Source organism: Garra rufa, unplaced genomic scaffold, assembly GCF_049309525.1.
Source record: "Garra rufa unplaced genomic scaffold, GarRuf1.0 hap1_unplaced_073, whole genome shotgun sequence".
Classification (NCBI taxonomy): domain Eukaryota; kingdom Metazoa; phylum Chordata; class Actinopteri; order Cypriniformes; family Cyprinidae; genus Garra; species Garra rufa.
In genome coordinates this window covers 1-64,062 of record NW_027394348.1, presented here as the reverse complement: position 1 = coordinate 64,062, position 64,062 = coordinate 1, and the positions used below count along the sequence as shown (strand labels likewise).

Genomic DNA, 64,062 nt, shown 5'->3' with positions numbered 1-64,062 from the left:
GTACAGCATGTTTTAATATTTTTTATCACATTTAACAAATTCTAAATATAAAAACTTCACAAATGAATGTTGTAATGTTAAAAAATCTGTGAGTGAAACTTTACTCTTAAAATTTCTAATTAAAGCCTGCAATAATTATAGTCTTTACTTGAAAACATGTTCAATTTACTAGCATTTACTAGCAAAAATTTATTTAAAATAAAAATTAATTTATTTACACTACTTTTTTAATTGTTTATATTCAACATAAAAACTTCCACCACTTGCAAAAATGTATTTTTTTTATCATAAAATCTTATTTGATCTAATTATTAATGTTTAATTAATTATAGTCACTTAAAATCACAATTTTAAAACTTTAATTTTAAAAAGATTCATGGCCATGGGAGCCCTGAACTGAACTACTGTACATCCACCCAGAGAGATGATGTTTTGCTCAAGAGGATCACAGTTTGTCCCAGTACGACAGAACACATTTCCCTGAAGGGCATGGGTCTTTGAGAGCCCCAAAACACATACACACATCAATGTCAACACACGCAGACACACATTCACAGAATTATATTGAGAGACTGTGGCATTCTGTGAACAGCAGGGCTCTTTAAACATGACAACATCAGTGAATGCACCTACTCACTGTAACCACTGACACAACGTGTCACAGCTGTCAGTATGTCTCACATCGAGAAACACAGCACCATTAATCTCATCTCTAGCTCAAACATGAGTCAACGGTGTAAACGAGGACAAAAGCAGAAACCGTCTAACATGCACATAAATGAGACATTTCCTTGCATAACCTTTCCCTTTGTGTGCACGTCAGTTACAATAATGATGTCCAAGACAGTAAAAAAGAGAAGTCATTTAAAAATCTAGATTAAAAGCCAAGCTTCTAGATATACATCATAAACCATTTTGTTTGAAAGTGGTATAACCATCAAATATAATACATTTCTGGGTGAATAATATCAGTACGTTTTCCTAGGATTACTCATTTGATGTGAACAATATGTGTCTTTTCATAAATAGTCTGGGGACTAACAAGAGCACTAATAAGGGACTAACAAGTTCTTCTCTGGTTTCTAGTTTTCTTGTCACACAAAAAACAAAATGGCTATATTGGTTGGCATCACTGCATATTACTGATATCTCCCTCCTAGTTTGTTTCCTGTCTCCTCTACACCAGCGGTTCCCAATTCCAGTCCTCGCGACCCACCGCTCTGCACATTTTGTGTGTTTCACGCATCGCTTCCGACGTTTGTTCTATTCCAACGTTACTGCCCTTCGAAGTGGACATCACAGGATATTCCGCCATTATTCATTAGTTCGAAGCGAGCGTATGTGTTCCATTTGAAGGTCATTAAAGCGTGCGAGACGTAAATTTAAAATGCATTTATTTACAGACGCACTTATGTCACACTTCTCTAGTAAGTTTCATCTGTGTGTGAAGACGCTACATGCGGTGACGTAGCGCAAATACGTGAATGAATGTTTCGAAGTATAGTAAACAGATTTCCCCCGCTTAGGGAGCAGGGAGCAATGAACACTTTGCAGGGACCATGTCAATCGGATCGCAGTTCCTGCACGGACCTCACTTCTAATGAGCTGGTTATCCGAATCAGGTGTGTTAACTAAGAGAGACATGCAAAATGTGCAGAGCGGTGGGGCGCGAGGACTGGAATTGGGAACCGCTGCTCTACACTGTCCTATAATAACAAAGACAAAAACGCCAAAATATATATTTAAAAAAAAAATTATTAATAAAAAAATTAAGTAAATTCACTGAGCAAGAGTCAAACTCAAAACCTCTTGAAACCTACAGCCCTCCATAAATACAGCAAAAAAAAAAATTATCACTATGGAAAAATAACTAACAGTCCATTTCTGCTAAGAGAACTGTTTTCAAAGTGAACGTGCAAAGAAGATCAAATGCCCTTTACAAAAAAAAGGTAAAACAGTGATGTAGGACAATTTTGAATTTCGGGAAGAAAATGAGATGGGAGTTTTTCGGCAAACCCTAACTGTCTAGAACCGGGATACACAGAGTTCACGCAGAGCTAGACAAGACGAGCTTTGAGGTTAAAAAGTATATCAATTGTAATTAAAAAAATATATATATATATATATATGAAAAATAATATTTATCTGTCAGGTGCAGTGTGAGTGACATGCACGGGTATTTTCTCTTTGGACTCAATCCGGTACACGAAGACGCTGCTCTCAAACGGTCCCGTGCTTGTGTTCGCGCTCTGTCTGAAGACCGTTTAAAAGCCATTTCACGTGGGACGCGTCAAGCGGTGGAATCTCTGCGCGGCTGCCGCTTTCTTTCATAGTGAAAGTGTTTTCCGGTCGAGCTGGTGTTCGCGACGCGGTCTCGGGGTAAACGTATTGCAAACAACAAGGTCTCATTTTACTTTACAAAAACAAAATAAATGAAACGTAATGAAAATACTGTATGTGTTATTTGCTATTTGTCATTTTATGGGACAATGACTAGCGTGGTTTTCATGTCAGACACAGTTTACTATGACATTTTACACATAATTGTATTTTTACTGCGCAGGCTATATTACACGCATTTTCTGGATTTTTTTTTTCTTTATTAATAGCCTTTCTCCGTATTTTATGGATCATACAGCTCCGAAATGTTGCCATACTGCTGACTTAAATGAGGAGGGAGGGTCCGCAATCTCTGGGTTGGTTGCCATGTTTCCTCACGTTCTTCTTCAACTAGCTCAACTTTTGCAGGTAGGCGTCACATGATTGGAAAGGTAGTCACGGGGTGTGTCACGATTCTCCCTTATTACACCGCGACACAGGATCGTGGATCTGAGTGTCGCGATTTCGGTTTCATATCGCGTATCGTTACAGCCCTAGAAATTATGCTTTTTGAGGAAAACATTTCAGGATTTCTCTCCATATAATGGATATGTATGGTGCCAACAAGCTTGAACGTCCAAAATGCAGTTAAAACACAGCTTCAAAGGGCTCTAAATGATCCCAGCCAAGGAAGAAGGGTCTTATCTAGTCAAACGATCAGTTATTTTTGAAAAAAAAAAATTGACAATTTATATACTTTTTAACCTCAAATGCTGGTCTTGTCTCGTCTCTGCGATGCGCATGTGTGGTCTGTGTGATCCGGGTCAATACAGGTAGGATATGTCGAAAAACTACCATCTCATTTTCTTCCCCAACTTCAAAAATCACCCTACATCGCTGCAGAAGTACTGACCCAGTGTTTACGAAGTGAACATACAAAGAAGATCAAACAACCTTTACAAAAAAAGGTAAAAGAGCATTGTAGGATGATTAAAGATGAAAACAAATTGGGAGTTTTTTGACATATCCTAACTGTATTGACCCGGATTGCTGTACCTACCACGCATGCGCATTGCATGCGTCTCGACGAGACAAGACGACAATTTGAGGTTAAAAAGTATATAAATTGTCAATTTGCTTTGAAAATAACCGATCTTTTCGCTAGATAACACCTTTCTCGGCTGGGATTGTTTAGGGCCCTTTGAATCTGCGTTTAAACTGCATTTTGGAAGTTCAAACTTGAGGGCACCATATATATCCATTATATGGAGAGAAATGTTTTCCTCAAAAAACAATTTCTTTACGACTGAAGAAAGAAAGACACAAACATCTTGGATGACAAGGGGGTGAGTACATTATCTGTAAGTTTTTGTTCTGGAAGTGAACTAATCCTTTAAGTCATATTTGGACAGGACTAGTTTTCCAGGGGTTATTAGAGATATTTGTGTTTCACAAATGTACTTTGCGATTTTAATCCTGTTTAAATCTGCCTAAATCTGTGTTTTTCTCACACAACTGCTGTATTAATAATTTCGAAAGTAAATTACTTACTGTTTTTTGGCAAACTCAGTGATCCTCTGCAAAATCTTATTCCATCCCAATGCGAATGTCTGTGATTTCAGACAATATTGTTTGTTGACCAATGTGTTTTGGCCAACATTTAGCCTTTATTTCTGCACTCAGTTTATACATAATGTTTTAATTGCATATGTTAAACATGGTTTTACTACCAAAAAAAAAAAGGTTTTTATTTGAAAACTGTTATACTAATAGTAATCACAAATAGTAATCTGCATGACTACAGTAGTCAACCTTTGAAGTGGATCAAAAAAGTTAATCAAAGTTGTCCTAAGACAAGAACGGGTATTGTTTTGGTTTTAGGACAACTTTGATGATTTTTTTTTTTTTCAAAACTTTGATTGGTTTTGATCCACTTCAAACGTTGACTACTGTATACGCAATGCAGGCATACAGGACATGTGATCTCTAAAGACCCTCCCACCTCTGTAATAAACACAAAGATGTTAGTCTTGCCTGAATTGAAGTGTGGAATCTCAGACGTGAGATTATAAGAACTGTAACTCAAACATAGTTTAGAAAATTAGTCCCATCCAAAAAAGGCTGAGAACTGCTGCAGTAGATGAAAATTAAACCAATTACTCAAGATTAAATTAAAGAGTAAATTATTAAATTGTAAAGTCAATTTCTTTTACTTCTATACAGTAGTTTTGCATACCTGAAGAGTAAACACTAACTGTTGCTTATAGCTTTGTTTGCTAAAATGTTTTCAGAAGGATTACCATGGAGTGTCTGGTCATGTACAACATAATAACAAGGAATGACAGGAGTGTATGATGATAACAAGAGAGGAGAGGCAGAGAAGAGTGGAGGTTGAAAGTGTGAGGCAGGTCTGATAAAGGCAGCTGCTGACCTTTACTGGCACTGATAATACAACAAGAAACAAAATTACACAGGCAGGAAATTGGCTTGTCGCAGGGACAGAAAATAATGCTCCGATAATATGAGGAGAAAGATGAGGGGTGTTTTGTCTTCCGCTCGACTGGAATACGAATGACAGTTTGTCATTGTATTTTTAAGATAAAATATACATTTTTATAAAATATAATTCCTAACAAAATATCAAGCAGTTACACTATTTTCCCCCAAACTTATTAAGAATGTGTGTATTTACTGTTGAAGTTTATGATACATATTTGCAGATCTCTGAAGCACTTGGGGATAAGCACAGGACAGATGCTTTGCGAGATCTGATGTACTGCTTTTTGAAGCGGCACATGTTTTTATTGCAGACTGCTGCTGTTAGGTCTGTAGGTTAACCTGGTTTCATTTTGGTTGTGTATGTTTTGCATCTACAACACTGCTTTTCAGAGCTGAGGGAAGCAAGCAAAATTTTTCACATTATCCACCACTGCCATCACTTATCTGCCTTACTGCACACTTTACATTTAAATTTACACTTATGCATTTGGCACACACTCGCTTTTATTAAAGGCAACCTGCATCACATTTCAACGTGCCTCCTTTTTAAATCAGTTTATGCATTCCCTGAGAGTTACATGACACGTCACACTGGCTAGAAATATAAGTAATGAAAAAAAAGCAATGCTGCTAATGATGTTGCTCTATTTACAATTTTTGGTTATTATTTTTCAATACCAGTTTAACAGTGCAGGAGTTTTAAATGTCATAAAACCCCCTATTCTGTGGTGCTCACCACAGTTTTGAACAAAATGTGCAAATGTACATACATCATGTGACAACTAAAATTTTTTGCACAAATAGATTTACCAGACACTTTGTTAGGTATACATTTGAGGTCAAAAGTTTACGTACACCTTGCAGAATCTGTAGAATGTTAATTACTTTACCAAAAACAAGGGGGATCATACAAAATGCATGTCATTTTTTATGTAGCATTAAACCGAATAAGATATTTCACATAAAAGATATTTACATATAGTCCACAAGAGAAAATAATAGTTGGATTTATAAAAATAACCTTGTTCAAAAGTTTACATACACTTGAATCTTAAAACTATATTGTTACTTGAATGATCCACAGCTGTGTTTTTTTTTTCATTTAGTGATTTGTTTATGAGGCCCTTGTTTGTCCTAACCAGTTAAAAAAAAATCCCTCAGCTCCCACAAATTATTTTTATTTTTGTATATTTGAACCCTTTCCAACAATGACTGATTTTGAGATCCATCTTTTCACACTGAGGACAACTGAGGGACTCATGCAACTATTACAGAAGGTTCAAACACAAATGCTCCAGAAGGAAAAAACAATGCTTTAAGAGCCAGGGGTGTAAACTTTTGAACAGAATGAAGATGTGTACATTTTTCATATTTTGTCTAAATATATATTTTTTCATTTAGTACTGCCCTCCTGAAGCTACAGAAGACACATACATGTTTTCCAGAAGACAAAATAACTGAAATTTACCCTGATCTTCAAATATAAAAAAGGTTTTCACCCCTACCTCTTAATACATCATGTTTCCTTCTAACACACCAGTGAGAATTTGAACCTTCTGTAATAGTTGCATACGAGTCCCCCAGTTGTCCTCAGTGTGAAAAGATGGATCTCAAATATAATAAAATAACATTTTGCAGATTCTACAAGGTGTACATAAACTTTTGACCTCAACTGTACCGGTTCAACTGCGTGGTAACACAAATATTAGCCAATCACATGGCAGCAACACAAAGCATTTAGGCATGTAGACATAATTATCTGCTAAAGTTCAAACTAAGCATCAGAATGGGGCCGAAAGGTGATTTTGAATGTGGCATGGCTGTTGGTGCCAGATGGGTTGGTCTGAGTATTTCAGAAACTGCTGATCTACTGGGATTTTCATGTACAACCATTTCTAGAGTTTAGAGAAAGGTCCAAAAATATATACAGTGAGCAGCAGTTTTGTGGGCGATAATGTCTTGCTGATGACAGAGGTCAAAGGAGAATGTCCAGACTGGTTCAAGCTGATAGAACGGCAGCAGTACCTCAAAAAAAAACAAAAAAAAAACTCTAGCTACAACCGAGGTATGCAGAAGTGCACAGCATGTTTAACCTTAAAGCACAGCAGCTACAGCAGCAGAAGACACTGGGTGCCACTCCAGTCAGCTAAGAATAGGAAACTAAGGCTACAATTTGCATGGGCTCAACAAAACGACAACAGAAGATTGGAAAATTGCCAAGTCTGATGAGTCTCGATTTCTTCTGTGACATTCAGATGGTAGGGCCATGATGTGTTGCAAAAAACATGAAAGCAAAAACCCATTCCGCCTTGTATCAACCAATCAGGCTAGTGGTGGAATTTACTATACTTAAATGGCCTTCACACTGCCCCGATCTCAATCCTATAGAGTACCTTTGCGATTTGGTGGAATGGGAGAGTCGCATTATGGATGTGCAGTTGACAAATCTGCAGCAACTGTGTGATGCCATAATGTCAATAAGGAAAAAAATCTCTGAGGAATGTTTCCAGCACCTTGTTGAATCTCTGCCATGGAGAATTAAGGCAGGTTTGAAAGCAAAAGCGAGTCCAACCTTCTACTAGCAAGGTGTACCTAACAAAGTGGCAAGAGATTATAAATGCAGCCGTTCGCATTTGCACTTAGCATTAAAAACATAAATGCAGTTGCACCTTTAATAGGTTGTGAGACTATCCTGAGACATTTATATAAGACATTTGATTGGCTATATCAAGGAGCTCTAAAGACCGGTTACACTCACAATATACAGGGGTTGGACAATGAAACTGAAACACTGGCCAATATAGTGTTGGAGGTTTCATGGCTACATTTGCTCAGCCTGGTGGCCAGTCTTTACTAATTGCACCTTCCACCAGTAAGAGTGGCGTGTGAAGGTTGACTATGTGCACCCAATGGTTCAAACATAGTACCCTAAAGGTGGTGCTGTGTATCAGGATGATAATGTACCAATACACACAGCAAAACTGGTGACAGAGTGGTTTGATGAACATGAAAGTGAAGTTGAACATCTCTCATGGCCTGCACAGTCACCAGATCTAAATATTATTGAGCCACGTTGGGCTGTTTTGGAGGAGCAAGTCAGGAAATGTTTTTCTACACCAGCATCATATAGTGACCTGGCCCCTGTTCTGCAAGAGGAATGGCTCAAAATCCTTTTGGCTACTGTGCAGGACTTGTATTTGTCATTCCCAAGATGAAATGATGCTGTTTTGGCCACAAAAGGAGGCCCAACACCATACTGATTGTGGTATAAAACTAGGTGTTTCAGTTTCATTGTCTAACCCCTGTAGATGGCTCAAGTTTGTGGCCGAACCTCAATAGTATATAGAACAGAACTTGTGCCACGTAGACTCACAATTAATCAAACTGTAAGTGAAAATACACACTCGCTTCACGAATGAGTCAGTTTGAAGCATCTTTCATTGAAAAGGAACACATGCTGTGCTGATAATTAAGATCATACGATAAGAACATAGTGTCTTGAATAATTATGAGACACTAATGTGTCAATGACGTACTATAATGGAAAAACGTCTCATCCTCACACAATGAAGATTTTAAACCTGCAAGATTAATAAAAAGCCCCTTAAAATTAACCAGTTTTTACCCTACAAAAAGTTAAATGATGCTAATGTTATGTTTTATGATGAGCAAAAACAATTTTTTTGTTAAAATCTCAAAGGTAGTTTAGTTCTTCATAACCTTTTAAAGAAATTTTTAGTCATTCGTTTTCTTTAAAAAAGCAAACTTATGCCTCTTATGAAGGAAGGGCAAATCTATAAACGTTAAAATATATACAGTCCAAACGTTGTTTCAAAGAAGCAAGATGCAAACGTGGGAAAAACACAATTACTTTGTGGGGGACTACACAATTGATTTTAAATCCTAAAAGTGGCACCATTTACTGTGTACTGTAAGTGCTTCTCCACAACGTTGATCTTTGAAAACAAGGAAAAAGTCAAAATTCTTTTTTGTGTTAATCACACAAATGATGCCAAATGAGCTCAGTAATAAACTTTAAAACATGCAGGGTTTCTCTCTCCACATAAATGTACTCTAAAAAATGCGGGGTAAATACAACCCAGCACTGAGTGAAATACAGTGCCTATAGAAAATCATAATACCCCTTTGAAATAGTTAGTTTATTTGTCATACAGCCTGAAATCAAACCCCATTCCAAATAATTGTTCCAGCTTTAATTACAATTTTGGTCTTCCAACATCAAACCGATGAAAGAAAAAAACACAACAGTTCTGCAAACTAATAAAATACCAAAAAACCTAGAACAACAGGGTTGGAATAAAAGTCATAAAAAAAACATTTTGCTTTAATTACAGTCATCAATCTTTTTGGATATGTCTGTACTAGTTTTGCACACCTTGATTGATGAGTATTTGCCCATTCTTTCTGGCAGAATTGCTCAAGTTCAGTCAAATTCTGTGGTGAACGAATTTCGATTAGATTTATGTCAGGTCTCTGACTTGGCCCCTCAAGGACATTCACCTTCTTATCCTTAAGCCATTTCATTGTTGTTTTGGCAGTATGTTTAGGGTCATTGTCATGTTTGAAGGTGAAAGACCTGCCCATCTTCAGCTGTCTAGCAGAGGAACGCAGGTTTTCCTTAAGAATTTGGATGCATTTGGCAGCATCCATTTCCCCTTTAATCCTGACCAATCGCCTAGTCCCAGCTGAAGAAAAACAACCCCATAACATAATGCTGCCACCACCATGCTTCACAGTAGGTATGGTGTGATTTGGGTGGTGTGCTGTTTGCTTTTCACCAAACATAGCACTTGGAATTCAGTACAAAAAGGTAAATTTTGGTCTCATCAGACCATAGCACCTTTTGCCAGAAGGTACCAAACTCTACCAAACGTGTTTTTGCATAGCGCAAACGAGAAAGGCTTCTTTAATGCCACTCTGACACTCTTTGTCAGCTTTGTGTAAAGCTTGGGAGACAGTTGTCACATGCACAGACTGACCAGACCCAGCCATAAAGCCTTGCAAGTCCTTCAAAGTTGCTTTTGCCTCCTGGTAGCTTCTCTTATCAATGTCCTCCTGGCTCTTTCATCTACTTTGGATAGACGGCCTAAATTAGGCAATGTGCTGGTGATGCCATACGCTTTCCACTTCTTGATGCTCTGAACAGTACTCCGAGGGATAGCTAAAGCCTTTGAAATGTTTCTGTAGCCTTCTCCTAACTTGTGCCCTTCTAAAACTTGTGCCCTTTATTCTGGTGGTCTTTTGAAAGGTGGTGGATTCTTTGTGTACCATGCTCTACTAACAGTGGAATCTTCAAGAAACAGCTAATTTTATTCTGAAGTAATCAACACCACTACTACTGATGTCTGATGTCAGGTGGGCAATTAGCCTGGTGTTTAATCTGGAAGTTGATGAGGGTTATAATGTGTACATGCAGCTCAAAAAAAGACTTAATTTTTTTTATTTTCCAGGGTGTAATGTGACAAAAGGTAAAGGTTTTCAGAGGGTATGATGATTTTCTATAAGCACTGTATGGACAAACCCACCGACTGGGTTGTTTTGACTCAGTGTTTTTCTTAATTGTTTAACCCAATCTTCTGGGTAGTTTTATTTAGCTCAACTATTGTTTAAAAATGACTATTTGGGTGGCTTAAAATGAAGCCAAAATAGGTAAAAAAATCAGAGACATAATTACTAGAGGCCTCAGCAATAATCAAAAAGTGAACATTTATTAAAAAGCTATTTAAAAATGTTTATTAACTATCATTTATTCAATTGTTAATAAATGTTGGTTTATTGAACCTATTAATAAAATGTAAATTTCCAACCTATTTTGGGTTCATTTTAAGCAATAAATACAGTCATTTTAAAGCAATAGTTGAGTTAATTAAAACTACCCAGGAGGTTGGGTTAAACATTTTATCCAACTACTGGGTCTAAACAACTTAATCACTGTTTGTAGATTTTTCACCCAGTGCTGGGTTGTTTTTAACCCAGCATTTTTGTGTAAGAAGCGAGTGAGAAATAGAAAACCTGGAGTGAAATCTGGAGTCTCTCTTTCTGCAGAGAGGGGGAAATGCTGTTGCTGCACTTCACTAACATACTTTGGGACAAAGCTTTAGGACATTGGTACTGGATCAGAGGGGAGATGAGGTTATCTGCTGACACTGACTAACACTGACACATTGCTAGAGAGAGAGAACAGATGGAGATCATAATCAGCATGAGAGAAAGTGCAGGGCAGTAATGAGATGTCTGAGAGTTTGGCCCAAGGATATTGTGATGCCAGTTTATCTTTGTGTTTATGCGTATGCATGCATGTGCTCATGTGTGTATTATTCGAAGGTCTCTACAAGCTACAGGCAATGTAGAGGCAACTCTGTGGTAATATTCAAATATTTTTTTAAATGAGTAATCATTTCTTACAAAACAGGAAAAGTTATAATATTTTCCAATACAGATTTTTAAGTTAGTGGTCTGGTATGAGGATAGGATTATCATTAGATATGAATTATTTTCGAATAATGTGTGTGCATGTGTGCATGTGAATATTTAATTCTAAGTTTATCCAACCAAGAAATTAATTTAGAGCCATTAGAAGAACAAACAAGAACATAAATAAAAAGCACATTGAAACAGCACTATGGTAATTCCTTGGTAATAATTTAATTTAATTTTTTAATATTATTTTTTTTTTACGTAAAATACTAACATTAAATCATGTTTTTTTATATATAATTACAGCTTCAAGAAGGCCTGTATAATACTGAAAAGTAGTTGTTCTTAATTTCTAAAGGGGCCACAGAATGACTTGTAACAATGAATGAATGAATGAATGAATTTAAGCCCAAAATTATTCATACCCCTGGCAAATTCTGACTTGACACAGACACCTCCCAGAAGATAATAAGACGATGTACAAGAGGCATCATTGTGGAAAAAATTATTTCTCAGTTTTTATTTACATTTGAATAAAAAGTGGCATGTCCAAAATTATTCATACCCTTCTCAATAATCAATAGAAAAGCCTTTATTTGCTATTACAGCAATCAAACACCTCCTATAATTGCTGACCAGCTTTTTGCATGTCTCCACTGGTATTTTTGCCCATTCATCTTTAGCGATGAGCTCCAACTCTTTCAGGTTGGAGGGTCTCTGTGCCATCACCCTGATCTTTAGCTCCCTCCACAGATTCTCAATTGGATTCAAGTCAGGACTCTGGCTGGGCCACTGCAAAACGTTAATGTTTTTGTCTGCTAACCATTTCTTTACCACTTTTGCTGTGTGTTTTGGGTGGTTGTTGCTGGTGTCCAAGGCCAAGTTTCTCTGCAGACTGCCTGATGTTGTTGTTGAGAATTTTGATGTATTGCTCCTTTTTCATGGTGCTGTTTACTGTGATTAGGTTCCCTGGTCCACCGGTTAAAAAAACACCCCCAAAACATTAGGTTCCCACCACCATGTTTGACAGTGGGGATGGTGTTCTTAGGGATTTTTTTTACAGTGCGGAACATCTTGTATTGTTTAATAATACTTTGCACTGTAGCCACTGGAACTTCAAAACATTTAGATATGGTCTTATAGCTCTTTCCTGACTTGTGAGCAGCCATAATGCACAGCCACAGGTCCTCAGTGAGCTCCTTTGTCTTAGCACAAAGGACTGTCCACAATCCAACAGCAGAGAGCTTCTGTTTTTCACCTGTTGAGTTGATTAAAACAGCTGCTCCCAATGAATCAGGGTAATTAGGATGCTTTAGAACAGCTTGGACTATTTGGAATGGTATAGAACTTTGGATTTTCCCATAGACTGTGACAGTTTGCAAAGGGTATAAATAATTTTGGACATGCCACTTTTTGTTCAAATGTAAATAATTTTTTCCACAATGATGCCTCTTGTACATCGTCTTATTATCTTTTGGGAGAAGCCTGTGTCATTTCCGGTCAAAAAAAAAAAAAAACTTGCTAGTTGAATAAAAGTAACTTTAAGTCAAAATTTGCCAAGGGTATGAATAATTTCTGGCTTGACTGTATATATTTTTCCCCCCATTTTAATCTATCTCTGATTTAAATTAAAATGCTAGGAAAAGCAAATAAAGTGCTAGGGGCTACAAATAAAATAAACTATCAATAACAATTAAAATCATAACTAAAAATCAGCAACTATGTATTGTAAAACATACAGTTCCTAAAACTTATAGAATCACAGAGCGAAATGTAGTTAATACATGAGCAATACTTTCTGCTTTTAATAAAAAAAAAAGTTTGAAAAGCTGCTTTGTCATAATTACAGCAGAACATATTGGAAATACTTTTAGTCTATACTGAAAAGAGGCCTTTGAATATTGTGTTGAACAATGGAGGATCTTTGAGTGAAAAAAGCCTGAGAGCCACTGAAATTACTAAGCACTACTCTTTGACAGGATTATTCACAGGACTTCAACAGGTATTCTACAAATAACTGTTCTGAAACTTCTCTCATTCTTAAAGACCATAAACAAAACTATGCATGAAAAGTTCAACCAAAAATTTTAATTCTCTCATTATTTAATCACCTTCATCTCATTTTTTGGTTCACCACTTAATGTCCAATATAAAAATCAAGATTCTGAAGCAGAACCAGAGGAGAACCACTGGACTACTCTAATCATTGATCGCTTGTGGGATGACTCGACCTTCCTGAAGCAATCCCATTTAGTACAAAAACACACACATACTAACCACAGTGCCTTAACACTGTGCAATACACTACTAGAAGAGTTAAGACATTTTTTATTGGTAGGTGACATTTCTCTCACCTACCAATAAAATCAGTAAAAATAAACAAAACAGCACAAACACACACCATCTTCAGACAATCTAAGCACTCACACACACACACACACACACACACACACACACAAAAAGCAAAATATAATATCTGACAGTAGCAGAACTGAAGAGGTAGAGCTGTTCTGTGTGACATACAGTATACTGTAGTGCTATGAAAATATTGGTCTGCTTTCACTCTCTGCAGTTTTTTTTTTTTCCTTCTCATATACCCTGCAGCATATGCAGCCTTCAAGTGCACCTTGGTGTTTCTAGAGTCAGGCATTTGTTATTAAACCATGTCATGCGGTCAAGTTGAAAACATAACACATTATTACAACTATTAAAAAAATAAATAAATAAAAATAAATAAAAACTACATATGAATTTTAAAAAAAATTAAATTTCTATCACTCATTTATATCACTATTTTCACTTATTTATACATGGTCAAATTAAATGTATTGTTACATAAAGCAATTAGTGAAAGTTGAGTAGTTAGCTAGACTTTGTCTATAAGCTGTATTGTACATCACACTTTTAAAATGACTGAAATTCAGTTACAATAAAATAACTTGCTTTGTAATACTATACATTATTTGGAAAATTAGTAAAAAAAAAAAAAGTTATATATGATTCTGTTGCATAGAACTGAATAAAAATAATATATTGATATTTAATATTAATATATTTTCTGTCCAAGTTTATTGTGTTATTAAGTGTGGTTATTTTTTTTATTCAGTATCAGTATTAAAAAGTCAATATTATTTAAATAATATTCGGTTTCAGCCCAGAATGTTGATTTCGGTGAATCCCTAATATATATATATATATATATATATATATATATTATATATATATATATATGTATGAGTGTGTGTGTGTGTGTGTGTGTGTGTGTGTGTGTGTGTACCTGGTATTCATCACGTTGTGGGGACCAAATGTCCCCACAAGGATAGGAATACCAGTAGATTTTGACCTTGTGGGGACATTTCTTAGGTCCCCATGAGGAAACAGGCTTACAAATCATGTACAATGAGTTTTTTTGATGAAGTAAAAGTGTGCACAATCTCCTGTGAGGGCTAGGTTTAGGTGTAGGGTAGGTGTAGGGCCATAGAAAATATGGTTTGTACAGTATAAAAACCATTACGCCTATGGAATGTCCCCATAAAACATGTAAACCCAACATGTGTGAGTGAGTGTGTGTGTGTGTGTGTGTGTGTGTGTGTGTGTGTGTGTGTGTGTGTGTGTGTGTGTGTGTGTGTGTGTGTGTGTGTGTGTGTGTGTGTGTGTGTGTGTGTGTGTACAGCACTGTCAGAACAACATAGGAAACAATAACCCAGTCATTCACTTTACTTCCTGTAGTACAGGAAATGTAAACATTAAAAATTGAGATTCTATTTTTCGTAATGATAAAGGTTACAAATTTTAACCAATTTAGGCTCTACAGTTGAAGTTGGAAAAATTTGATCTAACTATACAATTCAGGTCAAGTCAGTAAGCAATAAGTAAGTTTGGGCTCTGTGAGAATTGTATTATTATTTATTATTATTTCAGCAGGGATTAAATCAATTAACAAGAAGTGACAGTAAAGAGCTACATTATAAAACAAAATCTATCTGAAATAAATGCTGTTTTTTTTACTTTCTATTCATCCATAAATCCAAAAAGTATGGTTTTCAAAAAAAAAAATATTAAAGGTGCCATAGAATGCATTAATACAAAATTTTAAATTGTTCTCTGATATCTACACAGAAGGTATGTGGCTTAGGCAAGGGCAAAAATTATCCAGAAACGGTTTTACATGTCCGTTTACAACCCTAGGATTTGTCCCTAGAATTATGTTATTACCTTATTTGGAAGGGTCAGGAATAATAATGTGGAGCTCTGCTCTGATTGGCTGTTTCACAGTGCAGGCTCATTTTAGTAGCTCAGACAGCAGGAAAAAAACACAGGGAGGAAAATATATATTTCAGTATGCTCTCTCACAGTCATGGGCGACATTAGGGGGGGCAAGGGGGGGCAGTTGCCCCCCCTGTGGTTAGTCATGGAATCCTCGACAGCCCCGCTGCAACTGCTTTAGCCAAGCTTAGGCTCGGTTGTACTTGGGAACTAGACGGTGCTATATAACCCTCAAACGAAAGCAAAGCAATTGAAGATCTGGCAAACTATCCAACGTGTTTTTGCAGCGTTGAGCAATGTAGCCAATCACAGACATATCTGTTGTTTCCGAACAATTAGAAACACTTGTCAGAATTCACTCACTGCTGAAAGCGCCTGATCGGTTTTTATTAAGTGCCGTTTTGTGCGCTCGTGAATCATCTTGAGTGTAGATGCGATGTAAATAAAATATTAATTGTGTAGTTTAGAGAGCTTTATTAATTATAACGGAATTTTGTTAGATCTCTATGAAATTTTAGTGATAATAAGGGGAGCGTGCTTTGCACTTTCCAGGCTATAATCCATTTAGAATTTGTATGAAACTTTCGTTTTTCGGCACATGCAAGCTGATATGTTTTGGGAGTGACATTTGCATATTTACGCTGGGTTTATGCTCGAAATAACGGTGAAGCAATAGACGGGATAAAAATATATTTTCCCCTTCTCCCAAAACAACTTACTGTTTCAGCTATAAAATAGTTCAGTTTTGTATGTAATGGCAAAATGTTTATATTTAGTTTCGTTTTTTATTTAGCTAATTTAGAAAAACGCTTGGAGCATTTTTTATTCGTTAAATATATATATATTTACCGAACAGCGCCCAGCGGAAGACTGATCATAGTCTGTTTGATCAGTTTGCCTTCTCAAATCATCACAATTGCCTAAAATGAAATCTATAGATATAAAACAGTTCAAGTATAAAACAATGGTAGTTTAAACGTTACAAATAAATGTGCGCTATATGCACATAGTTTGTGCAGAAAGTGGAAGCTAAAGCTTGCAGGACATCGAGGCACCAGCGCGATCACTTGCATTTTTTTCATTGGAAGCAATTTAAAATTATCCGTCATTTTTGCTCACAAAGTACGAGTAATACATCGAAAAAAACGTTACAGCATTTTTATAAAACAAGGAAAACAAAAATTATGTGCTTTCTGCCGTCTGGTTCTTGAACAGGAGTGCTTAACAAAATGAAGCGAAATGCATGCCTCACAGACATAATAAATACATTTATAGAAAGCTTTAAATTATTACTTAATGAAATAAAACAAATCAAAAGCACAAACTCTTTCATGTAATCCGTAAAGATAAATTTCTCTCTAAAGGCGCGTCCAAAAAGGAGATTGCGAGTCAGGATCTTTGCGACACTGACTCAGAATGCACAAATTAATTAATAAATAATTCATTTATGTCCTTACTCTTTCCTCGACACATTCATTGTTATTTATTTTTGCCGGTGCTTGGGGCGAGTTTTAGCCTATTGTGTGCGCTTGAACGTGGATTCAGTTGCGCTAAAGCACACTAAACGGTGTCTGAGTCGGTCTCAAAAGTGAAAGCGAAAGTGAAGTTTCGTGTTGTTTCCACCAGCGCGGCATTTTTTTTCTTCACCATAATTGATGGATGTCTAAATTAAGAAAATAAGGAGAAGCCTAAAACAGGCCCGATGCGGCTCGGGTCTGAACTATGACGTGAAAATTGGCCCGAAGCCGTAGCCCTGGGGTGTAAAAAAAAGTCAGGGCCCATCGGCCCGGGCTGAAGTGCAGCACTTTAATTGACTGCTTTGATGGGCTGCAATACCCTAGGGCACTGTTTTAATGCTTACATCTGATTTTTTTTTCTTGCCCCCCCTGACTCAAGAGTCAAATGTCGCCCATGCTCACAGTTATATCATTGGGTAAATATACTGTAAATAAATTGCGGGCATAAAACACAATATGCGGGCCATTGAAACAATGACTTTTTACTTTCACTTTTGAGATTTGCGATCGCACGTGCTCTGTGTATACTACAGCGGCAGTGCTTATCACACATTTTACAAGATCAGATGCTTGTCAGTGGTGCTTACGATCTGTAAATCATTCGCTGTTGTCCTCAGTCATCCTTCCTTACTCTGTTTATGTGGTAAGTGAAATCTTATGTACTGTAATGTAACAGGCTACCACTAGCAAACAGCTAACCATGACTCTTTAGTGGCTCACATCATTTGTTTTCCGTGCCTTTCTGAATACAGACACCAACTCATCCCTGCACATCACATCACCTGCACAGCCTGGAACTAAGCATTTATATCCATGATCTACCATTTTCGCTATTGTCCTGGCTTTGTTACTTCACAATTCCTCCAGAACTTCTGATGATTATAACATCACAGTCGGTGTTATGTTGGGATTGGCCTCTTTTTTAGTGGTAATTTGCGAGCATGAGATTTATATAAGATGGAGGAAACAATGGTGTTTAAGGCTCACTGTATTTCATTTACATGTGTAGAACTGTTATTATTCAACTTTGCCAAGGTAAATGCAGTTTTCCATTTTATGGCACCTTTAATCAGCTGTTTTCATTGCTAATAAGAAGAAATAACTATTGAACAGCAAAACAGCATATTTGAATGAGGTGTTATTTATTTATTTATTTATGTAATACCACAATTGTTTTCCACAGAGCTTAGGTTATACTGAAACCAGAACATTTAATTAATGCTTCAGGCTTTTTTGCAAACTCTGGGATGATTTCCAGAAAAAGAACAAGCTCACACACAACATCATTCTGGACATTGTGTGTACTGTATGTGTGCAGGAAAAGAGGTATATATACACACTCACGTTCTTTGTAGAAGGAGACAATAATCCACCATGACAGGAACCATGTCCTGCAGAGGAGAAGAGGGGAAGAATAAGCAGGAGCAAGAAAAGACAGAGTGATGGCGTTTGAAGAAATAGAAAAACAAGAAAAATCATTAATTCATAATAATAAACTGTATTAATAACAGCAGGGTTGCCTAAGTAAACTAGGAAATTAAAAACAAATCTGTTTGCAGAACTTGGAAAAAAGCTGTACAGATTTCTACTGAACTAAAACAACGCATTTCAGATTCACAGAATCAATAAATAAGCAACAAATAATTTTGAAAATATTGTGAATCTGATATATACCCTAAGCCCTAATTACTACAGAAACACAGTCCAATGAACATAAGTGAGGTAATTAAATGTGCACATTTCTCTTGCGGTAAAACTTTGAAAGTGTGTCTGACAGACAGGCAGTTAGAGCAGCATAACATTCCACATTGCCCTAGATATACAGAGCTAAATCTGCCATTTGGCCATGGTGAGTGCCTTATTTTTGTGATGACAGAGTGCTTCTTAATGGCAAAAAGAAATCGGAGAGCGAGCGAGACCCAGAGGCAGAGGAGAGATGACATTAGTGGGCCATTATTGTATGTGGTTTCCGCCTTATGGTGAGATGCGGTTTAAAAATGGATGCCGCAGGCCTAAAGACTGACATAAAGGAGACTGTCTACATCGCTCTCTCAGTCTGCTCTCCTCACTCTCACCTCTCTAAAAAGCCTCTATAATGCTAAAAACTCTTCAGCTCTGTCTTAGTCTCTCGTAAAAAGTCTTTAAATAATAATTACACAGAAAAATATTTTACTTCTTGAGCTCGGTTTAAAAAGAATTCCCTATAAGATAACACCATTTGAGGTTCATTTCAGAGGGCTTCTATTGGTGATCCATTACCTGGAAGTGCTGCTCCATCACTTGGATTTTTCCATGCTCTGGACATTTTTTCAGAGAGCGTTCCACATACTGTAACAAAATTTCCACCATCTGTGAAGAGAAAAACAGCAGAGAAATTTGTTGTTTATTTGCACAACAAAAAGTTAATTTCGCCATCATAACTATCATTTACAGCGCTAAAGATACAGTTCAGGTCAAAAGTTTACATCCCCCTTTCAGAATTTGTTAATTGTTTATTTAGTGCTGACCTGAATAAGATATTTCACATAAAAGATGTTTACATAGAGTCCACAGGAGAAAATAATAGTCACTAATGAATTCAAAAGTTTACATCTCCTTGATTCTTAATACTGTGTTGTTACCTGAATTATCCACAGCTGTCTTTTTTTTGTTTAGTGATAGTTGTTTATGAGTCCCTTGTTTATCCTGAAGTTAAACTGCCAGCTGTTCTTCAGAAAAATCCCTAAGGTCCCACAAATTATTTGGTTTTCCAGCATTTTTGTGTATTTGAACTCTTTCCAACGATGACTGTATGATTTTAAGATCCATATTTTCACACTTTTAAACTTATTTTGTCTTCTGGAAAACATGTAAGTACTGCATCTTCTGTAGCTTCTGAAGCGCAGTACTAAATGAAAAAATTGATTTAGGCAAAATAAGAAAAAAATGTACACATCTCCAGTCTGTTTCACCCCCAGCCCTTAATGCATTGTTTTTCCTTCTGGAGCATAAGTGTGTGTTTGAATCTTCTGTAATAGTTGCATATCATGCCCTTCAGTTGTCATCAATGTGAAAAGATGGATCTTAAAATCATACAGTCATCATTGGAAAGGGTTCAAATACACAAAAATGCTGAAAAACCAAAGAATTTGTGGGACCTGAAGGATTTTTCTAAAGAACAGCCGGCAGTTTAACTGTTCAGGACAAACAAGAGACTCACAAACAACTATCACTAAACAAAAAAACACAGCTGTGGATCATTCAGCTAAGAACACAATATTAATAATCAAGGAGATGTAAACCTTTGAACAGGGTCATTTTTATCATTTTTGGACTATATGTAAACATCTTTCATGTGAAATATCTTATTCAGGTCAGTACTAAATAAACAATAGCATGCATTTTGTATGATCCCTCTTATTTTGGTCAAATAATTAACATTTTGCAGATTCTGAAAGGGAGACGTAAACTTTTGACCTCAACTGTAGATACATATATTTTAAAATCTGTTATACAGAAAAAACAAATACAGTCTCAATAAGAAAAAAAAAAATCTCTTTATAATAGAATATGGATTCCAATAAGCTCATTAGTACAGTTAGATAATAGAGCTCAAATTGTTGTAACCAATGGATTTAAAGATAAGATAGATAGATATTCTCTCTATAAAGGGTTTGCACAGACGTCATGATTTGGTCTGTTACCCGGATGCACGGCCATATTGGCGATACTCGGATGTAAACAACAGCATGGATTGCACGGTTAATGTACCACTGAATATGCGTAGAAGCTGCTAATTTTTCTTGGCCCGACTGATAAGTACAGCCCAAAATAGGACAATAATTGACCATTTTCAGCAGCATTAATTAGCAAAATATGCGACTTTTGTTAAGTTCAGCTGCATTGTTTATGTTCAGTGCCGCCAATATGGCCGATTGATGACGCGTCATGAAAACACTCTATATACACACACACACACACGCGCACACAGTATAAACTAGTGTAGATACACTACCAATCCAACCTTCATTTCTGAATCAAAGTAACCAGTCTTTAATACATAAATCCACAGGAAAACTACAGGAAACTCACAAACTACAAAGTATAGACAAGAATCGACAAACTGAGACAAATTTAACAAATCCTCAAAGATTTCTCTAATCTTAGGCTAAAATCTGTAATCTTAAAGGAACACTCCACTTTTTTTGGAAATAGGCTCATTCTCCAACTCCCCCCGAGTTAATAAGTTGAGTTTTACCGTTTTGAAATCCATTCAGCCGTTCTCCTGTTCTGGCGATATCACTTTTAGCATAGCTTAGCATAGATCATTGAATCCTATTAGACCAATAGCATCACGTTCAAAAATGACCAACGAGTTTCGATATTTGTCCTATTTAAAACTTGACTCTTCTGTAGTTATATCGTGTACTAAGACCGGTGGAAATGCAAAGCTTCAATTTTCTAGGCTGATAAGATTAGGAACTACACTCCCATTCCGGCATAATAGTCAAGGAAGTTTGCTGCCGTAATATGGCCGAAGCAGGAGCAGTAATACCACGCAGCACATGTGCAAATGCTAAACTAGCTGGGAACTCATTTCTGATAATACTCCGCCTGCTTCGGCCATATTACGGCAGCAAACTATCCTTTGCTATGATAAACACCAGTTGTGCTGCTGCTTTCATGTAGGAGTGTAGGGCTGCTTACACCGTTGACATCTTAAATATGTGGTATTGCTGCCGTTCATAGACTTTTACATGATAGCCAACATTTCAGCCCCATGTGCAATGCAACTCACAATCACTGAACATGTATGGGTCGACAATGTAAAACTCCAGACAAGTTTACTTGCGTGCACCCATTTTTAACACGTCTTGACTGCCGTACAGTCTGACATTAATGACAACTGAAATCCCACAATGTGACATGATCATCATGTTCATACAGTCTAACAAGCAAAAATTGTAAAGGACTATTATAAATTGTGCAGTGTGCGCCTGGCTTAAAGGAGAACTAAGGGCATATAAGCAAGAACCAAACAAAGGGAACTAATGAGATAATCAGACAACAGATGAACTGAATGAGTAATTAAACAGACTGGGGAAAACTAGGTCAAACAGGGCCAAAGTAAAACACAGCACACAGCAACTCAGGCTTGTCTCCTTGTCCACAGTAATACGTTTTAGTTTGAAAACACATATTTTTCTCTCTGTTTTGGCCTTCCGTCCAAACTTAAAAACTCTTCAAAGTGAATACATTTGAAAACGCTGTTTTTATGTTGTAGTGTGGACTGTGCAAACGGAGGCTTTTGAAAATAAGGACGCATGTCTAGCCATGTGACGCATATTGTACCAATAGACATCTATGTTTATACTGGTAATTGTGCCGGTTATTTGCTATTCACTTTTTACACTGTTGCTAAAGATATTTACTTTGTACACTCTTCATATTGCAGTCCTAAAAAGGTGACAGCAACTTTAGTCACAATTGTGGTCCTGCTGCAAAACATGAGGGCAGTTGCGTTTTAGATCAAACATGAGTGAGCGCAACGTGGACGCATCAGTGAATAATGAGACATTTCTTAAATAAAATGATCCTGCCAGAGGAATTGCGCAAAAACGTATTATGTCTGTTCCGTCTGTAGCATCTGTAAATGTAACGTTTTATGGCATTGTAGTGTGGATGCGAAACTTTTGGAAAACGCTTGAAAATACTCATGTGGACAGAGAACGTTTTAAAGGGAACCCTGGGTTTTAAGACTTGTATGACTTATATATTAATATAACGTAAATATTGGCTCTTACTGAAATATGTAGTAGAAAACTATAAAACATTTACATTATTTAAAAATCCACATTGTTTTATACATAATTTGGGCTATGGGGCACCATTATTTCAATGACGTCAAAGCTCCTGGCGCTACTTGTTGCTATTTTTACCACAACACAACTTGGAATAACCAGCTCAGAAAATAAAATATTAATACGATGCCACACTGTGCAGCTTTTGGGATGTAATTTTCAGTCAAAGGGCAACAAGAGAAGTGATGTAAGTTTTATTGCAAAAAAAGAACAGGAAGATGCCTGTGGACAAATAAAACTTCTTGAAGACCTGCGTCTTTGTTCTCTTCATTTTAGCCCTGATGCCTTTTAGTAGACCGCAGCTACTGAAAGAGCTTACAAAAGGCAGAGACAAGAACCACTTGGCAGGATGTAAACATGCCGATGCTTGTTATGACACCGCAGCCACTAAACGAGTTTCTAAGCATCATTTTAACTTGATTTTTGTGTGGAAAAAACGATGGTACAGAATTTGGTTTAAGCTTACGCTTAAATTATAAATTGCAACTGGTAGCGCCACTAGCTCCCTGAGTGCAACCATTTGGTGTCATCGAAATAATTGCAACCCCCATAGTCCAAAATATGCATAAAACAAAGTTGTTTTTATATAACCTAAATTTTCAGGGGTTTTATACTATATATTTCAGTAAGAGATATACAAGTCGTAATACCCAGGGTTCCCTTTAAAACAAAAACTCAGTTTTTAAATGTATGCAGATTAACGTAGATGTAATCTCAGAGAACAGAGCACATGTAACACAAACTGTGCATCCCTAGTTTCAATTGCTTCCTACACAAGAATCTTTCTTTTTTTATTGAAGTAAAGATGTATGTACAGCTGTGTCACTGTATTAACAAGTATCTTACCTTGTCTGCAACCACACTTTTTCTCTTAGCTGGGTCTGCAAATAAACCTGTTACATAAACACATCACATTAGGTTTGTGTTACTATCTGAATTTTGTGGTATCATTAGAGCCTTTGTATCTTTTCTCATCTTAATTATATCAAACAGTATGAATATACTGTAGTATATGAAATATTACATAAATACTACATAAAGAACTTTATAACTTACATAATTATAAATCAAAAGCTTTGGGGTCTGAAAGCTGTAATCATTTTCACAGAAACTGGGAAAATAACAGTCATTTAGTTCAACATTCAACGGAAGCGTAAATGTTAGAGTGGGTGTAAACAGAAGGACAGACCTAGCACAGCTTTGGCGGTGCCCTCATGGAAAGACCAGGCAAGTGACAGAGCCTCCATGAACTTCTCCTGCTTTAACAGATGGTCCACACGCTGCAAGACATCAGAAGTTCCATTACTATTAGATTCACTATTGTAAATCAGATATAACATCGGTGATGTGTTATAAAACGATGCCTTACCTCACGCCAGTTTCTCAAGGTCATGATGTGCACAGACTACCAAAAAAAAGAAAAGAAAAAAAAAATTAACTAACAAATCTGACACAGGGCTGAACAATAAGGGTGGCCTGATTACACAGAGTAGTGCAAGAGAGTTTTGAGCCAGATGATAGAATTGTCAGTTTTACCAGTTGGATGTTGCATTGTTCCTATTTCTTTAATTGCTCATCACATAAATACATCTTTATATCTTCCTAAATTAAATAATTTAGTTGGCTGTATCAGACTGAACATTGTTACTGCAAATTGTACTGATTTAAATACACGTTATTGTTTAAATAAATGCTGTTTCGACTCATTAAAGAATCCTGAAAAATAAAATGCATCTATTTTTCATAAAAATATTAAGCAGCACTGATTTCAACTGTGATAATTAAATTAACAGTTGTTTTAATCTGTAATAATATTTACCAATATTACAGTTTTAATGCATTTTGATCAAATAAATGCTGAGCATAAGAGACTGTCAAAAACATGTTTCTTTTTATATAAAAAACTTAACCCTCCAACAATACTGTTCTCCATTCTTTTTGATTATTATGAAAAGAAAATATAATTACAACTTTCTATCTATTCTATCTCTTCTACTTTTTATTCTTTTTATTTATTTAAAAAAAAATATTGCTTCTATTCCTCAGCTGTAAGTCGCTTGGAATAAAGTGCTAAATGATTAAATGTAAATGTAAATGTATGTAATTAAAACAAATACCTTAAAATACCTAAAAAGACACCTTACAGAGATCAAACATTTGAATAACAATAATAAATGTTAATATTATAAAATTATAGTTTTTTACTGGCCCCTTGAAACATTTATTACATTTAGAATGGACAAGTGAAAATGTACAAAGCCCAGTGAGGTATATGTATTTGCCATTAAATGTATTGATAGAGCATAAAATTAGAATCATTCATAAAACTAAGGTCACATTAGATGTTTATTCAAGCACTGGCTGAGTTATTAAATAAGCAGCACTGGGGGGGGGGTGATACAAGCCACAAGAATTAATGTGACCTCCCAGAGCTGGCCCACTACCATGTCTAATGGATGACCCTCAGGCAATTTTAATGCAGTCCTTCTTTCTCATCCTCCCTCCAGCTGCCCCTCTCTCCTTCATTTCTCTTCCTTTCCCTCCCTCTGGCTGCAGGTAACAGGAAGTTCAGTGAGGACATCACGGAGAGCAGACCTCAATGAATATTCAGGATATGCGTGATGTGTGATTAGCATAATAGCACTTGAGTGTGCCATAGCTCAGTCAGAGGGGTGCTGAAAGAGTCAGCCAAACTTACAGCTGAACACAAGCCACCCATGTGCTACCAGTCTGAGAGTTTACAAGATACCCTTGCAAATCTCATGTAAGAGGATGAATACATAAGAAGATTACTTGTTGGATAGTTCTGCTGTGGAGCAAAAGAATAAAGCTATAGTACGTTTTCATTCAGTGTCTTTGGCAAGGCAGATATTGAGGATCAAGCTAAGCATTGACAACACATGGAGTGACATGGCGACTGGCGTAGTTCCTGATTATTTAGTCCAGATCTAAAGCTTTAAAAGGAATACTTGACCTAATCATGAAAATTTGCTGAAAATGTATTTACCCTCCAAGATGCAGAGGACTTTGTTTCTTCATGGAACATTTTAAGAAATTCAGCATTACATCACTTGTTCACCAATGCATTGAATGCGAATCAGAATGAGAGTTCAAAAAGCTGATTAAAATCACAATAGTCCAATAGTAATCCACTTCATCAATTACAGAACTCCAGTTCATCAATTAATGTCTAGTGAAGTGAAAAGTTGCGTGTTTGTAAGAAACAAATCCATCATTAAAACCATCATTTTTTCTTTAAACTGCCACTTCTGCCTAAAATGAGTTATCTATCCATAATGTTGCTTTCTTCAGTGACAAAGTGGTCTCACCTTAATGAGTAGATAAATCAACCACCGTTTACAAGCAAAAACAGTCCAAAAATGCTCTTAAAAGGATGGTTCACCCAAAAATGAAAATTTGTTTATCTGCTAACCCCCAGGGCATCCAAGATGTAGGTGACTTAGTTTCTTCAGTAGAACACAAACTAAGATTTTTAACTCAAACCGTTGCAGTCTGTCAGTCATATAATGGTGGTCAATGGGACACAAGGATTTTGTTTGCTTGCGCGAACTCATCCGGGAGTTTTGACTTTTCACCGACTCCCAACTTTTGAGCCTGATCGACTGAAGTTATGGTTGCTTGCTCTTCGTCACGCGCCGGCTGATGTGAACGTGCTCAGGAGAGTTGGACATTGCGGTGGATCAGAGGTAAAAAAAAAAATGATATAAATACTGTTCAGTTTCTTGCACAGACTGATTGTTTCGTGTGTTAAGACCTCAACGTATTGTCACAAGCCGCAGGATTTAACTTGGTTTTGTCTGTGTATGTTTTTTTGACTCTCAAACTGTGGGTCTCATTGACTGCCATTATATGACTGACAGACTGCAATGGTTTGAGTTAAAAATCTTTGTTTGTGATCTACTGAAGAAACAGTCACCTACATCTTGGATGCACTGGAGGTAAGCAGATAAACATTAAATTTTCATTTTTGGGTGAACTATCCCTTTAAAAAAATATGTTGGTGGATTTTGATGTGTGAGGACAACAGCGGATGGAGTTTTTAACTGGAAGAAGGGTTATTACGGATTCATATTTTGGCTAGGAACAATGGTTTGAAGTTACAAATGTCTTAATGATGTAGATTGTTTTTTTACAAACATGCTGCTTTTCACTTTACAAGATGTTAATTGATCAACTGAAGTCATGTGAATTACTTGTGGATTATTGTATTTTTTTTTAGCTGTTTGGACTCTCATTCTGACAGTACCCTGCAGAGGATCCATTGGTGAGCAAGTGATATAATGCTAAATTTCTCTAAATCTATTCCCAGGAAAAAAAAAAAAACTCTCCTACATCTTAGATGGCTTGAGGGTTAATACATTTTCAGCAAATTTTCATTTTTGGATGAACTATTCCTTTAAAGAAGACCTATTATGCCCCTTTTTACAATATGTAATATAAGTCTCAGATGTCCCCAGAAAGTGTATCTGAAGCTTCAGCTCAAAAAAATCCCACAGATATTTTATTATATCATTATGAAAATGTTAATTTTAAGTGGAAGCAGAAACACACTTGGACAATCCAATGCTCTCCATTGACTTTGTATTGCTGGAAGTGGACTCCTTGTCATTTCTGATTTATAACAAAAAAACAGAACAATGTCTAAAAGCTGCTACGAGACAAGGTGTACAGTAAACAAGCTAAAAAAACATAATTACGGTTTTATAGCTGTCGACCCAAAAATACGAAATAGTTATAGATGTCAGGGTATTTCAAGTTGGACTATTCAGTTGGATCATTTCTCCAACAAAAGGAAGGTAAGGAAAAGGTGCACTGACATAGACCAATAAAATTTAGTTTCTCAATATATCTCCTCCTTTCAGGGTGGTGAAATAATCCTTTGACGTGGTTAAAAATAATGAATGTTTACTGTCGCCGTTAAATTTCCCTCCAGCGGCCGTAGTTCTCAGAGTAATAGGACACATTGCGCTCTACTTTTATGTTTTTAAACACTTGTTTTTTTAGGTCGACAGCTTATAAAAATGTAGTTCTGTGTTTTTTAGCTTGTGTACTGTACACCTTGTTACATAACAGCTTTTAAACATTGTTCTGTTTTTTGTTATAAGTCAGAAATGACAAGGAGTCCGCTTCCGGAAATACAAAGTCAATGGAGAGCGTTGGTTTGTTTTCCCCCATGGTGGGCGTGGTTTTCAGATTATGACACGTGTCGCTCTGTCTCTATAGAGCTGTGCCTTTACAGCTCGTGCCTCTGATAATCTGCTAGAGCTGTCACTAACGATTATTTTGGAAATCGAGTAATCTGTCAATTATTCTGATGATTAATCGGATAATTATAATTATAATTTTTTTTGTAATAATAAAATAGACCTAAATTAACGATAGCCTTTATAATGACTAGGCATTATAACAAATGCCTGCAGAGGGCGCCAACGCCCTGACAATTGTTTTTTTAAACTTCAATATTTGTTTAATCCTTGTTTAATATTGACTTAACAAACATTTAATTAAAAATATGCACTTAATCTTTAATATTTAGCCATTTCTTTATGACAGAAATGCTGCAGACAGTGTCATTTGTTGAATATGTCGACATCAAAACGTGTAAACTCAGGGTGAGGATTTAAACTTTTATTTTGAAATTGCGATGAACAGTTAGCATATAGAGATGTTTTGATGTATTCTCGTGTGTTTGCATAGGGTTATAAATGATATACCTTACAAATCTGATGAAATAGCACACGTTGGGTTCCTAGATAAACTTTATTATAAACCAAAGCTCACAATTACGTACAGAGATAGAGTTTAAGACGCTCCACACATGTAAATGATAATAGTTCTTGTTTAGCAACATTTACTGTGAACGGAGCCGATCTAAGACGCACGTAAATAATTGACGCGCATATTTTAAACCTGCATCGCATATATATTTAATTAAATCGTAGTGTTTGCGAATTTTTAACACTATTATGCTTTATTATCTTTTTAAATGGGTTTAATATGTGGAATGCGCCACTTCCGGTATTTTGCCGGTTATTCGGCACGGGCAAAATGCAATCGGGGATTTTTAAAAATCGAATACTCTAATAGAATCGAGGAATCATTACAGCCCTATAATCTGCTAAAAAAACATCTGTTCGGTTTTGATTGTCATGTCTATCATGCAGAAATCATGCATTTTAAATCATATTAGCTCTGATTACACGGTTTTCTGTCACACGGCATGTGAGTACTAAACTAAGCTCTCTTTCATTTCTTATTGCACTTAAACTGTCAAAAACCCACAAGTTTATGATAAAACACACAAGTTACAAAAACAGCCACTTATGTATGTGAAGGTAAACAGCTGGGAAAGAAATCGCATGGTTATATCAGATCTGTGAGGCAGCAGTGTATTATACATTAAATAAATCAATAAATCCACTGCTCTCTTGTCTCCTCTGAGGCTGGGACTCTAAATAGTGTTCTGTGCTCGTCAGTGCAGCCAAAGAGAGAACAGTTAGCATGCTTTTCTCAAACTTTCGTAATGGCGTTAGAACTGGTACACCATTGTCACTTGCAAAAACACAATGGCAGAGACGTGGGTGGAAACGTGAATTTTAATGAGTGGCAATATTATAATGAGATCCCCTTTCTATATCACAGGGGAAGCGAAATCTGAGCGGCTCGTTTTTTCAACTGTTTGCAGAGAAAGGCTTACCAAATAAAATTCACTCGGTTGTTGTTTTTTTCTCATGTTTTATGGGTTGGTTGAGGCACCAGGGACCCGATTATAGCACTTAAACATGGAAAAAGACAGATTTTCATAATATGTCACCTTTAAGTAGTTTAATATATACGTGACCAACAACACAAAACAGCTTTTTAAAGACTGAATTTTCACTAGCCAGTTTTGTGAGAGAGTAATTTATACTATCAAGTTGAGATCTACAATATGAACGCAGAGTCGCAGACTGCATAATATCTTAGAAAAACATGATGGAGGTTAAATCTTTCAGACAAAATTTGATTCAAACAAAAAAGTGCTATTGAGTGCTATTCCATGGTAAATTGTCGCTTGTGAACAATTCACGCAAGTGCGATGGATTGGATTTGTCTTGATATTTCATAATAAAGGTATGAAGCCCTATGTTACTGTTGCTAGAGCATCTATATCATAAAACAAAGACTGAATTTTGACAATAAATTCTTAGATTTTAAAGGCAATTTTAATCAAATTTTGGACATGACTCTATATAGTAAAAGCAAACAAAACGGACATGATCACCTCTTCCATTTATGTAAGAGACCTCTCATAAAATGAAAAAAAATCAAAACATATTCTCAGAGTATACTTTCAGAATTACAACACCTTTCTATTGTTATTTCACCGCGAAATAACATAGGTTTCATAGACAATTGGACAAGTTTCTGGGGCAGACCCGACCTGTTGAAAAGAGATGGTCCTCATCCCTCCGGATGTGGAGCATCTCTCCTATCTAGAAATATGGCACATAGTCTTAGCGTTTGCACTTGACTAACTGGGGCCCAGGTCAGGAAGCAGACAGACTGGCTAAACCGACCGTCTGCTAGCCGCCTCAAGTCACAGAAATCAGTTAATTCTCAGCACATAGAGACCCTTTCTCCTAGAGACTGTGTCTGTTCCCCGAGCTAGAAAATACAATAAACGTCCAAAGCAATGTACGAGTAACAATTTAATTGATGTTCAACAAATTAGAAATGTATATAATACTGAGAAACAAATGATAAACCTTGGCTTATTAAATATCAGGTCACTTTCTACGAAAGCACTTTTTGTAAATGATATGATCACTGATCATAAGCTAGATGTGCTCTGTTTGACAGAAACCTGGCTAAAACCAGATGATTACATTATTTTAAATGAGGCTACCCCCCAAATTTACTGTTATAAACATGTGCCACGTGTAAAAGGTAAGGGGGGAGGTGTTTGCACAATTTATAGCAATATGTTCAGTGTTTCTCAGAGAACGGGCTTTAAGTATAACTCGTTTGAAGTAATGGTGCTCCATATAACATTATCCAAAGAAACAAGTATTAATGATAAATCTCCTGTGACGTTTTTACTGGCTACTGTATACAGGCCACCAGGGCATTAGTGTTGGCCACAGATAAAGTCTTAATAGTGGGTGATTTTAACATCCATGTTGATAATGAAAAAGATGCATTGGGATCAGCATTTATAGACATTCTGAACTCAATTGGGGTTAGACAACACGTGTCAGGACCTACTCATTGCCGAAATCACACCTTAGATTTAATATTGTCACACAGAATTGATGTTAATGACATTAAAATTCTGCATCAAAGTGATGATATCTCAGATCATTATCTAGTCTCGTGTATACTCCAGATAGCTAAAACTGTAAAACTAACTCCTCGCTATAAGTACGGTAGAACCATTACTTCTACCACAAGAGACTGCTTTGTAAGTAATCTTCCTGATTTATCTGAATTCCTCAGCATATCCGATAGCTCAGGAAAACTTGATGATGCAACAGAAACTACTGACTCTCTTTTTTCTAGCACTTTAGATACAGTTGCTCCTCTGCGGTTAAGAAAACTTAAGGAAAACAGTCCGACGCCGTGGTATACTGAACACACTCGCGCACTGAAGAGAGCACGACGAAAAATGGAACGCAGCTGGAAGAAAACAAAACTAGAGGTTTTCCGTACAGTCTGACGTGAATGTAACTTATCCTATAGAAAAGCATTAAAAACTGCTAGATCAGATTATTTTTCATCTTTCTTAGAAGAAAACAAACATAACCCTAGGTATTTATTCAATACAGTGGCTAAATTAACGAAGAATAAAGCACCAACAGGCACTGAATTTTCCCAACAGCACAGCAGTAATGACTTCATGAACTATTTTACTACCAAGATAGATACTATTAGAGATAAAATTGTAACTATGCAGCCATCCGCTACAGTATCACATCAGATATGCTGTAGATCTCCTGAGGAACAATTCCATGCATTTTCAACTATAGGAGAGGAAGAGTTGTATAAACTTATTAAATCATCTAAACCGACAACATGTATGTTAGACCCTATTCCATCTAAGCTACTGAAAGAGGTGCTTTCAAAAGTCATAGATCCTCTTCTGAATATTATTAATTTGTCACTATTGTTAGGATATGTCCCCAAAACTTTCAAACTGGCTGTTATTAAGCCTCTAATTAAAAACCTCAACTTGATCCCAATGAATTAAACAATTACAGACCAATTTCAAATCCCCCTTTTCTGTCAAAGATACTAGAAAAGGTAGTGTCCTCACAATTGTGTTCTTTCTTAGAGAAAAATGGTATCTGTGAGGATTTCCAGTCAGGTTTTAGACCGTATCATAGTACTGAGACTGCTCTTATTAGAGTTACAAATGACCTTCTCCTGTCATCCGATCGTGGATGCATCTCTCTATTAGTACTACTGGATCTTAGTGCTGCGTTTGATACTATTGACCACAATATTCTTTTAAATAGACTTGAAAATTATGTTGGCATTAGTGGTAGTGCACTGGCTTGGTTCAAATCGTACTTATCTGACCGGCATCAATTCGTAGCAGTGAATGACGAGGTATCATATCAATCACAAGTGTAGTATGGAGTACCTCAAGGCTCAGTACTAGGGCCATTACTTTTTACACTTTATATGTTACCGTTGGGAGACATCATCAGGAAACATGGTGTTAGCTTTCACTGTTATGCTGATGATACGCAGCTCTATATTTCTTCACGGCCCGGCGAAACATACCAATTTGAAAAACTAACAGAATGCATAGTTGAAATTAAAAATTGGATGGCAAGAAATTTTTTACTGCTAAATTCTGAAAAAACAGAGGTGTTAATTATTGGACATAAAACCTCCTCATGTAATAACCTAAAACACAGTCTAATACTCAATGACTGCTCTGTCAATTCGTCGTCATCAGTCAGGAACCTAGGTGTGTTATTCGATAGCAATCTTTCCTTCGAAAGCCACATTTCTAGCATTTGCAAAACGGCATTTCTTCATCTAAAAAAATATATCGAAATTACGACCTATGCTCACGATGTCAAATGCAGAAACGTTAATCCATGCGTTCATGACCTCAAGGATAGATTATTGCACGCTTAATAAACAAACTCCAGCTGGTCCAAAATGCAGCAGCTAGAGTTCTTACTAGAACCAGAAAGTATGACCATATTAGCCCGGGTTCTGTCAACACTGCACTGGCTCCCTATTAAACATCGTATAGATTTTAAAATTTTGCTAATTACTTATAAAGCCCTAAATGGTTTAGCTCCTCAGTACTTTAGAGAGCTCTTATCATATTATAGTCCCTCACGTCCGCTGCGTTCTCAAAATTCCGGCAATTTGATAGTACCTAGAATATCAAAATCAACTGCGGGCGGCAGATCTTTTTCACATTTAGCGCCCAAACTCTGGAACAATCTACCTAACACTGTTCGGGAGGCAGACACACTCTGTCAGTTTAAATCTAGATTAAAGACCCATCTCTTTAACCTGGCCTACACTTAATACATTTCATAATCCAAATCCGTTAAAGGATTGTTAGGCTGCATTATTTAGGTCAACTGGAACCAGGGACACTTCCTATAACACCTGATGTACTCGTTGCATCAGAAGAAGAATGGCATCTACGCTAATATTAGTATCTTTCCTTCTTATTCCGAGGTCACCGTAGCCACCTGTATTCCAGATCAGACGATCACTGCAGTCTCCCGGATCTAGTCCGTACCCATCAGCACCCAGAGATATCCACTACAGCCCTGAATGTCAGCAGAGACCACATCAAAGACAGATCATCAGTGAAGACCTCATCACCTAGGAGGCCAACAACGCAAGACAGCGAAAACCAGATGAGTCCTCTCCAATCTGATTTTGTGGCAACTTGGAACTCTTGCATCTACATTAATATTAGTCTGTTTGTTTCTTATTCCCAGGTCACCATAGCCTCCAGTCCGTATCTAGATCAGATGGTCACTGCAGTGCCCCGGATCCAGTCCAATCCAAGAGCAGATGGTGGATCAACACCTACAGCCGAATGTCAGCGGATACCATGTCAACTAGATGAGCCCCAGAGACAGATCATCAAGAAAAAACTCCTACCCTAAACGGCCACCGGCACAAGGCCATGGGAACCAGATGAGTCCTCCCCAATTTGACTTTGTTGCAATATGGAACTCTTGCATTATTATTGACTTTTTACTTTATTATTTTAATACTGTAAGATTGCTTTGACACAACTTGTATTGTAAAAAGCGCTGTATAAATAATCTTGACTGACTGACTGACTATTGCTCTAGTTCTTGCAGTTCTTGCTAGTTCTAGTTCAGGCTCTTAAGATGTCAACATACTGAATAATGGGACTGTGCCAGATTCTGTAGCACCCTTATTTTTGCAATTTTGTCAAATTGGAGACAAATTCGAAGCTAAGTGCATGAATGTCACACAGCACAGTGTACTCTAATTTTAAAAAGAACATTATTAATTAGTATTTCATTTTGTTCTATGCAGTTTCCATTTGGCAAGAAGGACACATGGTAACAAATGACAAGCATTTAATTTACATTACCTGGCTGATGCAATTAAATGATGTTAATATTAAATCAAATATTAAAGAAGTACAATTTTATATCAAATTATTTGTTCGGCACTGGACTCTAATATAATTAGCTGTGAATAGCAATTAGTAGACAACAGACGGACTTTGCTACAATCCTATACTGGAAGCTCGCATAGCACTGAAATTTTAGAAATGTAGAATGTTCATTCTTATGTGCTGTTTTGTGCTTGTGTTTTAGTGCTATCATGAGTGTCTTTACCTTTGTTCCCAGATACATAATCTGGCCTGCATAGCTGCAAACAGACTGGTAACATGTCTTCTCTCCAACTAAAGCCTAAGGATATACAGAGGAATAGTGATTTAGAGAGGTATAGTGAAAGAAAAAAATCATTTGTCTCTATATGTCAAACACGGTTTATGAATAAAATGTTTAGGTAAACGACCTTAACACTGAACCCTGAATCTTGATCTCCATTTTCACAACCTGTGGCCAGTTGCATAAACTGCTTATCTTAATATAGTGGCTATGTTTATGCAACTGGGGCCTGGTCTCAGGCTCAGGCGTATAGTTTATCAGATGTAAATTGCATATACGGGCTAGCCTTAAATTACTTCTCCTGTCTACATATAAAGCTCTAGGCCAAAATAAGGATAGAGTTCTGGAACTAAAACTTCCATTAATTTTCTTCATTAGAGAAATTATCTTATTATAGAGATTTTTTGTAAAAAACAGACCTACCATGCAGTCTCAGATTGTTAAATGGGAATATACATGCTTCTGTAAAAGTCACAAATCATTGATTTTACAGAACGATCATGTTCCTAAAAACTGCAACAGAACGCAATGTACTGTCATTTTTTATCAGTGCTATTAGTATTACTTAATATATTATTACAGTATTTGTTAAAAGGAAAAGTTTACTTTCAGAATAACAATGTCCTGATTTTTATTCTCATATAATTCAAGATGTTTATATCTGTCTTTCTTCAGTCACAAAGAAATCAAGTTTTTCCAAAGAATACGTTTCAAGATTTTTCTCCATATAGTGGACTTAATTGCAATTCCACTGCAGCTTCATGATCCCAGCCGAGGAATAAGGGTCTTGTCTAGTGAAATGATCGGTCATTTTCTTAAAACAATAAAAATGTATATACTTTTTAACCACAAATGCTCGTCTTGCACCAGCCCGACATCAGGCATTATGTAATCAGGTTGGAAAGGTCACACATGGCATAGGCAGAAGTACCGACCCAGTGTTTACAAAGCGAGCGTGCAAAGAAAGTCAAACGCCCTTTACAAAAAAGGTAAAACAACAATGTCGTATTATTTTGAATTTGGAGGAGAAAATTTGAGCTTTTTGCCCTACCCTACCTTTTTGAACCGAAGTACAAATGCGAAGAACTATCCACATGTGACCTTTCCAAACATGTCTACGTAATGCTTGAAGAAAAGCATTGCAGAGCTAGTGCAAGATGACCATTTGTGGTTAAAAAGTATAAATAAATAAAAATGTGCAATGAAACTGCAATTTGGACCTTCAAACCATTGGTCACCATAGAAGCGCTATATGGAGAAAAATCCTGGAATGGTTTGCTCAAAAAAATAATTTACTTGAAACTGAACATCCTGGATGACATGAGGGTGAGTACATTATCAGGAAATTTTTATTCTGGAAGTGAACTAAACCTTTTAAGTATACGTTATGGTAATTCTACCATTTTTAAAGGGATAGACCCCCAGGGCATCCAAGATGTAGGTGACTTTGTTTCTTCAGTAGAACACAATCGAAGATTTTTAACTCAAACCGCTGCAGTCTGTCAGTCATATAATGGCAGTCAATGGTTACCAAATCATTAAGAGTAAAAAAAGAACCTACACAGACAAAACCAAATTAAACCCTGCAGCTCGTGACAAAACATTGAGGTTAAGCTTAAGATACAAAACGATCGGTCTGTGCAAAAAACTGAACACGACAGCCGGTGCCTGATGAGTCAACGTGATCTGCCATAGTAGATGCACACGCGGAAGCGATCTATCGTGCATATACATCACTCATTGTTTGCATATTGGCCTCTAAAAATGGTAATTACTTGTGTTTATCCTGATTCTGGCAACCGATTAAAAACTAAAAGATTACGTTTCCTTGTGAGAACTCTGGGAGTGTTGACTTTTCAAAGACTACATTGCCAGACCATGCTGACGCTTCGCATGCTGGCTGTTGCAAACACGTTCCGGTGGATCAGAGGTAAATAATGATATAAATACTGTTCAGTTTCTTGCACAGACCAATCATTATGTGTCTCAAGAACTCAATATATCTTCACAAGCTGCAGGGTTTAATTTGGTTTTGTCTGTGTCTGTTTTTTTTTTTTACTCTTTGTTTTGTTTGTTTTTTTTTACTTGATTTGGTAACCATTGACTGCCATTATATGACTGACAGACTGCATCGGTTTGAGTTAAAAAAATCTTCGTTTGTGTTCTACTGAAGAAACAATGTCACCTACATCTTGGATGCCTTGGGGGTAAGCAGATAAACATAACATTTTCATTTTTGGGTGAACTATGCCTTTAAATACTTTCAATATTATAATACACATAATATTGTGTTTTTGTTATGATGTGTCTTAGCTGCAGTTGTTTACGGCAGCTTATCAAGCTGGTTGATTTAAGGCCACAAATAATTTATTCTTCATATTATCCAAAATAAATAGAAAAAAATATTAATATTAAATACTAAAAATAATTATCAAAAAAACAATGTCATAGAAATTAAAGGGGTCATTCATGGTTTCATAAGCTACAACATGCACCAGATTAAAATTATGAAAAATCTGGCATGTCATGATCCTGGTCTTTACCAGTGCTTGGCTGACATTTCCACCAGTAGCGAGGGATTTAAAATGGCTGCTGTTATAAACCAGCTGCAGTTCGGCCATGTCCACCGTTTCCAGTTCCTCCTGACTGGGCCTGTCCACCACACGCAGCTTCTCTGTGCTGTCCATTAACACAAGTGTACGGGGGTTTATCCACTGCCAAAAGACAAGAGAGAACTTGAAACAATGCACACTGCCATAAAGGTAATCAAACTCGTATGATTGCCAGTGAAGGTCTAACTCACACTCAGACTGATGAGGTCACAGTTGAGTTGAAGCTGTCGCTGTTTGATGACATGGATGGTGCCAGACTCATCTTTTTTAACCTGAGCATCAAAAAAATAGAGTGTGTTGAATACTGTATGACCTTATTTAAAGGTGAATTATGTAATTTCTGTTCCGCTGACAGAACTAAACAGATTAATGACTTGTTTTCAACCACCCATAAACATAAATGTCCTCGTTATCCCTTCCTAAACACATGCTATTGGTGTGTCCAGCCACTAGGGATGTTCAAACAGAATAGAAATGACACACTTCACCTTCAAGTCTACATTATCACTTTTAATACAGTGTTGCTCAAACAGACCAGCAAGAAGTGGATGGTGTCTCCTCTACAGAAGGCCAGAACAGGGTTGATTGTTTTCTGTACTGCCACAAACTGCCAAGCCAACAAGGGAACACTCGCAGGATCCGTCTGCTTTCAAAAACATTTAAAAAGGTATGAGATACTTGAGATAATCCAGACCATAGAGAGTTATCCTGCCACTTCCTTGTTCACACTATGTTCTGAATGACACTGGTGCTTCTTGGACTAACAATAAATGGCATCTTTTCCTACCAGCAGAAATAATCATCACTACTCATTACAGTGACTTTTCCTATGAGAAGACGCCATGAAAATGTTTGCAGGCACCTTAGAACTCCATCATAACCCAATTGAATCATGTGAGGGGAAAATTGAGTGATATTTGTGTGCTAATGGGCAGCTGGTCCCTGTGCTTTGTGCTAAATGAATCCAATTTATCTAAATTTTATTGAAAAGAACCACCTCCACACAGTTATAAAGGAGACAGTAGACCAGATGAATCCAGTTCCAGTCACTTAAGAACCACTGCAAGATTTCCTCTTTTGTTTAGAGGTCTACAGCAATCTGTTTGCAATATTTTGAGAAAAATAAAAAGTATGATGGTAACTCACTATTAAGCTTTGTGTGTGAGTCACATGGAATTTAAATGTAACATCTAGTAATAACAATATATTATTTTTTTTTTTTACAATAACTGTGAAAAGTCAGCAAAAAAAAAAGTTCCGTACAGTGATTTATTTCTGTGCACTGGTTGATTATTCACAGTAATATCAGTAACATGAATTAAGGGAATAAATAAGATAAAATTATAAATCCATGGCAACTTTAAATTAATAATCAGAAAATGCAATAGAACTGCAACAAAACCAAATGCAACTTCTCTTTTTAATACAGTTAAAAAGCATGAGCATCACTGGCTGCACTGGAAGTACAGTTGTGATTCTGAAATGAAAGAAAGTCAAATGGTTTTGGAATGACATGACAGTGAGTAAATGATAATTTAATTTTGATTTTTGGGCAAACTATCCCTTTAAATATATACATAATGACCGTAAGATCAGGGCTTAGTAATGTTAGGTAAGGACGGGTATATAAATTTTTTAACTTTACTGTTGAAGAGAGTAAAAACATTAGAGATGCAGTCAATCATGTACGTGCTGTGAAAACTAATTCTGACATAAATCATGAATACAGAGGTTACAAGTTTATCTGTTAGATGTCGTGTCAATGGCTGTTGGAAAAGCACACAGATACACACTCATGAACAGTGAGAATGAAATTGTGTACTGCACCTTGCCGTAGGGAAAAGTCATCCACACTTTGAGTGAAGGCTTTAGTCCTATCAGCAGAATCTGTCAAAATAAAGAGTTCAGCGGCTGAATAAAACCTAAGTCAGACAGAAACCAATCGAGTGTGTTTGAATGCTAGTAGCTGACTGGTGCCTCAAACAAGCAAGCATTCCACAAGACATAACCTATCTGACAATACTGTTAGTTCATGCACTTAGAACCAAAACAGAAGGCTTTTGACAATACAAATTTCACACCACTTAATCCAGTGATACAGTGACATGATATATACCACCACTCAAAGGTTTGGGGTTAGTAAGATTTTTGTTTTTGAAAGTCTCTTATGCTCAAAAAATTGAATAGGAAATATGAAAATGGACAACTTTGGAATTGGAATTGTAGAGCAGCTACAGGAGTATTATTAGTGCTGAATATGAGAATATGAGAAGTGCACAAAAATACTTTTTTGTTTTGTTTTTAGTTTCAAGAGATTTCATTTGGCACATGTTTATTCTCACTGCAAGTGAACCAGGGCTCCAGATGGTCCAATTTTGCAAACTTTCCTGTCAGTGCAACTATATTTTGGTCACACTGGTGTGATTACAAAACCATACTTGATTATGTGATGCTTTTAAGGGAACCACCTAAAGCCAAAAATCCAAACATTTCCCAAGATCTTTTGAAATACCACCAATGACTATGGTTGCAACGTAAAATGCAAAATGACTGTAAAAATTTGGAACTTTACAGTTCAAATAATAAAGGTGTTTTGACAAAAAACTAAAAAACATAAACCACACATTTCAGCCTAATAAATTATTATGTACAGGGGTGCACATAAGGGGTGCGCATTAGAATAACTGTAATACTATATAAGATTTCCACTCAAACTGAAAGAATAAATCTAGGCTATGAACATATATTTATTTAATACTCATTATTTTAAAATATAATAGTAGTATCACACTTTATTATTTTGTTTATTGTTTTATTTAAACAATTAACTAAATAAAGTGCAATACTATTAACAATGCTATTATAAATATCATTAATTATATTTTTTATAATTAAATTTAACGGGTCACACTATGTGGAGTGTCCGCACCAAAACAAATCCTCAGGGGCTCTCAAAAGAACCAGACCGAAAAACTTGTGTACCCCTGATTATGTATGTTATATATAATTGGTGTGAATAAAAACATTGAGATTGTGACACCCCTAGACCTTTAGGAAGTAAATAGTCAGCAGTAGACAGTACTGAATGTACCTTGGTGAGTGAGGCCATGGCCAGCAGGGAGTAGTGGGTAATGGGATGATCTTTCAGTTCAGGTCCAGCATGTAGAGGCTCAACACAGCAAACCTCGCCTTTAGAACCACTGAATAAACATCTGGATTCACATGTCCTCATCCCCATTACCCTCCTACAGAGAGAGAGAGAGAGAGAGAGAGAGAGTAAGAGAGAATATGAGCACATTCATAATCCAGAACCAGTGTAATAGAGTCCCAGCATTACAGCCATGAATGATAGATACCTGTCAGCTTATAAGGATGAATATTTTTTTTCACTCAACAAAGGCATTCAGTAGGAAATGAATGACAATTTCCACTTCCAGTAAGACTAAAATCATAAGAGAAGTCATCAATTGATACGGATACAGATAATTAGGTTTCTGTTGGAATCTCTTGGAGCTTTAGTGATTGAGTGAAGTCGAGGGGTAAAATATGACACAAAAACTCGGTTTTGATGGTAACTGTTTCTTATGGGGACATAGACAAACACCAAGGTGGTGTGGTAATTTAATTGCCAACCGGATCCACATCTCTGAGTTTACAAAAAGTAAAATTGTTTTGAAATTCTTTTGTTAAAATAATTTTTAACCACTGCCAAACACTGTACGGTAACTTGCATGTATATACACTGCCGCTCAAAAGTTTGGGATCAGTAAGTTTTTTAATGTTTTTTTAAAGAATTCTTATATGCTCATCAAGGCTGTATTTACTTGATCAAACATACAGAAAAAAAACATAATATTGTGAAATATCATTACAGTTTAAAATAATAGTGTTCTATATTCATATATTTTAAAACATAATTTATTCCTGTGATGCAAAGCTGAATTTTTATGAGCCATTACTTCAGTTTTCAGTGTCACATGATTGCTCAAAAATCATTCTATTATGCTGAATAATTACTGTTATTATCATTGCTGGAAAGAGTTGTGCTTTTTGGAACCTGTGCTTCTTTTTTCAGGATTCTTGATGAATAAAAGGTTAAAAAGAACAGCATTTATTCAAAATATAAATCTTTTCTAGCAATATAAGTCTTTGCTATCACTTTTTCACAATTTAACACATCCTTGGTAAATAAAAGTATTAATTTCTTTCAAAAAAAAAAAGAAAGAATAAAAAGTTACTGACCCCAAACTTTTAGATGGTAGTTTATATTGTTACTAAAGATTTCGATTTTAAATAAATGCTGTTCTTTTCAACTTTGTATTTGCTAAACAATCTTGGGAAAGGAAGAAAAAAAAAAATCACAGGTTCCAAAAAAATTAAGCGGCAACGCTGTTTTCAACATTGATAATAAATCAGCATATTTTCAACATTGATAATAAATCAGCAATGATTTCTGAAGGATCATGTGACACTGAAGACTGGAGTATTGATGCTGAAAATTCAGCTTTGTATCACAGGAATAAATTACATTTCAAAATATATTTGCATAGAAAACTGTTATTTTAAATTGAAATAATATTTCACAATATTACACTTTTTTCATTATTTTTGATCAAATAAATGCAGCCTTGATGAGCATAAGAAATGCCTTTAAAAAACAGTAAAAATCATACTGATCCCAAACAATATTTTATAGCCGCTCCATCACAGCAAGTGGTAGCTGTTAAAAGCAAAATGAAGAAAGAGAAGAAAAGCACATAAAGGAATGGGTCATGATTATGGCAATACGGTTGTAAAACATGTATTATATATATTATATACATAAAAATATAAACCAAGCAGCTTTGTTTACCTTCTATAAATAAGAGGTTGCATTAACTTATTTCTACTAATCTCCACATAATTGATTTTGAGAGATAAAATGCAAAACAAAACAAAAAAACATTTTCAACTCTAGCATGTCTATTTCCTTATTTTAAACAGGAGATTCAAATAATCTAATAATACATAACATATTATTAAATGTATTCATTTATTTAATTTATTCGTATTATTCCAAGCATATTTTAATTACAGCAGACGTGAGCAGTGCATTTCGTAGAATCACAGAATTGGCATCCCCACTCTGAATAAATAGCCATCCGAATCCTTGAATTTATTGCTGAGATGCCATGTGAATGTATTTTTACAGACATCTGAATAGAGCTAAAAAGTAAATGCTAGTAATTGTACAACATAATTTATAATGTTTAAATCGAATGGCTATAAAGCCAAAGTGGGCAGCATATCAAGTTATTATATTAACAATATAGCAATAATTTGAGTGTATAATATATTTGCATTTATTCACATTTAATGAATTGTATTTAAGAATGGAACTGCAAATAAATGAATGCATGGAAAAAAAGTAAAAGAACAGAAAAAGATGGTTTTAATCAACCATCAGGAGAAAGACATGTTTTAATCAACAGGGAATGAATGAAGCATTACTTATATATAGGGAAATGTTTACTCCTAATTCATAATTTTTTTCTCTTAGTAGATATTTGAAGAAAAAAACACTTTAATTTGTTATTTAATTTAATATTGTTATTTAATGTTTTTTTTATTTATTAAATGATTTAATTGATATATATTTTAATCTGTATATAGGCTTTATGTAAATTGAAAAACACTAAAACTATATTAGCTCACTTACAGGTTGTTATCTATTTTCTTATTGTCATTTCAGTAAAAGTTTTATTTCACCAAAAAGTGTTATTATTTTGAATTAAATTTTACTTTTATATTTTTCAAGTTTTAGTCATTTTGCTGTGTTTAAATCTTTTTAAATGCCTGTATAGGTTTATGTTTAAAATTATATTTTTCTGAAATAAATTAGTTAATTAGTTATTTTAAAATCTTATTTTATTTCAGTTGTTTATTTTATTAACACTTTTTTGTGTTTTAAAAACCCTGGTTGTATCAGATGATGGATCATTGTTAAATGTATAAGGCTCTACTGCCCCCTGCACATAAACTATCTGTATTACAATGTTAAAATGTCAAAAAAAAATTAAATAAAAAAAAATGTGCTGTATAAAATTCAGGATATATTTAGGTTAAAGCACATCTCACCTGAATGACAGCTCAAACACTGATCCGCCGCTATCATTACACACAGCTAGTGCCGGGTGGTCAGTGAACTGCGGAAAGGAAGAGAGTAAAGTGCTTTATTCGATGTCAATGAACAAGAAAGCATGTAAAGTACATATACAAGTACAGTGCAGAACCTTCACATGTAGTATGGCAGTCCCGGGTGGATGGGCATCAGTGATAGTGCGGAGCAGCTTGCCATTGGCCAGATCCCACATGGTGATCTGCATTAGGAATAAAATGACACTTTCCATAAATATGTACCTGAATATTTGCCTTAATGATCATTATGAATCAGTTATTTGCCATTAAGATTGTCTGTCAGTTTAAGGGTTTGTTATGGCTCACCTGTCCTTTGGCAAAGCCACACAGCAATCGTGTGCAATCGTGATTAATACTGAGAGCGGACACTGCCCCATACTCTGCTCCTGTCGCTGTGGTGCCCAGACAGAGACGCAGAGCCTGGTTCTGATCTGTAATCAAAATATACTTATTAGACAAAACAGCATTATGTGCAGATTATGAAACAGGTAAAGTCTTCAAGCTTTATGGACAACACAATTAAAAAAAAAAAACACACACACACAAAGTGATTTCTGTTTTTGTAATAATACTTCCAAATGCAGATAAAAGCAAAACACAGACAGGAAGCGTGCAAACAGCCTTGGCAAACGTTTTATCCCATATAGCTTTCTATTTGAAAAACGAAACTTTAGATGGTTTAGCATGCTCTTAGGCCATTTCACACTAGACACATAAGCAGCATTTTTTTTTTCTGCGCCAATGTTAACAGGTTAGAGAATTCACATTGAAAGGTGAGACAACACAGCATTGTGTAGCTGAAGCAGTGCTGCGATCATTTCCTATTTTTGCTGTACCGCTCACACTGAATTAAAGTGGCACTGCACTCTTCCTGGCAAAAATACACATGCGTTGCCATGAAAAAGAAGCACAAATGCATGAAATTTATGTCTACTGCAATGCTTCTGAAAAAGACGTTCTGGGTCCAGAATGGTGGCATAAAATTGTTGAAAATACAACAAAACTTATTTTTATTAATATTATTATGTTATTATATTAATATATTTTATATATTATTATATTACTAAGATATTATTTATTTATTCTCTTTTTTTGTTGTTTGCTTTTTCACATCTGAAGAAACAGGGTGTGCCAAATCTATAAAAGCCTGGATATATGATTTTAATCCATGGACTCTCCCTGTTTCTTTAAATAAAAAGTTTTGGGGAAAAAATAACTCATAACAGCAAATATACCAGTGAAAATCTATTAGCCTATACATGGACAGAAGGGGCCATCAATTAATATTGAAATAAATTTACTGTTCAAAAACTTTTGACTGGTGGTGTCAGTCAAAAGTTTTTGAACAGTTAGATCTTCATGTTTGTTTAATGCTCACCAAGTCTGCATTTATTTAATCCAAAGTACAACAAAAACAGTAAAATCTAAAAATAGTTTTCTATTTGAATACATTTAAAAATGTATTTTACTCCTGTAAACAAACTTACATTCTTAGCATTACTCAAGTCTTTAATGTCTCATGATCCTTCGGAAATCATTCTAATATGCTGATTTGCTGTACAGGAAACATTTATTATTGTTATTATTATTATCAGTATTCAAAACAGTTGAGCAAATATTTTTCATGATTCTTTGAAGAATAGAAAGAGCCAAAGATAAAAAAGCTTTTGTAACACTAAACTAACAAACATTATTATAGATATTATAGAAACACATACTTTTATTTAGCAAGGCTCCTTTAAATTGATCAAAAGCGATGATAAAACATTTATACGTTGCAAACGTTCTAAACTTTCCATTCATCAAAGAAACCTGAAAAAAATTCTACTCAACATAATAATAATAAATGTTTTTTTTAATCAGCAAATCCGAATATTGGAATGATTTCTGAAGGATCATGTGACTGGAGTAATGATACTAAAAAATCAGCTTTGAAATCACAGGAACAAATTACATTTTAAAATACATTCAAATAGAAAACAGTTATTTTAAACAGTAAAATTATTTCAGATTTTTACTGTTTTTGATGTACTTTAGATCAAATAAATGTAGGCTTGGTGAGCAGAAGAGGCTTCTGTAAAAAAACATTCAAATTCTTACTGTTCAAAAACTTTTGACTGGTAGTGTATAACTTAGTTTGAAGACAAATTTTACTATACTGTACAAACTACACTACAGTACACAGCATGCTACTTTAACATCTTATATGGTTTTGGTGTGTGTGTGCGTGGGAGGGAGGGAGGACACAATGGGGTCAACACAATCAGCTGTGGTTATTTTGTGCACTAGAATCACTGCCAGTGTGAAAACACAGTGCATGCAGCTTGAATGCCACTGCTGCTCTGTTTACACATCTAGTGTGAAACGGGCATTACTGTGTAGCAATGCTAAACATGATGCAATGGAAAAAAATAAAAATAAAAACTGTGTTAACAACACATTTTGTACTATATTAATACATTACCTTTTCCTGAACATTCCACCCAGGACAAGCCAAGGCAGAGAGATAGTCCCAGAATAGTTTTAAAGACACTCATTGACGGATACTATTACAGTAGTGCACATAAAGAGTTCTAAAACTGCATTTTTGTGTTTAATATTAATTAACCAAAAACACTGGGTAAAATAAAGTTCTAGACAGACTGTTATGATTAAACAGTCAACATCCCTTCCAAAAATCTAAAATGAATTCCACTGTAGTGCCCTTTATCAACTTTACCACAATAGCACAAGGACTGAAACATGCTTACCAAATACTAAGGCCAGACCATGTGACGTCCCTACAGCGATCACATTTGAAACGGTCTGCAAACACAAAATCATTTCAGACATGAAGGGCATATCAGACATTTGTTTTAAATTAATTAATAAGAAATCACAAGAAAGTCAAATACTCACTATTGCTGTGGGCAAGCCAGCATCAACTTTATCCTGAAGGGAGATGGAAGGAGTTAAAGGACAGAATTATAAAGTAAGCAAGAAAATTTCACAGGCATAGAAGACATTTATAGCTCTGAATAATTAAGACAGGATTGTGCACCATTCACAAATGAACTGGCAATGCCTAAATTTGAACTGAGGAATGAAAACCCACATATAACTGCTATAAGTGTAGTTTTTAATAATATATTGTATACATTATTTGTATTTTCATTACTCACAAACATGATATCATATACGCAACACATTTACACACAGCATATCTAGTATAGTATTGCATAGTACAGCATGAGTAAAAAAAATAAGCACTATTAGTCTTACCGCAGCAGATACTATCTGGGCTGAGATGCCTTTCAGCACATTCCGTCTGAGAACAGATCCATGCACTGTAGCATTAGTTTCCACTGCTTTCCTCCTCCTAAGGTGAACACACACAGACTAATTACTTAAAGGAAAATACTTTATTCAATCACCAAACATGCATCACAACATCAATACAGAGCAAAGCCTGTTAATGTGTAGCCAAGTTAAGAAAGTGTCCATTCCTCTTTAAGTGTGTGCGGTCTCCACTGTCAGAGCTGGCCAGAGATGAGGTCTCACACGAGTGGGCATCAATGTTCTCTGTGTTCAGAAGACACGTGTCCTCCAGAATGAATGGCTCATCCTCATCTTCAGGCTGAAAACAGGAGTGTTAAAAAAACGATATAGTTACCCATCACAAAACAAAGTCACTTAATAATTCAAATTTATGAAAAAATAACAATCTTGTTTTCTCTCTCTCTTTGTGCATTTTACTTCTGCTCTAGTTACTATACTATTCTAGCTAATATTTGAAACTTGGTATTGTGTGTAAAAATTGCAAGCTTTTATTATGATACATTTCTTGCAGTGTTCTTCATTTGTGTAAAAGCATCTCGAGTGAATAAATAAATGTAGTTCTGCTCAATTAAAATATGTTAAAAGAATGCATACTAGATAAGTGAAAATAAACGGTAACCAAACAAAAGAAAATACCATCACAATTACTGCTCTTGCAAAAACAAAAATACTGTGGCAGTACCATGGTGTAGGAATGGTATCACATGGCATTACAATATCAAATTAAAAAAATCACATTACAAAATCCAACTGCTAAATAAATTAATTAATAAATTGAAAATTGCAATATCCAAGTGAATATTGTACTGTGGATATTGTACTGCAGAACAAAGTCTACCAATAAAATGTATGAACTGAACACTTGGCTAAATTTAAGCCTAAAGACTTATGCTTAAATGCTTGCAATTATTTTTGTAGACAAAAATAAAAACATCACCATTTAACATTTTGGGGTCCATATGATTTGTATTTAATTTTTTATTATTATTTGTGACCCTGGACCAGTACGGGTATATTTGTAGCAATAGCCAAAAATACACTGTATGGGTCAAAATGATCGATTATTCTTTAATGCCAAAAATCATTAGGATATTAAATGAAGATCATGTTCTATGAATATATTTTGTCTATCAAGATATTTTCTACCATAAATATATCAAAACTTAATTTTTGATTAGTAATATGCATTGCTAAGAACTTCATTTGGAAAATTTTAAAGGCAATTTTCTCAAGAATTAGATTTTCTTGCACCCTCAGATTCCAGATTTTCAATGGTGTATAATAAAATTGACCCTTATGACTGGTTTTGTGGTCCAGGGTCACAATTAAGAAATTAATTGTCAGCATTTATTCAGCATGGCTACATTAAATTGATCAAAAGTGACAAAATTTTAAACTTTGATAATAATATAAAATGTTTCTTGAGCAGCAAATCAGCATATTAGAATGATTTCTGAAGGACCATGTAACAATGAAGACTGGAGCAATTGCTACTGAAAATCCAGCTTTGCATCATAGGTATAAATTACAATTTAAAATAGATTCATACAGACTATAATTTTTTTGTAACAATATTTTATAATATTACTGTTTTACTGTGTTTTTGATCAAACAAATGCACTGCTAAGCAGAAGAGACTTTCACAGCTGACCCAACTGCAAACATTTCACAGGGTGTCTACAGGTTTGACCAAGTTAAATTTAAGACATTTTAAGACTTTTTAATACCATTTTCAAACAAAATTTAAGACCAAATTGAAAGTCCCGCAAAAGTCTAGCACAAAACTATGAAGATATTTTAAATTATTATTTTATTTAACTGATTATTCTTGGGAATATTCAACAGAAAACACTATTCCAGAAGAAGAAATTATTTTCTATTCCATGACAAAGTCAAGGCTCTCACACACTTTGAAGCCAATGTAACAGTGTAACAAACACGGATTTTGAGTCATGGATCGGATCATTTTTCGGATCAGAAAAAAAAAAAAAAAAGTTTGTTTTTTCCTAATTACTGAATGCTACTTTAGGTAGGCTACTTCTCATCCACAGCAAAAACTACTATCTGAACTAAAGTTCAGTAACAAAACAAGAACAATTACACAAATGACAAGTGTAAATGAATACAACATAAAGTTAGTAATAAAATCAATAACACTAGTATTCAGGAGGGGAAATTTAATAATTAATTGTAAAATAACTAGTGTTTCTCACTGCAGGTATTTATAGGACGCTGTCTCTTTAAGGCCAAATGCCCAAACCGAATACTGGCACGCATCTCTTTTGCCTCGTTTCCACTGAGTGGTACGGTACAGTACGGTACAGTACGGTACGGGTCGGGTCGGAAAACCATGAATTGGCTAGCGTTTCCACTGCCGACAGTACCCTTACTTGATAGGCGTGGTGTATGCCGGAAAGTAGTGATAACGTCACTTGATAGACGTGGTGTATGCCGGAAAGTAGTGATAACGTCACTTGATAGACGTGGTGTATGACGGAAAGTAGTGATAACGTCACTTGATAGACGTGGTGTATGCCGGAAAGTAGTGATAACGTCACTTGATAGACGTGGTGTATGACGGAAAGTAGCTTGACGTCATTCTCGCGCAAAGAAGAAAGCTAAGACCGCAAACATCAATGGAGGACATTCGCGAGTTATGTTTCGCGGTGGCATTGTTTTGCAAGGTGTTGTGTGTGTTTTAAAAATGGCGCCTCTTGTGTTGCGTTGTCGTTCTGTAGCACGCGCAAGTGACGATTCTCTGTCAACCAATCAACGCTCTGCAGTGAGTCTAGCTCCACCCTTTAGTACCGTTCCACTGTGCTAGGTACCACAACGGAAGGGTACCCAAAAAGTGGTACGGTACAGTTCGGCATTTTGGTACCATTCACAACTTTTGATAGTGGAAACGCAAATAAATGCGTACCGTTCCGTTCCGTACCGTACCGTACCGCTCAGTGGAAACGAGGCATTTCTCAGCTGTTTCGGTTCACTGAAGACATAAACGACTGTTAAACAGAATACCAAAACGGGTATTAAGACATGACTTGGTATGTACGTTTCCGTTCAAATAGCAGTTAAAGAAGAATCAATCTCTGTGAATCGCGCCGCGCGCCTCTCTCTCCTCTCTCTCTCTCTGCGCGTGCTCGCGCCAGTTGTGTGCGGCAACGTAAAAACATGTGCTAATTATAAACTTTTACTCTATGATGGTTAAACTTAACAGCTAATCTGCGATTCAAATGCGTGTAGTTGGGCGGAAACCCGCTAACGTTAAATCTGGCAACACTGAGGCGTTGTCAAGCAAGCGCGTGTCTAGCAACAGAACAGATTTAGAACCTGCGCAGGAGATTCTCCTCAAACGATAAACTTTTCCTTTTCAAAGTGTAAAAAATTTAAGACCCTTGGATTTAGATTTAAGACAAATTAAGACATTTAAAGGCCTTATTTTAGGACAACGGAATTTAAGACTTTTTAAGACTTTTTAAGGATCCGCGGCCACCCTGATTTCAGCAACAGTACATGATTAATACCTATATATATTTTTCTTTACAAACCATTTTAATGGATGAGTGGATAATATTTCGTTTATAACATTTCTGACCAGCCCATAATTGTCATACTTCCATTTATGTCATCACTTTTTATGACTTTACTACAATTCTAAGCTTGTAATAAAAAACTAAGCAGATGTGTGAATATTCTGACTGGCATATCAGCAACATTAACATATCTATAGGGTGCTGTAAGATGACTGTGGATTTATGCAACCTAACATACTGACCTCATTCAAGATGCTCTCTAGGGTTGGAGGCGTGTCCACTTGAGGGATGTCAAACTCTTTATCATCAATCTAAGAGGTAAATACGTCTTTCATATTAAATCATACATGTGTCAAAGCAGCACTCTGTTTGCAAAGACTGCGATTTTTCGCTATGAATACTACAGGTAACGTTGTCTTATCATACACAGATCACACATAGAATATTGCACAATGCATTCTTAGCATGTACAAAGCATTCACATTTACAAATACATATTACATAAATCACGAACTCACTGACAATGAAAAACAAGCACATATTTAACGCACTGATCTAAAACGCAGCATTAAGAAACTGTCATTAAGAACAACATTAGCCTGTAATGAACAAAATGAAACAAAACCACACAGGCAAAAACTGAAGTAGTCAATCTCAGTCTTACCGCCTCTATTTCCATTAAATTTATCTGTGAGGACGCAGAAACAAGACTGCGACTGTCCGGAGATTCAGCCATTATACAGTCATAAATTAGCTAGCGAGGGGAATATCATTTATATTATATGTTTATCAGTTGTTGTCATCATGCTGTGCAGCAGCAGTTTACATCCCTTATAGTGGCGGAAGAGGAGGGACCTAACGGCGTACGTAACCATTCCACTTCCTGTTTATAAATCGTAAGTCTTGCACTAAAATGTTTAATAATAATAATATTATAAATAACGTGCAATTAATATTTTACACCTTTTTTATTTTATTTTATTAATTATTTATTGATTAATTAATTGTACCTTTCACTACCTTCTTTGTTGAACAGTAATTTCGCTTCAGTTGTATTATTTGCTGCCTTAATGGTAAAACAATATGGACATGTAAAGTTCTATCTAACGTTTCACGCTCCGACCCTATACGCAATGTCAACAAAAAAAAAAAATAATAATATCAACAACAAAAGAGCTATTTGCTATTGTATTGCTATTTGTGCTATTATTTTATATACAAATATTTTATTTTATAATTAATAGTCTATACTGAACTAATATTTCTAAGTATGAAATCATTTATTTACAGTTACATATCATGACTGCTTTCATACAAACAGCTCTTTTACTAACTGAATTGTTGTTGTTTTGAGTCCAAACATAGAGCTTAGGCTATATTAGGGTGACCATACGTCCTCTTTTACCCGGACATGTCCTCCTTTTTGGCTATAAAATTATGTCCGGGGGGATTTTGTAAAATATCATAAAATGTCCGGGTTTTTTACGTCATTTCACTGACCGTCATTAATTCAACACTTTAAATGCAGCCACAGCACACCGGCATTATTCTGAGGTACCTGCAGGGATGTACTGGCCATCGGGAGCACCGGGACATTCCCAGTGGGCCGATCACCGAAGCGAGGGAGACCTCCCCCATATTAGGCGCTATTTTAAATTATAGCGCATTCAAAACCGCAAATAGCCGAAAAGTGTGAAGCAGTGGGATCAATCACCCGCACAGTGCTGACGAACGCGCGCTGCGCTTCTGCCACGATGTACAGTGATAAACAGTGTAAGTTGCTTGATCCATTCAGATAACACACAGAATTGTGTTATACCGTCATGTGATATGAGAACATTAAAGGATCTGTAAGTTCTGCTGGGCTGGCTGAAAACAGCCACGACATTGGATACTGTCACTGCATGATGAAGTAAAGTGGAAAACGCCAATAACTAATTACTGTCAAAACAAAATTATTACAAATTTCATAGTTTATTATTACTATTTATTTTAAAAACCATATAACTAATGTTTTCTTGTGACCACCGTCTTACTAATACTAATATTCTAAGCAATAATTTCTTTCTTTTAAATGTTTAGTTGTAATTCGTTTTAATTGGAGTAAAATGTTAATTCAATAAGAGCCTGATTAAAGAATTAAATATGGGTCTTATATAAATCAGGTGTTTACTATACATAATAAAGTTCTTAAAGGGACAGTTCACCCAAAAATAAAAATTGTCATCATTTACTCAACATCATGTAATTTTAATCCTGTATGAACTTTTTTTCTTCTGTGTAACATCAAGGAAGATACTTTGAGAAATTCAAAACTTTTTTGTCTATAGAGTAGAAATCAAGGGTAACCAAATATGTTTGATTACATTCTACAAAATATCTTTTGTGTTCCACAGAAGAAAGTAAGCCATACAGTTTTGGAACGACATGAGGGTGATGATTATTGTTACTGAATGTTTTTTTATTACATAATTTATTAGCAACAAATTTTATGCATTCTAGCTCAAAATCAATGCTTTACTGCATGCATTTCTCTTTGACAAAAATGCAATTAAGTTTGTTGCATTTGAATTCAGCAGTATTTATCATTATTTGTTTATGTCCTGTTTTATTCATTCATGTACTCCAATTAAAGACCCTATAACCCTGCTGAAATAAACAGCTAAAACCAGCCTAGGTTGGTTGGCCAGTTTAGGCTGGAAGTAGCTGGTTTTAGCTGGTCTTTTAGTTGGTGGTTTCCCAGCCTGACCAGCTAAGACCAGCCTGGCCAAGCTGGAAAAGTTGTCAAAACCCTTCTAAAACTAGCCTGCTGACCAGCTAAAACCAGCCAATCAGCACAGGCTGGTTTTAGCTGGGGTTTTTTTCACCAGGGAACCCAAGAAAACTTTCATGTGGAACTTGTGGGCCGGATGGGCTGAATTTGTCCAGGGCTGAATTTTAACCCCAGTCCAGCCCTGGGTACCTGTCTGATGACGTGAAAGACCCAATTGTCAAAGCAAAACAAACGAGGATCTGCGCTGCAAGAGCTGTGTGTCACTAACATGCCGAAACGCAAATGTAGTTTCAGAGACAAATTGCAAAAAAAAAAAAAATTTTAACAATGCTATTCTTATTTAAGCATTTTATCTATTATTTATTTATGTTTGCTTTAGTCCTGTATAAAGAAAATACTAAAAGAGATTATATTTTTTACAGGGCAATAAGGTTTTCATATAAGATTCAGTTCAAACAGAAAGAAAATTTAAATAAATGTGTGATTTCTAAAAGCGCTTTATCATTATTGAGCACTTGGGTACTTTTGCTGAATCACGGGGGGGGGGGGGGGGGTCCTCTTTTTTGGTCACCCTAGCTATATACATGTAAAGGATAATCACGGTTGAACAAAGATGGTAGTGAAAAGAAATTAAAACAAAAAATACAAGCAAATTAAAAAAATAATATGTACACTAAAAACAAAGAAAAGATAAAAAAAATTACATTGATATTAATATTGATATTGTTGATATTACTGATATTTAAATGAAAGTTACATTTTAAAGGAGCGTTATGTATTTACGAACTGTGGACATGCGTTCAGTGTAGTATTTGACAAGTCCTCTCTGTGATCTCATTGCAGGGGTTTGCTGCCCTCTGGCGTTTAATATTAGGCATTTTTTAAAGATTTTAAATGGTTAATCAAACCCGGTGTAGTTTTTTAATGGAGGCATGCAGGGACACATGATTTCTCGAAATATTTTGCCTAATTTGAAAAAGTGTGGCACTGTGAAATAGTTTGTATGCTTTTCGTTATAATTTAGAAAAATATTCATTTATAATCAGTACTCGGATAAAATATAGACAGGCCGACCATTTCTATCAATAATTTCTTCCATAGTGCTAACTCTTCCTCACAGCAATTATACACGGTAATGCTTTCACGTTGCTTTTACACAGATTTTCACTATGCACTGCATTTAAATAATGGTTAGACCTACAAATTGATTGGGTCAGATTAGATTTACCGTCACACATCGAGCTAAATTACAATGACAGTTCTTTTTAAAAACACAACCGCTTATGAAACGATGTGGTAATTATACCATAGTGTATAATGCATGAGATATATGGTACACGAACCCATCCTTTGTTAATGAGAGACCTTTTCCTCTTTTCATCTGCTGGCAGAGATACACCAGAGACAGGAGGCAAATGTCAACCTCGTCACTTCGTTGCTCTGAGGAAAAAAAGGGACAGTGGTTCTGCGTCGTATGTAATGACAGACCTCACATTGTTACTGCTCTGTTCACCTCCTTTCTGAAATGTGAAAGAGGTGCGAAAATATAATTCCAAGAGGTGCAGTTACTGTATATGATTAATGCTAAAAAATCAGTTGTTGATGAGATACAGTAGCTACTATTTCTCATTTAGAGATATTTCAGTTCTCAGGGCTCCAGGAGAAGTATTTGATTGCTAGTCACAGATGGATGATCATACATAGCTCTCTTTTTGGCTGAGAGAAAATCTGGAGAGGAATCCAAAGACAGGGTGGTGTTTCTGGCGCAGGTTCACGGTCACCATCACGCATATATTTAGAACCAGCATCTCCAAATACTTTCCAAACAGAAAAGACTAAGTCTGATCCAAAATCACTTTAACACCAGATTTCTGTTTAATGCAATTGTATTGTATATTGTATTGCAGTACAATATTTTATATGTTAGTTTTATTTTAAAGACTTCATACACAGGACTACAGTATTCTTGGGGCTATGTTGGCATGGTATTAAAAGATCCCTGTGCAGGAAGAGGATGAGTAAACCTGTGTGAAATATAGATATGAATTGGTGTAGGAAAATTTATATTTACATAAATCTGCATGCTTGCATGAGTTGGATTTATGAAGAATCTAATAAGACATGCTTGAAAAGGTAGGGAATTTTCTGCATCTAATCAGACAATGATGCAAACTGACTAACCACACACACACACACACACACACACACATATATATATATATATATATATATATATATATATATAGTACAGACCAAAAGTTTGGACACACCTTGGACACACCTTTGAACCAAAGTTTTCTTTATTTTCATGACTATGAAAATTGTAGATTCACACTGAAGGCATCAAAACTATGAATTAACACATGTGGAATTATATACATAGCAAAAAAGTGTGAAACAACTGAAAATATGTCATATTCTAGCTTCTTCAAAGTAGCCACCTTTTGCTTTGATTACTGCTTTGCACACTCTTGGCATTCTCTTGATGAGCTTCAAGAGGTAGTCACCTGAAATGGTTTTCACTTCACAGGTGTGCCCTGTCAGGTTTAATAAGTGGGATTTCTTGCCTTATAAATGGGGTTGGGACCATCAGTTGTGTTTTGCAGAAGTATAAATAGTATATATATAGTATATATAGAATTAAATATTTTATAGAATTAAATGTAATTCCACATGTGTTAATTCATAGTTTTGATGCCTTCAGTGTGAATCTACAATTTTCATAGTCATGAAAATAAAGAAAACTCTTTGAATGAGAAGGTGTGTCCAAACTTTTGGTCTGTAATATATATATATATATATATATATATACAGTCAAGCCCGAAATTATTCATACCCCCTGCAAATTCTGACTTAAATTTACTTTTATTCGACCAGCAAGTTTTTTTTTTTTTTTTTTTTTTTTTTTTTTGACCGGAAATGACATAGGCTTCTTCCAAAAGATAATAAGACAATGTACAAGAGGCATCATTGTGGGGAAAAAAAAAAAAAAATCTCAGCTTTTATTTACATCTGAACAAAAAGTGTCATGTCCAAAATTATTCATACCCTTTGCAAACTGTCACAAGTCTATGGGAAAATCCAAAGTTCTCTACCATTCCAAATAGTCCAAGCTGTTCTAAAGCATCCTAATTACCCTGATTCATTGGGAATAGCTGTTTTAATCAACTCAACAGGTGAAAAACAGAAGCTCTCTGCTGTTGGTTTGTGGACAAAGGAGCTCACTGAGGACCTCCGGCTGCGCATTGTGGCTGCTCACAAGTCAGGAAAGGGCTATAAGACCATATCTAAATGTTTTGAAGTTCCAGTGGCTACAGTGAAAAGTATTATTAAAAAATACAAGACGTTCCGCACTGTAAAAAATCTGAGAGGACGTGGTCGGAAGCCAAAAGTGGCACCTGTGCTGGCCAGGAGGATAGTGAGAGAGGTAAAAAAAATAAAAATCCATGAATCACCACCAATGCCATCCTGATGAATCTGGGCTCTGCTGGTGGCAACATCTCAAGACAGACACTGCACACCACTAGGTTCCACGGACGCAGACCAAGGAGGACACCACTTCTCCAGATAAGGCACACAAAAGCCTGCTTGGCCTTTGCAAATGCTCATCTGGAGAAAGAAGAAGACTTCTGGTCTTCTGTTTCATGGTCAGATGAAACAAAAATTTAATTGTTTGGCCACAATGATGTAGCCTTCATTTGGTGTAAAAAAGGAGAGGGGGGGGGGGTGTTTAGCCGGTGGACCAGGGAACCTAATCACAGTAAACGGCACCATGAAAAAGGAGCAATACATCAAAATTCTCAACAACAACATCTGGCAGTCCGCAGAGAAACTTGGCCTTGGGCACCAGTGGACATTTCAGCACGACAACGACCCAAAACACACAGCAAAAGTGGTGAACAAATGGTTAGCTGACAAAAACATTAACGTTTTGCAGTGGCCCAGCCAGAGTCCTGACATAAATCCAATTGAGAATCTGTGGAGGGAGTTAAAGATCAGGGTGATGGCAAGGAGACCCTCCTACCTAAAAGTGTTGGAGCCCATCGCTAAAGATGAATGGGCAAAAATACCAGTGGAGACATGCAAAAAGCTGGTCAGCAATTATAGGAAGCGTTTGATCGCTGTAATAGCCAATAAAGGCTTTTCTATTGATTATTGAGAATAATGAATAATGAATAATTTTGGACATGCCACTTTTTGTTCAAATGTAAATAAAAGATGAGTAATAATTTTTTCCACAATGATGCCTCTTGTACATAGTCTTATTATGTTCTGGGAGATGTCTGTGTCATTTCTAATAAAAAATAAATAAACTAGCTGGTTGAATAAAAGTAACTTTAAGTCAAAATTTGCCAGGGGTATGAATAATTTTGAGCTAGACTGTATATATATATATATTTACATTTAGTCATTTAGCAGATGCTATTATCCAAAGTGACTTACAAATGAGGACAATAGGAGCAATCAAAACCAACAAAAGAGCAAAAATATGTAAGTGCTGTGACAAGTCTCAGTTAGCCTAATGCAGTACATGTACCAAGTGTTTTTTTTATAATAAAAAAAAACAGAATAGAAAAAGAATAAGGAATGCTAGTGTTAGAGGGCTGTTTTTTATAATAAATAAAAAGAAAACAAGTATATATATACAAATACAAATATATATATATATACACACACACACACACACACACACACACACACACACACACACACTGACAGTAGTTTTGGTGTTTTTTTATCCAATACACAAATGTGACCCTAAGTAGCATGGGTATATTTGTAGTAGGCAACAATACATTGTATGGGTCAAAATTATGGATTTTTCTTTTATGCCAAAAATCATTAGAATATTAAGTAAAGATCATGAAGATATTTTGTAAATGTCCTATTGTAAATATGCATAAACCTATTTTTTGATTAGTTTTATGCATTGCGCTTTGCGATCAAAGGCGATTTTCTCAATATTTTGATTTTTTTATACCCTCAGATTTCAGATTTTCAAATAGTTGTATCTCTGCCAAATATTGTCCTATCCTAACAAACCATACATCAATGCAAAGCTTTTTTATTCATCTCTTAGCCAATATTTGACTGGTTTTGTGGTACAGGGTCACAATATGTACACATACATTAAATTTCCATATATGAAACATATTGTCATTTAAACTAAAAATATATATGAACCTTTTAGATATTTGTACTATTTAATTTATTAACTTATACATTTAGCCCATGAAATATGTATGTTTATGTACACTATTGAACTTTCATCAGCTGTTATGCCATTCTGTCACATGATCCTTCACAAATCATTCTAATATGCTGATTTATTATTAGAATTATCTATGTTGGAAACAGTTGTGCTACCATTTTTATTTATTTATTTAAATTTTTTGGAACGTGTGATTCTTTTTTTCAGGTTTCTTTCATGAATAAGTTCAAAATAACAGCATTTATTCAAAATATGAATCTTTGCTAACAATGTCAATCTATGCTATCACTTTTTATCAGTTTAACACAACCTTGGTGAATAAAAGTATTAATTAATTCATTCAATAAAAGAAAGAATAAAACTGACCCCAAACTTTTAAACAGTAGTGTATATTGCTAGAAAACCTTTATTATTTTAAATAAATGCTGTTCTTTTTAACCTTTTATTGATCAAAGAATCCTGAAAAAAATATCACAGGTTCCAAAAAATCATAATAATATTTTTACAATATTATTTTTTTTCTGTATTTTTGATCAACTGAACACAGCCTTGATGAGCATAAGAAACTTCTTTAAAAAAACATTCAAAGTCGTACCGAGCCCAAACCTTTGAGCAGTAGTGTATGTGCAATACATTTTTGACATATGTCATGAATTTGTAAATCTATCCTTAAAACATATTGATATTATAGAAGTAAATCTTCAAAACTCATACAAAAACATATATAAACATACCTTTTTTATGTATATGAGACCCAAGCATAGACATTTGTCCTCTGTAGAGGATATTATATTTTAGAAAATTTCCATACATGCCACAGTTCAAGTCCTGTGCAGAGCACATTTAGGGAATTTCAGAGATACCAAATGTTTGGAGGTTGACCATAAAGACTTCCTCTCATTGGTCTTTACAAATGACGGATATTAACTGAATTATCGAATTTAGCCCTCTTATTTAAATAGTATGTATTTATCATGGGGTTTAACATTGGAATATGACTTTTTGTTACAAAACAGGGCATTATTTTCATGACTTCTGTAGAGGACACCAGAACATACAGCATATTTATCAGGCATTTTAGGGAGACACAACAAGTGAATAGAGAAAATATAAATCAATAATCCTATATGAAATATGAGATGTTCTTATGAAAAGGTTGCCAAGTTATTACTCCCTGCATCATTATTACACTTCTTTTTTTCATTACATGTTGCCCCAAGAACACAATAATTTTCAAATTAGATACAATGTGTAGATACATTGTATAGAATGGGAATACCAATTCATGGACATTTTATGCACATATTGCACAAGTGTTGCTTTAACAATTGCATATATATGGTTGCTACATGTAATACCATATGAAAATCCTTATATTGACATACAGATTTTACTATGGGGATTTTATATATGTTATAAACGTATATCTTCAACTACCCAGAGAATGTACATGTGTAATAATGTATAGCTTTATAGCTAACTAAATGGCAGCATCGCTCTCGATGAAGGGAAGTGTATGTCATATATTACATTTCTGTAATATGCTGCATACACTGTTAAAATGTATAGACTTTTCTTCAAGGATAACAGTCCAAAATATTGGTGACTCATCTTGCTCAACACAGATCAAATTCTTTGATCTTCGATCAATTCAAATTCTAGCATGTCCTCTCACCAATACCACCTATAAATATCTAACATAATGCTACATTGGAAAGTCTCTACCTACAAGTTTAGAATTGTAATTATGACATGATGCCTACAAAGCAATTTTGGTTGTAGAACTGCTGAACAATTTTATATTTCTTTCTGTATTTCTCTCTTTCTCTCACTCTCAGCGATCTTCATAACATTCACAGCATAAATTAGATTAATTGTCTTCAAATGTACTAGAGGATGTATGCAGGAGTTTTCGAGCGCTCAAAAGCCACCCACATCAACCACAAGGCAATTCTTTCATTTGAAAAGCTCATTTTAACATAATGTAATTATGAGGAGGCAGGGTTATGGTTAGGGTTTATTAAGAACACCATCAGCCTCTTTAGAAATCCAGCTGCACATAATTGAAGAGAGACAAATTGAAGCTGCTGTTACATACTGCTCTGCAATCAACATGCACCTGAGATTTTTGCACATTAGACACTCAGAAACAAGATCAGGCTTCTGTTGTCGCCATCATTGCAGAAGTAAGAGAAGGTGAATCAGTCAATGGTACATTGGAAATCTAAATTGGGAATATCTCTATGGTGCCACACACAAGTATCCTGGCCATGATTCACGATTCACATCCAAGGTTATTTTCACTGGCTGTCTCTAGATCAAGCCAGCTGAGTCAATCTATTATTCATGATTCAGTTCAGAGTCTCAGCAGAATTCGCCAAAACCTGTAGATCATCTGACAGAACAGGTTCTCTATGCAGGCACTGTTCATCCCGGTGGAAGAAAGTGGCCCTTTAGCTCTGCTGCCGTATGATAAGGTGATGACTGGCCATGCGAGGTGTAATCTGAAAAGCCTGAAATGAGCCTGAGATCTAAAAGTGAGAGCAGCATTAAAGAAAGTAGAGAGATGAGTGAGGCAGAAACGCTGATCAGAGGACGGACTGATAAAAATAGAGCCGAGCAGACGGGACTGTGGGAGAAAGAGTGACTCAGAGTCAAAAGGGCTACTCAATAAAAGCAGCACCGATTAGAGCTAGAAAACAATGAGTGATTACAGCCATAGTGAGTGATTAAAGGACATATTATCACAATAGCATATGTATGTTTGTGTGTATGCATATACATACATACAGTTGATGTCAAAAGTTTACATACACCTTGGAGAATCTGCAAAATGTTGATTATTTTACCAAAATAAGAGGGATCATATATAAAATGCTAGTTATTTTTTATTTAGTACTGACCTGAATAAGATATTTTACATAAAAGACATTTACACAGAAAATAATAGTTGAATTTATAAAAATTACCCTGTTCAAAAGTTTGCATACGCTTTATTCTTAATACTGTGTTGTTACCTGAATGATCTAGAGCTGTCTTTTTTTGTTTAGTGATAGTTCTTTATGAGTCCCCTGTTTGTCCTGAACAGTTAAACTGGCCGCTATTCTTCAGAAAAGTCCTTCAGGTCCCACAAATTCTTTGGTTTTTCAGCATTTTTGTGTATTTGAACCCTTTCCAACAATGACTATGACTTTGAGATATGATTTCTTCTCACTGAGGACAACTAAGGGACTATTGCAGAAGGTTTAAATGCACACAGGTGCTTAGAACGAAAAACAATGCATTAAGTGCCAGGGGTGTAAACTTTTGAATAGAATGAAGATGTTTACATTTTTCTTTTTTTTGCCTACATATCATATTTTTTTTATTTAGTACTGCTTTTAAGAAAAGAAGATACTTACAGTGTCCCAGAAGACAAAATAAGTTCAATTTACCCTGATCTTCAAATTCAAAAAGTTTTCATCCCCGGCTCTTAATGCATGGCTGTTCCTTCCGAAGCATCAGTGAGCGTTTGAACATTCTGTAATAACTGCATATGAGTCCCTCAGTTGTCCTCAGTGTGAAAAGATGAATCTCAAAATCATACAGTCATTGTGGAAAGGGTTCAAATACACAAAAATGCTGTAAAAACCAAAGAGTTTGTGGGACAAACAAGAAACATATGAACAACTATCACTAAAGAAACACAGCTGTGGATCATTCAGGTATCAACACAGTATTAAGAATTATATGTAAACTTTTGAACAGAGTCATTTTTATAAATTCAATATTATTTTCTCTTGTGGGCTATATGTAAACATATTTTATGTGAAATATCTTATTCAGGTCAGTACTAAATAAAACATGCATTTTGTATGATCCCTCATATTTTGGTAAAATTATTAACATTTTGCAGATTCTGCAAGGTATATGTAAACTTTTGACTTCAACAGTGCAAACATCAGCCGTTTGGACTTTCATTTGGCGGCACCCATTGGCCCAGGGCCCATTGATGTAATGCTAAATTTCTCCAAATCTATTCCCATTAAAAACCAAACTCATCAACATGTTGGATAACTTGAGTGTGAGTAAATTTTAATTTCCTGTTAAGCTTTTCCTTTAAGGCATAAAGCAAATGTTCATAATATAGATTTATGTCTTATGGTATTGCAAATGTCAACATCATTATCTCAATGCACTGCAAGACAAAACACCATAGGAGAGGGGGCGGAAACATACATTTCCAATCGAATCTCATCAAGACAGAATAACTCACTAAATGAAATTTAGAACGGAGAAACACCCAAGGGAATCAGATATCATTTTATCTGGCTGAACGAAGACAGCTGTATAATTCATGAAGAATTCTCTGGAAGATTGTTAATTGAGCAGGGCCAGTTTTTCACACAGGACCAGCGATACTACCAGCACTAATTGGCCTTCCAATGTCCCTAGAGGAACAGAAGGAATAAGGTGTGTGTGTTTATTAGTAAGTGTGAGTCAGAAAGAAAGCAACAGAGGGAAAGATAGACAGAAAGAAAGAGCAAACGCATTATAATTTCAACCAAGGGCTGAATCAGGCAAACCCATTGATCCTTCAAAAGGCAGACATGCTGGCTCAAAAATCTGGTTCAAGGTTCTTCACAAGTTCATAAGATATTGATGTTTGAGCAGTATACTTCTTACATGATGCAATGCATAACAGAAAGTGTTTCACAAGAATAATGGTAATGTAGTGCTAATATAGTAAACAATACATTTTCCAACAGCAAGATGCGTAAGTCCATATCAAGGGCCAAATAGTTGTATTTTTTGAAGGAATGCTTGAAAATGTTGTAAAATGCAGTCATCACAATGATATTATGATGCTTATTAGTATTTATTGCTGACAGTATTGTTGTTTAAATGCATAAAACTTACTTAATATCAATTATTATTTTCATTTTATCTCATTTAAACACTATGTAAAAAATAAACACACTGTAACTGAACATTAATACACTGCAAATGTGTATAAAGGTAATTTTGTGCATGTCTTCTACAAATAACTGTTAAAGGTAAACTTAAATATATTTGACTAGCAAGGAGAAGAATGAATTTAATTAACACTGACAACCATACAAACCATCAAAACTGATATAAAAGAAATGAAAAGGAATATCATGGCCTACATTCTGTAATTCATTACACTCTTGTATGTCAAGGACCTGAATGAGAATTTGCAGCGTTCTTACTGTGCAGAATTCAATGCAGCATGACAAATGGCACAAGTGAGCATCTGCAGTCTTTCTTGAAGAGAATAGCACACTGTAGAAAAACAGTACTATGACTATAACAGTATAACAGTACAATTACTATTGCAATATTGTCAAACCTGTACCTGAACAAGCTAATTAAGGAGTTGGAAGGAGTGAGAGTTGGAACTGAACTCTGCAGGGAAGGTAGCCCGCCAGGAGCAGGCAATCCATGTTCTATATAGTATAAATGCAATCCAGACATGTTACAGTACATCCATCATGTTGGCATTTTCATGTGACTTAAAACTGGTGTTGCTTTCATCCAATTATGAATCCTCGCCCAAGGCCTTATAGGATACAAAAGTGTCTTTTATATGCGTACATAATATTGCAGGTAGTTGTAGGTCATCAAGGTACC

At 35.6% G+C, this 64,062-nt stretch overlaps 1 protein-coding gene across 1 annotated transcript; it reads right to left on the bottom strand.

Moving 5' to 3' along the window:
• Positions 1-18,379: 18,379 nt before the first annotated feature.
• LOC141316180 (vacuolar protein sorting-associated protein 8 homolog) lies at positions 18,380-51,268 on the bottom strand. Its single transcript, XM_073832765.1, has 20 exons — positions 51,108-51,268; positions 50,686-50,754; positions 47,077-47,205; positions 46,851-46,949; positions 46,488-46,520; positions 46,340-46,394; positions 43,896-44,020; positions 43,685-43,771; positions 43,530-43,597; positions 40,504-40,657; positions 39,240-39,299; positions 37,948-38,055; positions 37,604-37,684; positions 37,344-37,514; positions 34,744-34,818; positions 24,249-24,284; positions 24,069-24,159; positions 23,726-23,772; positions 19,299-19,388; positions 18,380-18,430 (listed from the first exon to the last, which is right to left on the bottom strand). The coding sequence occupies exons 1-20, from the start codon at positions 51,177-51,179 to the stop codon at positions 18,380-18,382; spliced, it is 1,701 nt and encodes a 566-aa protein (XP_073688866.1). The 5' UTR covers positions 51,180-51,268.
• Between the last annotated feature and the right edge of the window lie 12,794 nt (positions 51,269-64,062).

Coding starts and splice junctions, on each gene's coding strand:
- LOC141316180 (XM_073832765.1), bottom strand. CDS start 51,179: ATGGCTGAATCTCCGGACAGTCGCAGTCTTGTTTCTGCGTCCTCACAG. Junction 24,285..34,743: donor TTATGTATCTGGGAACAAAG/GTAAAGACACTC, acceptor TTTTTTTGGTAG/TCTGTGCACATCATGACCTT. Junction 23,773..24,068: donor CACCGCCAAAGCTGTGCTAG/GTCTGTCCTTCT, acceptor TTTATGTAACAG/GTTTATTTGCAGACCCAGCT.